The sequence below is a fragment of the Python bivittatus genome, unplaced genomic scaffold (assembly GCF_059951505.1).
Source record: "Python bivittatus isolate LINGU-HERP-01145 unplaced genomic scaffold, Pbiv_v1 ctg000020_np1212, whole genome shotgun sequence".
Taxonomy (NCBI): domain Eukaryota; kingdom Metazoa; phylum Chordata; class Lepidosauria; order Squamata; family Pythonidae; genus Python; species Python bivittatus.
This window is the reverse complement of record NW_028277030.1, coordinates 81,302,706-81,373,202: the sequence shown is the minus strand read 5'-3', so window position 1 is coordinate 81,373,202 and position 70,497 is coordinate 81,302,706. Positions and strand designations below refer to the sequence as shown.

The 70,497-nt window shown below is 38.8% G+C and overlaps 2 long non-coding RNA genes across 4 annotated transcripts; one reads left to right on the top strand and one right to left on the bottom strand.

The window, feature by feature from the left end:
• Nucleotides 1–42,420: 42,420 nt before the first annotated feature.
• On the bottom strand, nt 42,421–70,252 carry LOC148217110 (uncharacterized). The gene is made up of 3 exons (XR_015797983.1): nt 70,002–70,252; nt 66,004–66,143; nt 42,421–45,809 (listed from the first exon to the last, which is right to left on the bottom strand). It is a non-coding gene; the product is annotated as an uncharacterized LOC148217110 (long non-coding RNA).
• Nucleotides 46,332–61,318, top strand: LOC148217111 (uncharacterized). Of its 3 annotated transcripts, XR_015796503.1 has the most exons (5): nt 46,332–49,072; nt 50,710–54,778; nt 58,064–58,196; nt 59,025–59,251; nt 59,762–61,318. It is a non-coding gene; the product is annotated as an uncharacterized LOC148217111 (long non-coding RNA). The 3 variants fall into 3 exon arrangements; XR_015796501.1 differs by having other exon boundaries at nt 46,332–54,778; XR_015796502.1 differs by lacking the exon at nt 59,025–59,251 and having other exon boundaries at nt 46,353–54,778.
• Nucleotides 70,253–70,497: the final 245 nt, after the last annotated feature.

Here is a 70,497-nt window from a genome sequence, read left to right as displayed (position 1 = left end):
TAATACTCCCCAATGTTTTAGTAATTGCATGGATTTCAATTACATTGAAGATATACTAAAACTATGAGTACAGACTCTGTTCCAAATCCAGGAACCAAGTTGTCTTAGGAAATTATAAAGATATAAATTTATAAACTGGGTTTGAAAATATTTTGGTCTCCAATTCTATAGCATAAATAGTTCCAAGCAGTGTTTCTCAACTTTGGCAACTTTAAGATGTGTGGACTTCAACTCCACACAGTTGAAGTCCACATATCTTAAAGTTGCCAAGGTTGAGAAACACTGGTCCAGAGTACGCATCTCTTTCTGAAGCAAACACTTTGAGGTAAGACCTAACTCTAATCAAGGTCCTGGCACAGGATGCAAAATATTTATTGAATTGTTATCGAAAGCCACAAGCATACCCAACTTCATGGTAACCCAGCCTGTATTTTTCAATTTAAATCTGGTCAGTCCACATGTCAGTATTATGCTGCTTAGTCCACATCTGAGATCCATGATATATTGTGCCTGGCGTATTGTTTCATAGTATATAGACCATTTCACTTGCATTCTCACACAAAAGTAGCTGATGTATATTTTCTTTTTCCCTCCATCCATACATTTTGGGCTCTGCCAAGATAGGAGCAACTTGGGTGAGTTTCATATGCCCTAATTCACTGACTTTGTAGGAGCTCCTAAGAAACTGCCAGTTATGTAGTATGCTGTGTGAATGGAGGAATGGCTTGAATAAAAGGCCCTTTCAATAGGGCTAGAACCAGATTTGAAAGAGCTGGGATCAGTGGTCCCCATCAATGCATACCTACGTGACAATAAATCAGAATATCATTGCCTAAATCATGTGAAATATATAATATGTGTTACATGGCTGATAATGTGTGTGATTTGCACAATGACAGTATGATATCCACGATGCTACCTGTCCCCCAATGGATACCCATGCCTCGATAGGCACCCAATGGTTGTGACAGCATTCTAAGCACTGCTGGGTGCCTGCTCCCTTGACATCCTGTCCGATAGGCCGAATACATTTTACTTTCCTCCAAAATAATGGCTGTTGACTGTTTCTTCTTATGATTGCCATGGGACAGAGGGAGGCTACATACAGAGATATTGCTAAACTTAGAATTTTAAATCCATGGATTAGCTGAACACATCATAGAATATGGTCCCACTTTATGCCAAACCATAGTAGGTGAGTTTGTATATCACACTCGCCAAAAACAAAGCACATGGATTAGTGTAATGTACAAGCCCGAGTTAAGTATAACCTGATTGTCTTGTTTCTATTTTTATAAACTTCTTCTACTTGCAAAATAGGAGGGGATGTTTTCCCCCTAAGTGGGTTCCAGAGACAATATGCCGCATGGCTAGGTTTACACAATACTCTGAACCAGAAACTAGCCAATCATGTTTTAGTTTTGTGTGGTTTAGTAGAGTTGAATCTTGCCTGTCACGTCGCTCTTGTCAATGTGATTCAGTGTGTTGTGTGAAGCCAGGTGGCACTTTTTAAAAGAAGGTTCCCATCCTGGCACCTTCTAACTGGTCTGAGATTATAATGCCACTAATGCCCAAACCCAGGACAGCTATTAACCAATGAGCAGAGGAATTTTGCCAGTTGTAGCTCTAAAATAACAGGAGGGCACCAGGTTGGAGAAGACTGCCTTAACAGCTTATTGTGCACTTCAGTACATCAGGTGCTAAAGACAAACAATACCTTGTTTGTGAGTTTTTCAGAGGCATCAGAAAAAAATTTTCTGTAAGCAAAATGCTACACAGAACTGGTCCAGTAGAGCTAATCTCACAGTTTGTCTCATATGATTATATAGTTCTCTAGAATTTCAATCTATCTCAGTTGTCCAGACTTTTAGCTGAGAATTAAAAGGCTAAGTGATTGGTGGGATAGATAACTTTTGTTTTCTTCTGACTTTGTGATAAGAAGATCATGCAAAGTCTTTTCCAGATAGACCCTCATCTTTATAAATGTATTATTTATGTGTAAAATACAGTTCAACCAATTAGCAACAACTCTCATGATCTATGTTCATATTTACCTAATTTTGGTAAGTAGTAAAAGGAACAGATTTCAAAGTATGAAAAATATAGAAATCATAGAAATGAACTTAAAGCACTGGAGAAGAGATTAATAAGCTATTCAAAAGACAAATACAAAAGATTAGATTTTGGGGATCTCCCACCAAGTTATCCTGACAGCAGTTTACAGGAACTGTGTTAGCAAAGTTAGCAACAGCAGTACTTGAAAAAGAAACAATAGGATTCAGAACAAAAAAGAATCTCTCTCTCTCTCTTTCTTTCTCATCTCTCCTTTTCCTCCCCACCCTGCCTGCAAGCTATAACGGAGACATGATCTCAGCTACAGCTAGCTGAAAAAGCAACTAGACGTGGCCAAAAGGAATCTCATGTCTTGTTCCAAAAAGCATTGAACTGGACAACATAGGAAAAGCAGTTGCAAGATGGGTTTTCAGCATGCTTGGGCTGATGAATGCAGCATGTCAGTGGGATGAAAACTGCTTCCCTGGGGCTTTTGTTCATACTGCAGTATGAAGAACTGAGTCAGCTTTGGATCTGGGACCTTTCTGGATGGGCCAATTCTCTACTATCTTGCCATCCAGCCATGAAACAGAGTTTGGATTAACCTATTTTTTGTTATTTTTATTCTCTGCTGAAGATCCCTTTCTATAACTGCCCCCACAAATAAGACTAACATCCTCATTATTAGTATTCAGAAACTGGATGAAAATCTGGTTGTTTAGGGAGGAACTGTATTTAGGAATTGAGGAATTGATAATGTATGTACCTGGAATGTGTGTGGGCATTGTTGATGGTTGATCACTGTTATTATTATTGTTATTTGTATTAAATGTAATTGTTTATATACTGTATAGTACAGTTATTTATTTATATTCTTTTGTAAGCTGCTTAGATTTGTTATGAATGAAGCAGCATAAAAGGAAGTTATAAATAAATAAGAACCTAGCAACAATGTGAAGGCAAAATCTGGAAGGAGACCACAGTGAGGATGAAAACATTTCAAACTGTTTACTCTTCTGTCATGATTCACTCTGGGTTATGTGTGTATGATTTTTGTTGAGACAGGGTGTGAAGATAAAGTGTTAATAAAAATAAAATTCTTAGCTAGTGCAATAAATCCAGGCTCTTAATTGCAATTTCAAATTAACCAGAATTTTAAAAAGGTGTGCCAAACAATGGATGTAGTGTAATATTTACAGTGTAGCTTGATGGCTGCACAGGCAAGAAATAAATATATTTACTATGAGGTAGACACTTTAGAAAACAGCATCCAATTTCTAATCCAATCCCAGATGCCATTATTAATGAATGCCAATAGAGAGCAAAGCAGACTAGTTTGCAAAGTTTAGATCAGGCATTAAAACTCTGAGACCCACATATCTAAGCCTCTCCTTCTCATACCATAAATATGCTGTATCTCTCTCTATCTCTATCAATCCATGTATTCTCTCTCTCTCTCTCATCTATCATCTATCTAATCATAAAAGGATAAAACCAAGACTATTAAGCAATAGAATTGCGGTGGAATCCTTATTGGTGCTTTTCAAATAAGGGGGCAGAGTTGGGTTAGTGGGGTGGCATTCACTTTAATGAGTCAAGTCCTTAAAGCACCATTTTCAAACTCTTGCAGAAGCCTAGAAAAAAATGGTCTATTTTAATGAATAGCTGAGAGGTGCTGTTCTTGCACAAGATCTGAACTAGTTGTTCAAACCATTTTTGAAATGTGCACAGCTCTAGTAAATCTGTCTAGCTGCAAGGCATGAAGGGTGCAGGTGTATATTGAATAAGCTTCAGACTATATAGGATATTTATGGAGAGAAAGAGGGAACTATTTATGAGAGAAAGAGCAACAGGGAAGGTATGACTAAGGTTTTTCTATAATTCCGGGTCATAGACTTTGACATTTGATTAGGACTCTCCATAGTTGGTTCCTTTTCCTTTAGCTTTCATGTTGTTCTAGATGAAGGTCTAAAACTTTAGAATAAAACATTTAATGTAGCAATTTGTGTAAGAATATGAAGAAACTGGCTCATTGGTTAGAACATGTGATTTTACAATAATTTTTTATCATTGCCATGACGATATATGTACTAAAAGCTCTAACATAAGCCAGGCACGTTCATATCCCTGCCAAAAACTCTTGTTTTTGTGAGCTGTTCATCAACTATATGATTTCTGTTCAGCTGCCAAAAATAAATCTGCCTTTTGTTCAGTTTCTTCTGAGTATTTGTTTGGGACTCTGAAAAAGAGCTTTATGTTTTCTTCAGCTACTATTTTTTGTTTGGCAAATACCTGAAGGCCAACATACACTACCTTTATACGTCCAGAAACTCACTATTTCTGTTTCACTCTTCCTATTGATGTGAATAATTTTACACATACTGAAAGAGCTTTCAGGGACAGAACCAATGTGTGATGACAATGTCAAGAGGGCAGGCTACTGCTTCCTCATTTTTGTCTCTCTATGCAAAACCTGGTCTCCTTAATCCCTCCACAATTAGGATTAGATTTAATGACAGAATGTAACAACAAATGTAACACTTTTTAAAGAAGTCTTAGCAAGTGCCTCTTATTTCAGTGAGACTTGCTATGCATGGGAATATAACTGATTCCAGAATGTCCAAATACAAAGCAAGGAAAACAAGTCTAGAGCACCAATGGATGAACTTAGTTACAGGATGAGTCAGTACATGGGCAGGACACAAAATTGCCACAACAAGTAGATGACTCATTGTAGGCCATTTGCATCCACTCCATCTTGATTTTGATTTTGATTTACCCAAGTTCCTAAGAATGCTTAACCAGCCAATGTGGTGTAGTGGTGAAGGCATCAGGCTAGAAACTGGGGGACTGTGAGTTCTAGTTCCACTTCAGGCACAAAGCTAGATGAGTAACCTTGGGCCAGTCTCTCTCTCTCAGCCTTAGGAAAGAGGCAAGGACTAACCACTTCCAAAAAACCTTGCCAAGAAAACTGCAGTGACTTGTCCAGGCAATCGCCAGGAATCAAAAACTGACTCAAAGGCATTAAAAAAAAAAAAGAAGAATGCTTATGGACCATTCATTCAGCTGTTTTAGTTGAGAATGTTTGGGATCATAATATCACTGAGGCATTTTAAACATCATCCTTTTAAAGAATCTTGGATCTTTAATTAGCCATCCAAAGCAGGGACAATTCTAGTCTTTAAATTTTGATTGTAATGCATAAATCAAGCAATAATATTCAAACAGGGAAGACTGAAATCATTCAGCTGGGATCCTAACATTCCTATGGATTAATAACTGAAGGATTGCCAAAGTACTCATGAAGATGACTAAATCTGAATGTGGAAGAAGGACCGATACTCTTCATACTCCCAGTGAATTCTACATCTTAATATTTGATCTACACTAGATTATCTAGTAGAAAAATATTCTTAATGTCAAAGAGGACTTAATATGTTATTTTTATTGATTTAAAGACAGCTTTTGACTTGATTCACAGAGATAGGTTCTGGGCAAAGCTTGCCATATCCCTTAACCATTGAAGGTTTCTATCTGATACTTTACAAAGCACTCAAATGTTTATTTACTTGATTGTGTATTTAATTGTGCAGTTGATCATTTTTGTTGCTTCCTGGATCCCTTACTACTGTGGTATTTATGAATTTTGATGGAGTTTATGTGCATATGCTGGTCTATGACCATAATAAAAATTACAAAACGAAAAAAAGAGAAGCAAACTTATCGTAAGGCAGAGTGAACAGAGGTGGACACTATGGGCTTTGCCCTTCACCCTCAGTCCAAAACTGATGTTCTTAGCGAGCAGAGAAGGATGCTAACCTTTGCCTCAGATGACAAAATGTCTTGAACAATCCTTGGTCATAGCTTACAATTATGTCTGCCTCAAGTAGATAGATTGTTTAGAGGTACATATACTCTAAATCCTTGACTGTAGGATCTTGAGTGAATTCTGGGATTACAGCACTCCATGATAGTAGTAGCAGTAGTACCAGTAATAACTATAGTAGAAATAAGAAATAGTATATTTAATTATTACACTTCTGTGGACCTAATTTCTGTACACACAAAGTGTATCTCCTATATACTTCTCTTAGGAAGAAAATATGAGATTTGTAAAATGTAAGAGGAGTGAAAGGGATGGAATAGTCAGCTGGTTAGAAAAGATGACAACTAGGAGCAAATAACATATCTTAAGAGAAAGAGAGCTAAGATTTTGGTATTAAAGGAGTTCACCTCTTGGAAGACTAGCAGAAGCTTCGAGAAAGATTACTTTAGAGAAAGCTCCCAGTAGCTATAATCCTGAAGATGTGTTTGGTCCTTGGAGGAGAAGGCATGAAGGCATAATTTTAACCCTCAGTATTACTGCCAGGGTTGAGGCCCCCTAGGCAAAATGCCCTTCCTAGAGAGGCACTTCTTGGGAGATTCAAGATATTGAGAACAACTACAGCTATTTTCTCTGTATGTAGTGTGCCCAAACCTTTCTCTTAATTTTTTTTTAAGAAATAAGATTTTGATCCATTTTTATTACTGACTACAGTAAGACAAGAAGAATGAATGCTGGAAGGGGAACAAATACGATCATATGACCCTCCAAGACTTTGGGACTCTGGGCCTCCATCAGTAGCCAGCCTTACCAGAACCAGAACAAATGCCAAATATTCATTTGTCCTTTTCTTTCTTAATCCAGAAAGATCATTCTGGTATTCCTGTAGTATTTTCTGGCTAGATTGGAATCCTTGTTACAATTAACATCAGATTTTTCTGGAGCTACTATAGCCAACTTTTTCTTGCAGGCAAACATCCACTAGGATGTTGTTTGACTGGTGACATTTAACTGATGACAATTTCACTGAGGTTTTTTCTGAAAAGACTGAAATGTCCGTTACGTTCCCAGAGTTTATTAAGTAACATAATATGCTTAAGTGTTGTACCCCAAACAAAATCTTAATGTAGCATCTGTTTCACAAGAGTCAAGAACAAGTGAAAATGCTACAAATTTTGAGCAATTAAAAAAAAATATAGGGCAACTGATCAACATGCTACATATATGGTTAAATTGTTCCATCCAATGTGAAGTTTGGTTTCGTTTTCTATTGTGTGATATTTTTCCAGCTGAAAAGTTGAGAACAAGCCAATGAAGGAAAAGTTTGTGATGACACTACTTTGGAACATTACAATATGAATCATATATTAGAAACATCTTATTATGCTGTTATTCAGTCATCTGACACTTTAGAATGCCATCAACATGAACATTTATTAATGCACTTACTTATGCAACAACTATGTTCATAGGAATCAGTGTGACTCTAACTTGAGAGGTGAAGATTCCATTTCTTATGGGGACTTCCAAACAGTACAGGCTGTTTGATCACAGCTCACAATAGGCCTTTCTTATCACAATAACTTGTACTTGGTGAAAACAAAATAGGTGAAACAATTGGGTAGAAGGATGAGGAACAATGGAAGGGCTGCAATGGTAACTCATACTATGGCTGTGTTAAAAATACTTCCAGGAGGGTAAATCCCATTGAATTCAGAGATAATTTCTTCTGAGGAAAGATGCCCAGAGCTTGCTCTCAGTCAAAGATGTACTACCCAGCCCTCCACCTGGACCCTGAAAGCCTTCACTGGGCCTTTTGAACCCTCCAAAAGTTGCTACCAGATTACAATTTTTGATCACACAAAAGGAGGAGATTATAAATGACTGAGGAGAAGCAGATTAACTATATTTAATTTTAATTAATGGAAATGGAAATCAAATGTAATATTTGTCAGGCCCCCCCCCTCCCTTTTTGGGCTTTGTCCCGTGCTCTGTTGCTTTAAAGCCACTTGGCTCCCTTCTTTTTATCTAATCTGAAGATATATATTTAGAAGGGAACTTTCCTTCCAGTTGTATGTAAAATAAACAAATATTTTCTGCATTTATGGATGAAGTCACCATGGATTTCTACAGGCACCAGAAGCTGTTCATCCTCATTTAAAATCAACTTCATCAAATTGTTTGATATTTGGGCTTCCTGGTTCTGCAAAAGCAATCTGAATATTTTGAGATACAGTATATGTTTAGTTTTGGTGCTTTATGTTTAGTTTGAGATTTTTCTTAAAGAAGCTATTCTGCCCTTCCAAAGTCTGAGATGGCTTACAAAATAGTGTGAAGCTTGAAAACATAGAACAGTAAATACCATAATAAATCATAAACATGGAATGCCAGCATGCCCGGAAGGAAATATTATGGAGAGATGTACATAGAGCAGATGAATTTATCCAATGGAAATGAGATCCAATGCAGACAGGGCCTGTTTGTAACATCCAGTGTCAGATGAAGTACAGATTCCTCCAAAGGGACCTCTTTTGCTAATTATGTTGTATGCTATGTTAGTAAAGCAATCAGACCCAATTCTCTCAGGCTTTCTTTTCATGTCACATGTTATGATCCTGTCCATGGCAGCAGTCCTAGGAACATGGAATGGGAGACCCAGGATTCTCCTCGGTCAGCCATGTGCTTTCACTGGAAGAGCTCCAGGAAGTACCTAGACAACTGCACAGAGATTCCCTCTTGGGGGTGGGAGCGGTTATTGTCCTTTCCTAACCAAGTTTGTTTTTGTTTTAAATTGATGACTGTTCATAATGTTTGAGAGGAATTACCTCCTTCAGATGTATTTGTTTAACCGCAATAAGGGCACACCTCTACTGAAGACATTAAAGGTATGTAGGCAAGACCTAGAATTTGGGGAACACATGAATAAATCTCCATTGTTTCTTCATATATATCTCCCCAACTTTTATATCAGTTCCAAAAAGCATTTTATTGTTTGATACATAGTTACTTAGGGGTGGAAATGCTGTTTAGATTTAGAGATTATAAACTGGAAAGGATAAAATGTAGATTAATACAATTCAAGATTAATTAACAAGAAACACGTCTTATTCTTTTTTAATGTGAAGATTAGATAACCTTTTTAAGAAAATAGAATGCCATTCCCCAAATTTATGAGAGAGTGAATAATACCAAATGATTTTTAGAAATTAAGATTGTGGGCCAAGTTTATGTGACAGTTCATTAGCATTAACACTGAAGCGATGTTTTAGGAAAGCTATAGATATGCTCTGATTTTTAAATGATATCACTTCTTTTTGGAAGCTCACACAATCTGTCTGCTGGGAAAGAGAAACTGGGACTTAGGAAGGATAATTTTTTGTCCAGAGACACTATCTCTTTTTAAGCATAGGCAATCTTGAAGTTTTAAACTTCTATAATTGGTAAGAAAATATTATATTAACCTTTAACTGAAAGTTTGTGTTATTTTTAAAAAATGGGTAAGGGAGCCATTGTGAACCCACCATACTAGTGGGTATTGTACAGTATTGTGAACCCACCATACTATTCTATGTATTCACTACATGGTGAGCTTTTGTCTGTCAACAGGAAGCCAATAGCTTCTGTGAACCTGAACTATATGAAGAACAAATAACCACAGATAATACCCAGTGTGTTATCTATGTGATATGTTTATCTTCCCAATGATTGAAATATTTCCCATAAAAATATTCTTAGCAAAGGGTCAACTGTCTGAGTTCCCAAATTATTGACGAGACCATCCCCGGGGGTTGTCTGCTAAGGACCCCACTTCACCTAAAAATATTCCTGGCAGTGGGTCAGCTGTCTGATGTTATAACTAAGTAACTGATAAGATGTGCTACCAAGCCATCTCCAGGCGTTATTGCTTATATTCCTTGTCCCTTGAGTATAAAAAGGTGGCCACAGCCCCAGACAATCAGAACCTCAGCATAGAACAAAAGTCCCAGAAAATAAGATGCGGTACGCTTCCAAAATGCTGCCAAGAAAATGCCAAGGCCATGTCGTGAAGCCACTGGAAACTGAGCCCAACTCAAAGGAGACTTTATGCTTATTAAAAATCAAGATATCAGCTGCTAGGATACCTGAGCAGGGGCTGGATTTTCCATAGATTTGATACAGGGGATGAAGAACTGCCAATTTGATAGATTTCTGGATGATTCCACACGCTCTTCTTATGAACTGGTGAGATTTCCTGGAGCTGTTCCGTTTGGATTTATATGGACCAGAGCCTTCTTGTGCCTCTGAGAGGCTTTGAAACTGGAGGGGGAGATTTCCCTCCATTGGACCCACAAGAATAGGAGAGGGATTCTGCCCCCATCTCCTTTCCACCATATTGTGCATACAGAATTCAGTTATACCTTTGGTAGTCTTGGTAAAACCTCCTTCTCATGATCTTTGGCAATTCAAGGCACCAGATTAAATGTAAACACAGCAGTGTGTGTGTGTATGTGTGTGTGTGTATTAAATGGGCAATTTGTTGTTGTTTTCACTCTTGGCCAAGATGACTGTCCAGGGTCCTAAAGCTGGATAGCTATAAAATGAGGGGCTAAAAAAAGCATAAGCCTTTCTATAGTGAGTATAATATGGAAGCCATCATAGCTATTTGATGTCAAAGACTGCTAAAGAGACAGGCATAAATATGTGAAAGAAAAAGATAGGGAATATCTTCCTCTCCCCTAGTACTAGAGTTTGGAGTCATTCAACAAAGGTGACTGGCAATAAATCCTACACATGCAAAATAATGTGGCTCCTTACATTTTACTTAAGAACGGAATTTACTGTGAAAATGCAGTGATGGCCACTGACAAATAGTTTTAAAAGAGTATTTGATGCATTCATAAAAGATCAATGACAATTAGCCGTAACAGCTATGTCAAAGCCCATAAAAACCTATTGCTTTCAGATCATCAGATTGGCCACTGCTGAGGTAAATGGATGCTTGTGTTGTTACAGCAGAGCTTTTACAGTCTTTTGTTCACCATAAATGAGGAGAGTGCATGGTGCTGGAGAAATTTCAGACTGATTTGCTACTGCAGGAGAACTATGATAGGTACTATGCCAAACTGCATTTCCATCACTCAGCTGGCAGCAGTATGCTAGTGTCAACATCGCTGTGGCTCCTATCAATTACTACTTTCCCTGCTTAAGCCAACTCATGAATCTGGAACATGGTTTGTAAAACTGAATTGCAGTTGGGCTGGGTGGAGCTGGAAATGAATCTCTTTTGCAATGCAATGAAAATGAGAATATTCCTTGGCAGTAGATGGACTGTTCTATCGACTATAAGCAGTTCAGTTTCTTTACAGTTCTTGCTGAGTTCTTAAAGACAGGAAGAGAAAAACATAGATAGTTCATGGAGTCTTTTTTGGCACTAACCAGTTGGGTGAAGACAATCCTAAGAAAATAATTGGGTTTGTGGACAGTAGTTTTTGTGGATTTCAACATACAAAAACAACATGGACACGTGTTTTGTTTTGTGGTAAGCAAAGCCAATGAAATGTCCTGTGAAAACAGTCCCAACCAGTTCTGTAGGCACATTTCTCAAGAAAGCATGTTAGTTCTTTGGCTCAAATATGATCTATGAAGTGTGCCTGTGATCCTAAGAGATCAATTTTGAGAAATTAACTGATGAAGGGCAAAAATGGCAGAAATCAGAAAAGGGATAGCTTGCTTGGAATCCGTTCATCCCTTCTTACCCATTTGAAGAAAGAAAATGCATCCCTTCCAGGATTTTAAAAACCCAAGTGGCTTTACTTGTACCTTTAACAGCAATTTCCTATTTACTGTGGTACATTTTAAAATCCTTTCACACCTAAAGATGCTTTTGAAGCCCTACTGAATGCAATAACTCTCATTTCTGAATAAACATCTGCACTGTACTGCACTTCAAAACATCTAACGTTTGGTCATCCAATTGGGCTGCATATTCCAGCTGTTAAGCGTTTCAGTATGTTTGTGCTTAGGCTTGTGCAGATGTTCTGACATACCTCCAAAGGCTTTGAATTACTAAAAGTGAAGAAATCCTTTTAAAATGATGGTGATTATGCTGGAGCAAGTGACTGCAGATTTCTGAAATCTTATGACTGTAAAGTTCTGGTGGTTGTTTTAGTCAGCTTTGATTTACTTCTTAACTTGTTATTTTTCTAAACATCTTTCCTTCATGTTTTTCTCCCTACTCCTCTCCCTGTCTTTTTCTCTTTTCACCCTTCCTTAAAGGAATCAGAGTAATACAATGAAATAAAATTCTTCCTTTTAATTTAATTTATCCCCATTTGATTTGTGGCACTTCAGCAGTTTGCCTTGAGTGAAATATTTAATGAAAAGAGCTCCACTGAGCATAAGAAAATCTCTGCTTCTCATCTGTGATGCAGTAAGCTTTAGCTCCTTCAATCTGAGACACAAATAATGCATTTACTAAATGTATTTTTCAGGGGGTGTTTCCTTACAAATCTCCAAATAACTTTCAAATAAAATAATCTGTTTGTGAAAATAATAATGGTACAAATACCAGTTGTATAAATGACTTAAGCTATAACTCTGAGTAAACTTATTGGGAAATAAACAGATTGAAATCAATATATGAAACAAGGATTAAACTATTTACATATGGACACAAAATATTATTGAAAGCAAAACAAATAAAAGAAGATTTAATATGAGATTAGCCCAAGACTAAAAAAAAAAAAACCACACACAGAAACAAATGAAATTAATCTAGTAAATTCAAGTAGAATTTCTTTGTAACTTATTGCAATAACATTTACTAAATCCTAACAGATCTGCAAATAGGTCATTTGGAAAGTTAAAAAAAAGTTAATTCAAAACGATGAGAAATAATATTCCAGGAAAAAGAAAGACCTTGTTCAAAATGCCATTGCCATCTTGAAATATTTTAAAGAAATGAATGCTCCACCTGTGGAGAACACAAGGAGGGTTGAGGACAGTACCAGCACTTCTCTCCTGTTGCCTTCCACAATGTGCACTAGGCAATATATGTGGATGGGCAACCTGTAGCTCTTTGGAAGTTGCTAAACTACAACTCTCAGCAGCATTAGAAAAAACAGCTAATGATGAAGGATGATGAGACCCCTTAGCTCAGCATCTTCCAAAGGTTCACAAGATGGTTGCTACAGACTGATGGCATCAAGGCTCTTCATCCAAGGAGGCTTTCTTTGCAGCTAAAATGCTCTGGAAGAACAGGGTTGGAAGTTGCCTGGTGAGCCTTTCTGAATCAAAGATGCTCTATGCTACAGATAGCCATAGCACAGGGCAATGGAAAAGGTAATTATTATGGCTTCTTTTTTCAGGTAGGGCTTGCACTCTTTTAAAATGCCTGTATATCATGAGGAACCTAGAAAGGTCTCCCATCAAATCACATGCACAATCAGGCCCCATCATATTTATTTATTTATTCAATCTGGGGCCAAGCTTCCAAAAGAGCTCAGATATTGGAAAAGAAAAAAAAAAGATAAATTCAATAAGCAACAAGTCAAACAACTTGCTATAAAAGAAAACCATAAAACACTTAGGAGAATGACAATGTAAAATAATGTACTGTATGTGTGTTTTGGGGTGAGGTGGGATGGGAGATATACTTATTCAGGAAGAGAGTTCTATAACTGTGAGGGTCTGCCACTGAGAAGGTCCTACTCCTACTAGCCATGCTGGGAGACATCTCCATTGATGACACCTCAAGCAAGTTTTCCTTAGCACTGATTTTAGTGCATGAGTTCAGTGCTATTGGAAGATACAGTATTGTTGTTGTTGTTGTTGTTATAATGGCTGGAGGTGCTGGAGGTATGATAGGGTATCCAAGGCTAAATTGTGCAATTAAAGTGGTCATTTTTCAGAAGGTTGGAGAAAACAGCCTGAAACCATTCTATTACCCTCAGTGAGCAGTGGGCAATCTGTGGTTGTAGAGTTGCATGCAGCCCCTGGTCTAATTATTCACAGCCCTGCCTTGGCCTTCAGAAGCCCTCAGCAGTTAGTTCAGTTTTCTGGCAAGAGCAAGCTATCCTTGCCTGTTGTGTGGGGAGGGAGAGAGGAGATATTATACAGAGGAAAAAGATGGCAGAAGCAGAGAGAGAGAAATCTTTATTTATTTAACTTGGTTATTGCTGAATACCAAAGTCTTTCAACAGTTTACAATTAAAATAAAGTTATTTAAAACATTTAAAATAGCAATTAAAATGAACCACTAAAATAGAATCAATGATTAAAATGAAGTTAAATCAATAGTTAAAAGCCTTTCAAAAATAATGTGTTTCAAGATGCTATAGAGAGCCAGTTTGGTGTAGTGGTTAAGGCACTGCGCTAGAAACCAGGAGACCATGAGTTCTAGTCCCACTTTAGGCATGAAGCCAACTGCGTGACCTTGGGCCAGTCACTCTCTCTCAGCCCTAGGAAGGAGGCAAGGGCAAATCACTTCTGAAAACCCTTGCCAAGAAAACTGCAGGGACTCTTCCATGTATTTGCCAGGAGTCAAAACTGACTCAAAGGCACACACAAACACACACAAAGTTCACTTTAACTACATTCTGAGTCATCTCAAGACAAATTCACAGCAAAACTCCTTAGATGATCCCGATCTGTGGAGATCTATATAGAAAACGATGATAACACCTTTTAAAACTAACAAATTGTATTACATGTAGTCCTTGTTTAGCTACCACAATTGGGATTGGCAACTCCGTTATTAAGTGAAGCAGTCACTGAGTGGGAAATCAAGTGACCCTAACTTTGCTTTCCTTTTCCCCACTCCCCTGCCCTTTGGAATGCTCATCCCGGTGGGGCTGGGACAGCCAGCTCGAAACTGACAGGACTAATCAGTTTCACACCTTTGGCTTTTGTTTGCCTCCTCACCACTCCCCTGCCCTTTGGCATGCTCTTGCTGACACTGGGATAATTAACAAGAAGGGAACTAATGTTTGTATTTACATTCATTGGAGAGGAAGGGATTACAAGAAAGTAAGCAGGCACACAATGGGGAACACACATCAAAAGTAATGCTCTGGCGCCGGCAGCCATGAGCGCGCTACGCAAAAAGGAGATTCCCCATTGTGTGCCTGTGTACTCTCTTGGGATCCCTTCCTCTCCAATCTCTCTGCTCTGCAATGGCGGGGGGGGGGGGGGGGGGAGGGACAAGTGATTTCTGTAGTCAATCTCTCCTGTACCTGATTCATTTCCCCCTTCCCTCCTTCATGGAAAGTTATGCCTTATAGTTTGTTAGTCTTAAAAGATGCTACCAAACTCTTTCTTTTTGGTTATCCCAGACAAATATGACAGTCCTTTCATAATGCATAGAAAGAGATGTTCTCTCAAAAAGCCTAGACCTAAAGATAATGATCTATATCTTGTAACTGATTAGTCTTATGACCATATCAAAGAAAATAAAATATAGGTAAAATACAGGATCTAATTCCAGGGTAAAATAAATAAAAGAAAATACAATAATAAAACACACATGTGGCAAATACAAAAAATCAGCATTCAGATAAATACATCACCTTTACATGAAACCTTGATCTGTTCGATATAACAGGTTCTTAGTTGAACTGCCTTGTCTATAAACTTGGCAGTTTTGCTCATAATGTACATCTTAGAGCCCAGGAGGAAATAGGACAATCTGTGATTCAGGTCCCAGTGGTCTGTTCTTTCAAGTAGGGAAATTAAATATCTAAGCCTAAAAGGGGCATACAGTTGACAGCCAAACAAAGCATGAGCAATTTCTTCGATGGCTGGGGCACTGCATGTACACCTCCTCTCATGATGCAGCAGGTTATGGAAGCGCCCATATTGGCCATGGAATCCAACAACTCAAATCTTGCTCTAGAATAGACCCTTCTTAAGAATAGTGTTAAACTCATTGACAGGTATTTTTCGAATTGGAAAATGACTTTGTTCTTAGCCAGCCAATTTAAAGATCTATTTTTTGCAAATAACCCCATGTCTGTTTAGGCACTGATATCTGGGTCAAACTTCCTTTGCCTGGAGGCAACTGAGAGCAAATATTGGGTAGAAAACCCATGCTGTGAAATAACTTTGGTAAGTTGGCTTACCTGGGAGGTGGGCTGAGCCATACTTATCTGTTCAGCTAAACATATTTTGGGTAGTCTATCAGGGTCCATTGAATGGATCCTCTGTCAATAGGTAAAGACTTTAATCATTGAGTGGCTATGTATGGTGTGGATAACTGTTTCTGCTCTGACTGCAGGGGCTGACGTGTTCTTATCAGTTCCCAGTATGCTTCTTAAAAAATGGGTATGGACTTGTTCAAGTGAGGTAGCTTTTGTAAGGCCCCACAATTCTGCACCATAGGTCAGCAGTGGGACTACTTTTGCCCTAAATACTTTCAAAATGGGGGTCAAAGTACCTGGGTAATTATAAATAAATAGTTTATGTAATCTTTTGGTACTTGCCTCAGCCCTCGCCAAGCTTCTTTTAAAATGATTTACCCATGACTCTGTGTTGGTAAAGAATTCACTTGTTCAATAGGCTCCCCATTCAGCTGCCAGTAATATTTCATGTTTTTTTGCTAAATACCATCACTTTAGATTTGGTTTTGTGGATGTTTAAAGAATTGAGAACGCAGTTGGTATTTAGCTTTCTCAACAGTCTTTTTAGGCCTATTTGAGAATGTGGCTTTAGAATCATATTGTCAGCATATAAAAGAATATTAATATATTTATCATGATCTAGACCTTGTATTTTGCTCAGAAACAATCTGGCAGCAAGTGCAGTTCTTTAAGCTTAGGTGAAAAAGTGCTCATCCTCCTCCCTGGACCAATCTGGCTATCTAACTGAAATTTCTGGACAAGACAGCCCCACACTGATTGCAATATATAGTCAAGCTTGGAGCTTAACTAGTGCATCTGTTGGAGTGTTAAGGTCATCACCTTCCAGAAAGGGATTCCGTTGTCTTATCAAGTGAAGTTGATAAAAGCTGCTCCTGGCTATTACCTCAGTCTAGGAGTCCAGGGAGAGATACAGCTCCCAAAGCAACCCCCACCTCCCTGGAAATATGGTCTTTCATAGAAAGCCTCCCCCGTCTTGCTTAGATTTAGTTTCAATTGATTATTCTAATCCAGCCTATTTCTGACTGTGAGCAGGCATTAAAGAGAGTTGCATCATTGCTTGAAAATGTTACCGAGAAATAAATTAGGGTGTCGTCAGCATGTTGATGGCATCCAGCTCCAAATCTCCTGATGAGCTCCCCCTGTGATTTCATGTAGATATTCAACAAGAAGCAGCTGCCTTGTGACAGCCTCTGAACGTACCTGAAAGTTAAGAACAGAATCACTGCAAAACAGTGTCTCTTATTCTCAAATCTCTCAGACAATCCAGAAAAATACCACAGTCAATGATTCTGAAAACAGCCAACTCCTCTCTGGCATTTTTTTTCTTGAACGTTCAGAATTGTTGATTCATTGAATGACCATTGGCTTGTTTATGAATTATCTTTGAAAGAAGAGTGACTTGCTCTCAGTAAGAAAACATATAAACTCATGTCAGAGCCTGGCTTTGAGGTCCTGAGATCCATTTCTAGTGGCCAGAAAGCTGCAACTAAAACTGTGAGGATATTTCCTGTAGGAAATTTAACATTCTGATTTGGGAAAAGTTCTTGAGTTCCTGGAAAATATATTAATGAGTTGGTGGGATGGCAAAAATATGGAAGGAGTTTAGGAGCCAACGTTGCAAAAGGATGTTTAAGAGCAGCTGTTTGTAAGAAAGGGACATTTTTATCAAACACAATAAGGGATTTTGTCCAATGTAAATCTTCAGCATTGCTTAGCTTATTTAATAAGCAGTTTCTTGCATAGGGATTTACAAAATTTATAGAGACATATGCAAACATCCCTGCTAACTAAGCAGCTTGGCTGTACTTTTCCTTGTGAAGTGAAATGGCAGCCACTGAGCAGGATAATTGTTTAGAACAGAACACAATGTATTTGGCATGATATGGCTTCATAAAAGTGCTTTATCTCAAAGAGACAGAACCGAGGGAGTGAAAGCAGATGATTTGATCAAAAACATGCTAAACTATGGCAGATGCAAAGTTCTGAATTTTTGTTCACCCCAAATAATAACAACAACATTGATTACTTGCAGACTGAAACACAAAAGTAAATCCATCAATTCTGGTGAATTCCTTTTCTGTGTAAAAAGTGCGGTAAGGCTGGATTGTTAACAAACATAAGCACATCTAATACATTCATTAGCAAGATGCAAAAAAAAAAGAACAAATATACCATTCCTCTTAAAATGAACACTTTCCCTCCATAAATGTTCTGCAGTGGATACGTTCATTTTCTCTTAACATCTCCTTCAGAAGGAACAGAGTGGTGAAGGGAATAATAATTATGTTTTCTCTGTTGTATTTCTTTCTGTCCAAACAGATACCATGGTAGATGTTACTGAAAGGCACTGGGAAATCAAGGAGTGCCACAATGGATGCACCAGCCCCATTCCAAGCCCACTATAGGTCAATAGCAAATGTGACCAAGCTGTCTCAGTACTATGTTCTGGTCAGAGCTCAGATTGAAAGGGGTCCAGGTGACCTGTTTCCTCCAAGGCTCTTTGGAGCTGCAAACCTATCACCTTCTCCACAACCTTTCCCAAAAAGGTTGATGAAAAGTGTCCAACTGTGTTACGTTCAGCAATGATGCCTTAAGGAGAATGCAGACTATCACCTCCTTAAGCGCTGGTAGAAACCCTCCCTGCCAAAGAATGCATTTACCACTGCATGTATCCAATCCCATGAAATCTCCCTAGAGTCCTTGATCAGCCCAGTAAGACATGGATCTAAAACACAGGGGGCTGCACCACAGCCACAAGGATCCTGTCTAGTTCCTCATGACCAACAGGCTCAAACTCATCTCAGATACAACCATCCCTGTTTCCTTTCTACTTCATATGAGCTGAAACATGATCCGAGATGAACACATTTTACCTTCTAGAAACTTCTGCTTATTTACCACATCTTTCTTGAAGTTGGAAACATAATATGGTAGGTTTTCTGTGACTGACTCAAACTTGGCAAAAGCTACCCAGGCTTTCCACACAGCATGGCTGGTTAAGAATCTTCATTGCACACCATACTGATGCCACTTTAATCAGGTGATTGCCCTCTGCCGAAATGAGGGTACACTCCCTTCTTATATCCTTTAAACCCAGGGCCTCTTTTCCCACTTTTCTCTTGATTTAACAGATACGTTACTTTGCATTTCTCATGCTTAGTCCAAGGTGGCAATTCGTTTTGGACATATTCAGTGTTCTTGCTGATGGAATGCTAGCTCCCAACATATCTCATACATCTTGCTATGGTCTAGTCAACCACCTGTAACTGTTGGTTTCTTTGGGCATACATTGTTAAATCATTAGTCACATACGCATTACATGCATCAAAAAGCTGTGTTACACACACATGCACAGACCAATGCATTGAGGACAATACACTGGTTTCTACACCTCAGAAATATTTTCCCTAAGACTATACTGTAATGCTAACTTCCTGTTTTAACAATAGTCTGTTAGGTTTGTCCAGCAAAGCCTGGAGTTAAAACCTTGAGTCAATTAAGAGCCAAACTGAACATAGTATTAAGTGCACCAGTGCAATTAATATATTTGATGATGATGATGATGATGATGATGATATGTGTGGGGGTAAGGTCAAGATGGGAGAGATCTTTTAAGCCTACCCCTGTTATTTCCTCATCATCATCCAAAGGTGCTATTGGGCAACCACTGCTTTATCAGGTGCTCACACAGGAGATGTAAGGGGAAACTGGCAGGTGGCCCACATTGTATCACTCATTAATTTCCCCTACTTCTTCATACTGGATAGAGAAAACCTAGCTGGGATAGCTGTACTTCTCTTTCCAGCCCCTCCCTGTTCCTCCCTCTTCCCTCTTGAAGGACAATTTGTGGCTGCGCCAATACATGTTTTTCCGCCTTGAACCACCAGCAACCTTCGGCATGTGATTTTCCCCAGAATAATGGAAAAATCAATCCCATTTTGCTGGCTCTCTCTCAATTGAAAGTCCCACAACTGCTATTTATATCTGGAAAGCAAGATCATCTATTAATTGCAGCTGCTCAATTAACACCAGATCTTGCTTGGCTCTCAAGCAGTCAAATATTAGCATTTTAACATTCGTTTCCCATTATGTAAAGGGTATCATGTTAAAATTAAATGGATTATTTGAAAGTGATTGGTTCAATTAATTGCCAAACTGGAAGATTTGTCTTGGATCTCTTTAGTTCTAGATACCTTTTTTATTATTATATTTCAGTGTACTGAAACTTTGGAAAATAATAATTAAAATATTTAATTTTTACATAGAATTTGTCACAAGTAAAAGACAACTCATGATGAAGCACATTTGAGTCAATGCACTTGGCCCTTTTCCTAAGGCCATAACTTGGTGACAATTTGCTACGTCTTGAAAAGTGTCCCTTTGTAAGTTAATTATACTTTTAGACAGCATGTGGAGCTACATTAATTTGTCAAAAACTTTAGAAGCCAGGCTTCAAAGACTTTTCTCCATCCCAGCAACAAAAGTCAATTTCCCTGGCTTGCAGATGGTGTACAGTCCTCTCTCAACTAAAGGCATGATGTCATTTTTTTCAAAGGCAGCTGTAGGCCACACGGAGCCAAAAGTTCATGAATCCGCCAATCCCATCACCAGCTGGAAGCTACACTGAAGGTTGTCACTGTACATTCCACTGTCCCAATTAAAACGCAAAGCAATAAGCTCAAGAAAGCTGTGTGTCTTTGGGATGGGAAATATCACATGCTGTCTGGAGAGAATGTGTTGCTGCCAAAAGATAGCATTTGCATAGCATTGCCTAGTACACATTATCTCCCATCACTTCTTCCCATATTCAGGGATATAAACAAATTAGCACTGCAGGGGGAGGGGAGCAGAAACCTCTCTGCTGGCCTTCCCTTCACTATGCATGATGGTTGGCTATCTTCATGCTCAGTGCAGAAGAGCTGTGTTGCTCAGTTTTGGTTCAATAACCAATGGAAATATGTGTAGTATGATGCACATTGGGTGTAGTATGATCCACATTGGAGCCTATGTATATATTAATGGGTATTGAACTGATGGTTATTGACCAGGAAAGGAATCTTAAAACCATGATGGATATTTCAGTGACAATTTGTCATGTTTGGCAGTTGTGAAAAACACAGAACTCATGTGGGGGGTTCATCAGAAAGTGGACTTGACAATACAGGTAGTCCTCATTTAATGACCACAATTGACTGGCAACTTGGTCACTAAGCAACATGTTTGCTAAGTGGGAAATCACGTCACTGTGCTTTCCTTTCCCTCACTCACCCGCTCTTTGGAATGCTCACCCCAGCCCTGGGAAAATTAGCAAGAAGGGAATTAATGTTTGTATTTACAGTCATTGGAGAGGAAGGTATTGCAAGAGAATAATCAGGCATACAATGGAAAGGATTATAAGAGAGTAAGCAGGCATACAATGGGGAGTACATATTGAAAGGAATGTACTGGCGCTAGCTATTTACCTAGCATGCTCGTGGCTCCCAGCTCTGAGCGCCCTAGGCAAATGGCCGGCACTAGGATTTGTTTTTATTTCCTTATGGTTTGGGAAGGAGTTTTGAGATATGACTTGTTTCTTAATTATGTTAAACCTACGTCTGGGTTTAGAGAGCCAGTTTGGTGTAGTGGTTAAGGCATCATGCTAGAAAGCAGGAGACCATGAATTCTAGTTCTGCCTTAGGCACAAAGCCAGTTGGATGATCTTGGACCAGTCACTCTCTCTCAGCCCTAAGAAGGAGGTAATGGCAAAATATTGCCAAGAAAACTGCAGGGACTTGTCCAGGCAATTGCCAGGTGTCAACACTGACTCGAAGGTACTAACAACAACTACAGAAAAGTCTGGGTTTATAGTACCATTTCATCTGTTTCTTGCCTTAAAATGGTAGAAAACTACACCACTAATTATGGTCAGAGCAGAAATTATGATTTCAGAAGCTGCAAAAATGGCATCTCTACCTAGAATCAGGGTTAGAGAAAGATTTCTAACAAAATGAAATGATGTCTGTTTAGGACAATAAAAGGACAAATGCAAAATGGAACAAATTGGCCTCATCAAGATAATGCAATTGCTGCTGCTGCTTTGCCCAAGGAAAAGCTTGAGGTGTGGCAAGTGAAGTGTCATCCTAGGCTTGAGGCAGGGCTATTAGAAAGAAGTCCCCTTAACCACTCATATTTTGTGCCGCAGCATTTTACTGATGTCAAAGAACCAGGTATTTCTAATTCAATGGCATTTGGAAGTCTTATAACCTTATTAATCAAATTAAAATGAAATACCATTTAAAAATGTATGGACTCCAGTATATTTATGTAGTAACCCTTCATCCAACATACTGAATGAACAGGATCCTTGACCAGTTTATTTAGAACAGAAAAAATGCACATATATAGTGAGGCATTCCTCCTAGATTTAGATTATTCAAGCTTTACCTCCCATTCATTTCTTTTATTTAAATTTGGTTCATCAAGGAAAAAAAAATAGATGAATTTGCAGGAATTGGGCAGGTTGAAATATCTCTATTTCAAAATGCTTATAACACGTCTCAGCAATCTTTTATTTAAACAGAAACCAGAGGAGCACTTAATTATGAGAAACACTAAATTCCAGTCATTCACTGGGGAAAAGCAAACCAGAATCATTCTATTTCACCCTTTTGTGAGACTCCTCCTTTCAAATATGAGTCACCAGAAGAGAAACACTGTAAGTTAACACTTAACATTTTCTGTTGAAGCCTTTACACTTCACCTCTACCTTTTTTAAAAAAGAAAAAAAAAAACTCCTGGAGCTTCCGATGCATTCAGGCTGTATCCTTCCTCTTGTTTCATTTTTAAAGAGCTTCACAACCAGATGCAATTAGAAAATAAGTAGGAAAGGAATTATGTTGTTTTCCAAAGTCTTCTAAATCAGGGTTCCTCAACCTCAGCAACTTTAAGATGGGTGGACTTCAACTTCCAGAATTCCCCAGCCAGCATGGATGGCTGGGGAATTCTGGGAGTTGAAGTCCACCCATCTTAAAGTTGTTGAGGTTGAGGAACCCTGTTCTAAATGGACAGGCCGCTTTGAAAACAACAGCAGTAAAATACTGAAGGAGAAGTAGGCGAGGTTCTTGCAGATTATGCTTGCTTCATCTTTTCCATGCAGTGATTTGAGAAGCTACATTTATGGAACTTTAAAAAGGCACAGCTATTCAGAGTACTTTCATGACAAAGATACTTTCACATAGATAAAAGGTGAGGCTACAAATCTATCCATACTTACCTGGGACTAAGCTTCACAGAACACAGTTGGACTCATTTCCAAGTGCAAATGCATTGATTTGCACTGTATTATTGTACTGGTTTATGTACATTTTCCAACGTAACGTTGCTGGTATGTTCTCTCAACTGTATGCAGTATGACATCCGTATAGCAAAGTGCCAGAGAGTACAAATAATTAAATCTAACCCCCTCCTTGCAAAAGTAGTTGAATATGTTAGAAACTGATATAGTGGAGTCCTTTAATTCCTTCTCCTTCCTTTATTATCCTTGTTGGCAGCTGGATCTTGGTGTGTTTTCCAAAACAGTGGTTTAAATTAAACCCAATGTTAAAGAACATTCACAGGTGTGGTTAAAAGCTTGTGGGGTGTGGGGGGGGGGAGAATAAATTGAGCACCTAAGCCCATTTTCTTGTTTAAACTTGCATACACATTATTTAGAATAAGGTATATATATTAATCTTTTAAATAAAACATCTATTATAACTTTGCTAGTTGTGTTAGCCCATTTGACTATAAAAAGTGACACTTTTTTCAAATTAATATAATCAATAACATTCTGCAGGAGTATCATTCATTCATTCTCTTTCTCTTCTTTTAAACAAACCAACACCCACACATTAGGGCTTTGTTTATATGACACACACACACACAACATGGTTTACTTAATTCAATTTTTTGGATTTTCATAACATGCTGAACCATAAACTAACCACATAGGCTAAGTTGGCAGAGCATGCTAAGCTAAAATGTGGCTGGCTGGTTTGTGGTGCAGTGTGTCATGTGAACACAGCTACAAATAAGCACACAGGGTCAGTGGAGATGATATTGATATTGCCTTCCCAATGATCAAGCCACTATGGATAGCAATAGAATAACAACAGACTTTATGGGGAAGGGAAAAGGCTTTTAGTTTACACAAATTAAGAAGCTCTTAATTAGGCTATGAGAGAGAGAGAAAAATACATTCATGTATTTTCTCCATTGTGGATGTATAGTTTTTCTTATAGCCTAGCAATAGCTACTTTTACCTGTTTGTCAACAGTATCTCCAGATATACAAGCCTCTGTGTGTGTGTCTGTGTGTATATATATATATATATATATATTTGTCTTCAAGTCAGACATAGAAATAGTCTCCTAGTTTCTAGCATGGTACCTTTAAGCGCTAGATCAAACTGGCTCTCACAACCCTCTCTACATCACAAATTATTAAAGTGAAATTCTGGGGCATGCAACAGATTCTTTGTATTTTGATCCAACTATAATATTTTTTAAGTCTGTCAGCAGAATGTAACCCAAAATTTCTTTCTCCCTCGGCATTATCCTAAACAATTAAAATAGTTTCTTTCCTTTGACCAATGTTACTGGCACTGTTATGACATAAGGAACCTTTGTCCTGCTGCTTCAGCCCATAGAAATGGTCTGAACAGCATTGGGGAGCCATGATCCTGCCTCAACTCACCACATTCAACTTTGATTGCTGTTCAAATCAGGACATTGCAACTTGCAATCAAACATCTCGGCCTGCCTGTAGCGTGCAGGGCATTGTCTGGGAGACATTGTATTAGTGATTGTGTGTATGTCATTTAGCATTAAAAGTTCACCTAGAAGTCAACCTCACATTGGGAAGAGAAAATGGCTGATTCTGGAATAATTGGAAGCTAACTATTTACATCTCTTGCAGAATGATTAGCAATCATAAAATCTGCATGTGTCAGACGAGTCATTCTGTCTGTGTGATAAGCACGGTGATAAGTACAAGAGTGTCTGTAGGGTCTGGTCACAACAGTGCAATCAAAGCTCTGCCTGTTTTTTAAGTCCATCCCCTGGTTAAGCAAGAAATGCGATTTGGGGCTTTGTACACGTCCTATGATCAACCTATACAATCTTCTGTCAGTGTTTGGGACTTTGGAACTTACCTGGGGGCTCCACATGGATGTACCTCGGCAAGGTAAGTTTGATAATAGTAAAAACACACCCACTCAGAAGGATTTCTGAATGCAGGTTTCTAATGGCACCACCGTAATAGCATTGTGATTGCAGTGACTCCAGAGGGCTTCTGCATGCAGGTGTAATGCTAGAGCATCATGCTCATGGAGCTACTGCTGGAAGACCTCCTTCTCCTTCTCCTTCTCCTTCTCCTTCTCCTTCTCCTTCTCCTTCTCCTTCTCCTTCTCCTTCTCCTGCCCCTGCCCCTGCCCCTGCTGAAAATCACTGCACAAATCTAAACAAATCCTTGCAGCTAAATAAATGACAAATTATTTTGCAGAGGTGGAATGAAGGGATTTTATTCACAACTCCAGGGCACTGTTGGGTGGGACTTGGGAATGAGCTCAGTTATTGTTTGGAGGGAATTAGAATGAACCCTGAATGGCCATTGTTGTTTGCAAGCTCTAGACTTTAAAAATATAAATGGGCCCATAATTACAGTGCTATGAATACTGATATAGATATGAAATAATTTGAAAACATCCTACCTTTATTTAAAAGTGTGTTGTAAATTCTTGGGCTGTGACATAAACTATCCAATATGGGTGGCAAAACACTGGTAGCCATTAGATGGCAGCAAAGAATGAATGTTTTCTTATTTCTTGGCTGCCACTTAACTGTTGTCAAAACGGCCATAATAAGGAAGAGCTAGTATAGTCTATAAAACTTCTGTGACAACCCTTACATAAGGTCTTCACAGTCACGTATATACATTTATTTTAAAAAGGCTGTAATGCGTCTCAAGGGTGCCAAACACATTGTGTGCTGCTGAAAGTCTGAATAAACAAAAACAACCAAGAGAGTACTAGAATATGGAGTAGCGTACAAAAATGTAAGATTGGAATTTTGGAGCCTCCAGTTATTGGCGACGTTCTCTAATATATCATATTGCTCTGATTCCTGCCTACTTAAGGGCTGTTTTTGCTAGGATACAGGCAGAAATCATTTTACCATACTTACAAAAATGAAAGGGACATCTGTTGTATTTTAGATTAGGTCATCTCTGTGTCTAGATGAGGTCCCATCCCTTTTCCAAACACTGCAAGCAACAAGGTGCATCTCCTTAAGGGACAAATCTACTTTCCACATTCCAGTTGTGACTTTGATTATGGTTGTGGACATTTGCACAGTTACAGCAAAGAACAGAAACCTCACGTTTTTCTCATATATGGATTATGTCAGATGAAAATCTTTGCTGACTGTCCCAAAGAGGGAAAGGGATGGCCTTTTAGAAGAAAAAAAATGAGCTGGACAATGAGGAATTTAAAGGAACAGATCTATCAAGAGCTGTTTGGAACAGAGAAATTGCTAAAGGCTCTCAGCTTTAATGTTGGCTAAGAAAGAATTTTGAAGACATGCTTCTAACTGCAAGAAGAATTTCTGCGTGCTCAGGTATCTTCAGACAAGCACTGACATTTGTGCTGTATTTTGGCACCTTCAGTGCTTATGTCTTAAATTTAAAAAAGAAGTATGAAAACTTCAGCTTTCATAGTTTTGGAAGGAAAAGAGGTTGAAATTTGCAACAGCTGAAAAATGTCAGCTGGACTATTTTGTTATATTAGAAGCAAGTTAGTGTTTAATGTGAAATAGCAATTATCATAAAATCCTCCTCAGCCCAAACTGGGTTGAGATCCTGGTACATGAAAGTGGAAATTCTGGGAACATTCCCTTCCTCTGTCGTGCCAACCTTTCTCCAGATCAGCATGCTGCAGGACTCAGGAGGAGACTCTCATGGGTGGGAAGCAGGTGGACAGGAGGAATTTTCTGGAATTTCATTTCAGGGACGAGAAGAGTCCATTTTCCTTCTCCCTCTTCGCCTAAGTCCCGGCTTGGACTGCTTTGTCATGGCAGCAATTCCTCTATAAAACTAAACTTACTCCAAATGCTAAAGCCTATTTAAGAAATAAGTGATATTATCCTTTAAGGTAGGGCTTAAATAAATTTTCTATACAAAGGGTCAGAGTGTTACTGGGCTGCAAGTAGGGTTGCCAGATACCTAAACAGGCAAAGGAGGACACAGACAATTGGAATGGAGGACAAATGGAGAGAAAAGGTTAAAACAGTTTAACCTTCTTGGCATCCATGACAAAAATTACAGTGAAAAATCACACACACACAAAAAAACATACTTAGGCCTACATGTATGTGAATGTCTTTTTTCCAGTGTCAGAAAGACTGATTTTTCAATTGCAATATTTATTTTCAAGAACATATGCTAGCGATAATCGACAATGCCGTGCCTTTCATATTTCACCATAGAAATGTATGGTGAGTCATGTGATCTACAAACTACAGTGATCATAGATTTGAAGGGGCTGGATTGAAGCTGATTGCTGGAATCAGGAAATAAATTAAACAACATAAATCTAGGCTATCGAGTCTATCGATGGACAAGGAGAAGAAGGAAGCAGACAATTTATAAGGTTTCAATGATTATGGTTGTGAAAACAGTCCAAAACAACAGTCCAAAACAACAACAACAACAATAATAAACAAGACACTCAAAAGCTGGACAATATTTGATTTTAAGGCTATGTCTGCCAGACAGAGGACATGAGGACAAAAAGCAGGATGTGTATACCTTTTGTTGGACATCTGGTACCTACAAAGCTTGCAAGTTTTGCCTAATGGAATAGCTGCAACCCTTTGATCCTTACAGGATAATTATTTTGAGGGTGGTTCAAATATATTTCCACCTCAACTCATTATTTATAGAGGTGTAAATCATAGCATAAGTAGACACTGCCAGCATGCAGACCATTTATGGTTTCTCAGCATTTATACATGAACTTTAAACATATACGGAAGGTGATGACACGTGGCAGTCCAACACATCTTTTTCCCATTTCTCTTTCCCCAGCGAAAGGCTCTTCCTGAAGAATCCACTGTTATTCTCCGTTACACATTCATCAAGGCTTCCAAGACAAACAAACTCCTTTATGAACAAGGGGGCTGTTTTCCTGTTGAGGAAAAGGGGGCTGTTTTCCTGTTGAGGAAAAGGGGGCTCTTTTCCTGTCGAGTCATATGATAAGGATAGGGATGTTAGAAAATAACCAATTTGGTCTCCTTAATTGCTTGGATGTGTTTCTGCATCTGCTTCGTTTGTTTTGTTGCAGCTTTGTTGTAGTTTGTGAAGCCTCTTGGAGAAGACATGAAGATAATCATTTTCTACATGCCAGGATTTTCCACTACTCTGCATGGGCTTTTTCTAAACTGCAAAAAAATGTGGTTGAAAATAGTAAAACAGATACCACAAAAACACTTGAGTGTCTTATACCAAACACCTACTTCTGTGCAGTTTTGCTGCTCTTGCCCCAGAGAAATTCTTGCAGATGCTCATGTATCTATATAACATAGATGGGAATATTAATATATTAGATGGAAGACCACTAACTATTAAATGTAACACATTTGTACTGAAATACGATGGTTTTCATAGGATTTGCCCAGGTAGAGAAGAAAGAAGAAACCTGGTGGTGGATTAACAGAGGCCTTACATTCCATCAGTGTGATGGCTGTCATATATGTGGCATGTATAAATGCATGCTTTACCTGTTCTCCTGCTGCCATTTTCCTACAAAAACCAATGTTTTATGCTTTCGGGAAATTTCCAATAGCAGAGGATATGTATAGCTCATGCTTGGCATGTTGTGTTCTTAGAGTTCTCTGAGCTAGGTTTGGGTGTTTCATTCCTACACTAGGCAGCATCATCAGTGGAGGTAAAGTGGGGAAGTGAGGTTGGTTGGCTGGCTGGCTGGCTGGCTGGCTGGCTGGCTGGCTGACTGACTGACTGACTGACTGGCTGGCAAGGGGTGGATATATATTTCTATTATGCCATTGCAGGCGTGGTTGGAGGTATTCTGTGGGTGTGACAGTTAATTTGCATGTGAATGAAGTTTTGGATATGTGCTTTGATAGGTCCATAGATGGTATTTAAATTTATATATCAAGTTCATATATCCGTTGATCATGGCTTGGTTGGAGTGCAACGCTTTTGCGCATTGCTGCGTATGATGTGTTTCCAAGTTGAGGGACTAATAATTTTGATCAGAAAGCTAGCTTGGTTCATCTAATTCCAGATAAAGCTAATTGCACTGTTATGTTTGAAATGTGTATTATCCCATACTTCATACAACTGTCCTGGTATCAAAATATATTTTATGCCATTAACCTTTGTTCTTGTCAGAATGATTAAATACCATGATTACTGTAAATAAATGTTGGTGGCCCGCAGTTTGAATTAACAATATAAAGTTCCTCCTTTTGCTCCCTTTTCAGAACTATAGCCTGAACTGTCAAGGTTGGAAATGAAATTTCAGGGTTTTTTGTGGGACTTCTATTACGTGATCTTCATTCATGTTAGAAATGATTTATTTTGGCAATCAACATTGTTTCTTATGAGCAGAACATATCAAGCCGAGAAGTTTTCTATCAACATTATAAAACTGACTGTGATTATGAATTTCACTGAATTAGATTAACTGATAAAAGTGGGATGCAAAATTGAATGGCCAAATGGAGTGAGTGAGAGGTTGTTCTCCATTCTTTTTCTCTGAAAGAATGACAATAGCAAGGGATTAATTTTTTATTTTTTTAAAAAAATCAATATTAAATATGTCGGAATAGCGAAAAGAAGGCTCAAACCTCTGTTTAGATATAGGTGTGAAATAAATAAAATTACTACTGCTACTATTACCCCAGCAAACATGGAAGAAATTGGAGTTTACCACTGCAGTACTGTATCCATGAGCTCCCCCAAAGTGTTCCATAAAAATGATATATTTTTAATGTCTTCAACAGTGAGAAAAACTGTGCCATGTTCAAAAGGCAGGGAATATTGTGCTGTACTTTTTTGTCACACAACTCTTGCAATTGCATTTTGGCAAGCAATCCCCATCATAATATCTCACCCATGAACAAAACTCCCGGACAAATCCTGCCATCATTTTATCTGGTCTTGCAGATATCTGAATTTTTGGCAATAAAAGTTGAAGTTCACCTAGACTTCAAAAAGTAAACGTTCCTATTTTTCAAATTAGCTCTTGGACTAGTACATGATGGGGAGGAGGAGGGAACAGACAGGATTCTTTGATATCTTTTGCTGTGTCTGGATTTCCTTGGGGGAGAAGGGGTCAGATAGCTTACTTCTAAGAAATTGGGAAGATTGAACCACAGAGGTAGTGAACTTTTCACTAGTATTGTTAGGCCAGAATAATAATTTATATTATTAAATGATTTGAGGAACATAGTTGTTTTCTGCTATTAGACATTTTATTGAGCATCTCTAACTGAACCCCTCTCTAGATTTTCTTCTGCAATAAGCATTGTTATGAATCCTTTATACAGCACTGTAATGGCATTGAGGTGAATATAATCACAAGTACATCAGCTGCTGTTGGAAAAGCAGTTATAGTAGGTCAGTTGAATAGTTAGCAGCTCTGGTACTACTTTGCAGGAAAACATGGGAATTGACACAGCCCACCCATGAGTGTTTTAGCCTTCTCCAGATATTCTTCCCTTCATTTAATTAAAAAAAATATATGAGGGAGAATGAGTCTTCTCCTCAATTTTCATTACTCCATGAATTCATGGTAAATCTTCAGAAGTTGGGAGCTTCTTAGCACAATTTAAAACTTTGTTTATGTGGGGTTCTACATTGTGTGATGAGTCTCCATGAACCAAGAAAGCTTTGGTCTTTAGATTTTACATGTTTGCCCTCCAACTGGTTGAAGAATACCAGTGAGTGCTGTGATGGAATGGAATTATGAAGGCCAGGCTCAGGGAGATAAACATTTTCTTAGCTCGCTGGAGGAGTGTGGGAGATATAAGAGGATGAGACTGGCACCTCCCTGAGGAATTCACAATGTTGTGGCTGGCTGACTTGGGAAATGGGGTTTCAGTCTGGGAAGATTCTTGCTAGAGGTTGTAGCTAATAAACATAGCTGAACTGAATTTGCATTGTCTCTTGGAGTTCCTTGGGCTAGGCCTGACAAGTACAGAATATTTATGTATTTATTTTGTTTATTCAATTTCGAGGTTGCCCAGCTCCTTGATGACCCTGAGTGGCTTACAGATAAAAAGAAAAACAATACATATAAAAAAAAGTTCCTGTCCAAGTGGGAGAATTATACACCCAACCATAAACCAAATATAACTAAATAGTGCTCCCAACCACTCTATCCCAAGGCCTAGGAGATCTCCTGGATGAACTGATTTCTCATAGTGATTCAACTCTTCTTCACACAATGAGCAAGAGAACACCTGAGAAAGCCTTTTGGTGCACCAATGCATCAGATCAGCTGAGTGTTCTCTCTGAAGCATGGCCCTCAGTGTTCTGTAGAGGGATTACATAGTGGATACTGGCAAGCAAACTCTTGTAGGGAGTGACACCTGAAAGTAAAATAAAACAAAGCAAAAAAACCCAAAGACAATTATTATTATGAACTATTGTGTGTCAACAAACAGTACTGTCATATATTAAATACCTTCGCATATAAATGATTAAAGACAGTCAAATATCAATTGTTCAGATTCCCATTCTCAAAATATAGCATCAAAGGAAGTTAGGCACACAAGCAAATCAGTTCAAGGAACACGTAACCATATTGCACTTATTCAACAAAACCATTTGCATGTTCAACAGAAAAGAAATTTAAAGAAAATGAGGCCCTGTAAAGAATCCTGCTGGGTTGTTATTATTATTTTTATGCAGTTTATTAGTCCAATCTATTATTCAGGTCTTCTGGATCAGACCAAGGGATTCCTGAGTTCCTGGAAAGTGTACAGCTACTGATGAGAACAATAATCCTCCCTGGCTGTTGTTTCCTAGTAACTGCCTCTATGCAAGGAAGCATATAGCTATCCTGACAAGAAGCCATTAATAACTTTATCCTGCATAAATCTCTCCAAATCCCTGTCGAAAGCCATTTTGTGGGGAGGAATCAAATCTAAGCATCTACCTCATGTTTAAATATAAATGTAGGGATTTCTGAAGCTAGAGAGAGACACGCTTCCAGCTAATCTTAGCTCTTTAACCCTCAAAGATCTTCAAAGACAAACTCATTCTGGACACAATCTCTACCCAAATACACATTTTTATTAACCACAAATAGATACCAATAAGTTTTCAGATGAAATTCTGTTTCTTAAATGTTTATGTGTAAGGATTTTCTCCTTAGTGCAATGTCTTGTTGAAGCAGCCTTCCTCAAACTGGTATTCTCCAGATGTGTTAGGACTGTCTGGAATTCTGATAATTACAGTTCCAGGTCACTGGAAGGGCTGAGGTGAGAAACTTGTATTTTAGTATCACATCCTTCATAATTTACATACCATTAACCTCTCCAAAGCAAGAGGCTGTTTAATTTTCCAAAGTAAACATTGCTTCTCCAGATACAGAAAACTAGCCTTGATAATGAGCAGAAAGTAGAAGAAACTACTTCTGCTTATTGTTATATGCAATGGATCCAGACATAACCTTCTGCAAATGGCATGGGTGGTGACGGTGGGGGTGGACAGAGATCCTGTCAAAGTGTCTGCTCTAGGAAGAATGCAGATGAGTTGGCACTAAGTTACAGTTCTCCTACTGTTCTAAAGGTCCTCTGAACCATGGGACACATAACCTTTTTATGACATTGAGAAGTCCAAGGGCAGAATGTTCATTTGAATGTTCTTCAAAACATTTAGAACCTGTTTCTTCTCTGTTTCTCCTGTACCAATGTCATATTTTATTCCGTTCTGCACTGAAATAAATGGCATGATAAACAGTGAAATAACTATTAAGATTATATTTTAAGTGATCGGTACTATGGCCTTGAATGAAACAAACTGTTTCATCTGATCATTTCAAACACTGAACCATACTTGGATAGGTTCTTCACCCTGTATGATTACCTCATTGCCTCCAATAAAAGAAGAGTCTCATCTTTGTGGTAGGAAGCACAGGGGAAAGGGAATTGGCAAAAAACACTTTCTTCTTTCCTCTTATAGAAAACTCATGTGAGTCCAGTTTTGCCCATTGATAGTGTAGATCCAACTCAGTGATACAAAGCCCAATACATTTGCTTGGATGTAGAATCCCAGAAATTGATAAGGCATGTTTTTGAGTAGGATTTGATGCAAGAAGTCAGTTAATGTTTAAGGGTGCATGCTCATTTGGGAATAAATCTCAGTGACACTTCTTCAAAACATATTGGCTACAAAAGATGCATTTAACTGAATATTATTATCACTAAACAGTGTTTATTAAACATATGCTAACAGAATAGAACAGAAAATCAGTGTGCCTTAGTTAAGGAAACTGTGATCTGCCTAGAAAGGAAATCAACACATTGGTTTTGAATCAGACTTGCACTCATCTGTGGGTGATATTTTTTTTTACTTAATTTTATGTACCAGCTGAGGCCCATTCAATGAGGTTCTCCCTCCTCACACATTCTAGTGGTTTTCCTTCCTTTTTGTTTCAAGCATTGGTCTTTTTCACATCTGGAGATGGGCTGTTGGAGTGGATTTAGGCCAAGAGTTTAGAAAGAAAAACTCTTTGTGATTATTACTCATTAAATGAGATTTTGTCATCCTCATGTAACAGATTATCATCCTCCTGCTTCATCCCAAACCCTTCCTCTGCAACTGCAACCTGTTAGCCAGGTAATTTTTGGACAGAAGTTTAGCACTCTTTAGAAAGACTGCTAGAAAATGCTGACTGACAGATTACAGGTGCAGAAGGCCTTCATGGCCAAGACCTGTTAGTCAGGCCACTTCACCAGTGGCTAAACCTGCCATTCAAGGTCACTTCTACCATCACCCTATCCTACCTTACCACTCGTTAAGGAAAATGATTGGTGGTTGTTTTTGTCATTGTCAAGAGTTGCTCAGTGGGAGTGAAAACGAAGCCAGGGAAATCCACCACTTCCTTTCCTTAATCTGTTCCAGATTAAAACTGTAAGGACAGCCACACGTGCTGGCATTGTTATGGTGGCAGAAAAGGGTTTGGACATCAGGGCAGCAGATTTTATGCTGGTGTATTTCCCTGCTGCCTCAAGGACTGGTGAATTTCAGTTTAATGGTCTGGTTGGCTGTGCCCGAAATTGAAAAAAACTCTCCTCTAAAGGATGTGATCCAACCACTTTGGACTTCCCCCGATTGCAGTCCTTCTCTGCTATTTGTTAAAGCTGCCCAACTTTTTTCAGGGTTCGGAAAGAGCCTGAAGAAGGATGCCACTTCTGTAAGAAAGCTACTTATTAAAATTAAAGCAACTTTTACAGCAGCAGCATAGCAGCGAGATCTAAACTCATGGAAGGTCCAAATAACATTTTTAAACTGTGCACAGCCCTATTTTTTTTTTTTAAAAAAATTCTATTATTATGATATGTCATATTAAGTTTCACTTATTTTGCTGTGCCTTCTGTTGCATTTTTTTAACTGGGCTTTTTTTTAACACACCCTTTTGTCTGTGTATTGAATTAAAGGTGTTCCAAAATAAACATGCTGCGTGATATTTTGATGAATGAAATTTGATTATTCTAAGAATCTGATTTGATTGGGAAAGGATTTCCTTTATGTGAAATTCGCTATACAATCACGTGCAGTACTTTTTTTGTGCAGCATATACTGTAGCTTAGTTTTCCTACGTCAGGTAGTTTTCGGCAAAAAGTATCTTTCATTGTAACTGCTTTCATGGAAATGCCTCGAACGAGTCATGGAAGCAAATCCAAACAAAATACTGAACAAACAGAATAGTTAAAAGGGGAATCAACATCAATGTGGGACATCAAACTCACAACTTGTGTGTGCACAAACTGTTCATATAGAACAGCTCAGAATTGCCATAACTTTTAACAGGAAGCTAGGCATAGTTCAGGAGAGCCAGTTTGGTGTAGGGGTTAAGACATTAGGCTAGAAACCGGGAAACTGGGAATTCTAGTCCTGCCTGAGGCACAAAGCCAGCTGGGTGATCTTGGGCCAGTCCCTCTCTCTCAGCCCTAGGAAGGAGGCAAGGGCAAGCTACTTCTGAAATCTTGCCAAGAAAAATGCAGGGACTTGTCTAGGCAGTCTGCAGGAGTCAGCACTGATTTGAAGGCACAAACAAACAGGCATGGCACCAATGTTCATTTCTTCAAAATGATAGTCTATACAGCAATTACAATGAAACAATTATATCATAGAGCAGATTATCGACTTATTTTTACATAACCACTCATGCAGGAACTGTTCTGGGATTCAGAATGCATATAATATAAACCACATGGCATTTAGCAGTTCCAAATGAAAGGTGGACTACGCTCTTTCCAAAGGCAGCAGTGAAACTAATCTTGGCACATCATATGAGTTTGGTAATATCTTTGCCTACCTGCCCACATGTGTGCATATGCACCTCCAGCATGAAGCCCTTTCCACATATCAAGAACGTTTAGTATATGATTAGTAGAAATTTCTGTTAGCACATGTATGCAGCCATCAACTGAGAGAAAAAGAGAAGCCAAATACGTTTCTTACTTAAATATGTTGATATAACTAACGTGAAGTGTAACATGGCCCCCAAAGATGAATGATGCATAGGGGTTTTTCAGTTTCTTCTGCTGTATAAAGGAGATGTATTGAGGGACCCATCTCCTGCACACAAAAATGTGCTTGGTTCTGCTACAGTTTCATTACACTGAGAGCCAGGAACGAGAATAAATTGTGTATTAATTTTGGAACAAATTGCTGCTCAGGGAAGATCATAATAATCAATGAGGTTGAGCACAATTTAGTTTTCATAGGTATGCTGCAGCAGAATTTTTGTCCAAAACAGTTTTTATTAAAATATATTGAGTTTAGAATCTCTTGTCTCACTTTATTTCTCCTGCTCTCTCCCACACGTACATACTGATAGTGGTCATTCCCTTTCATCCTATCCTGAAACATAGGAATATGTTACGTTAATTATGCTGGATAGCACAATCATTGGTACTACCATGTCCCACCCCAGCAATAGACACAATGTCAGAGGCTGTGTGGGAAAATCAAATGGGAATAGACAAGACCTACACCCAAATCAGGGCTCCTATGGCTGTCCCTAAAGGGAAGTAAGTCCCTGATGGAATGAATGGAAGTACTGAGAAACAGGCCCTTTGTTCCTCAAGCCATTCATATTAGAGCAAAGGATAACTAAACCAGTGAATCCCACTCCTCAACTGTATGGACTACCAAAATTCAGCCTTTCTCTACCAGGTTCCCTCCATCTGTGTTGGACTTCAGCTCCCACAATCCTCAGCCAAGATGGCCAATGGAAAAGGCTGCTGAAATTGCCATGTTTAGCTCCATAGTGATTACCCCGCCCGGACATAACGTTTTTTAAGAGGATCAATTAATGGATTACTTTGACTAGAAGTTTACCTGTGCTGAATGTTTATTGAAGTGGTCTAGTAGCTTGCTTAGCTGCCAAGGCCCTGCTGGAACCCTTGGATTGACTGGGTATTCCAACTGGATGTACATCCTTCATCTGGAATGTGTATGTGTGTGCACACGCTTGTTTTTACACATGGATCGACTCTTCTGTGCATCTGGCAATGAGTTCCTCCCAAGAACGTGAAGTAATTCCTGGCTTCCAAAACAAAGACAAGCCCTCTCTTGCCTTTTAACTCCTTGCTCATTTTGGCTGTGCAGTGAAACGACAAGGACTTACATTAATAACTGGAAAAGTTTTGTGAAGCACATGGTTGGTCTGATGCTTATTCTGAAAGGTCAGTCTGGGACATTTATCATTTGGAAGTGTAACTGTTAGTTCTGGAAACAGATCTCCATCATAAAGAGTGTTACATCTTGGTAAATTTCTTTCATCAGTATCATCTGAGTTAAAAGGGGCAAGACAGAGTTTTAGTAATATCATAACTATATCTTCCTAGTGATACAATAGGAAGAAATGATTCAAAGCAATTATTTTTCCAGATTTTTTGTTGTTCTTGTTGTTAAGCAGACCATTTAGTTCCAGAGTTTTGTTTAACCCACTCTGCCAATTTTAATAGGAACATCAGTATTTGTCTCTCATTTGAATCTCTAGGCATTCTCTCTTGTTCTTCCTACATTCAGTCATTTTATACTCAGATATGCTCATTTCAACTCCTCTGTGTTCTACAGCAAGGCAAGGCAAATCTAAACCAAAACTTTCATAGGCCATTGCCAACATCTCTGTGTTGTTTTATGGAAGCCAGAATACTACAAATTGGATGGAAGAAGGACTTTGGATATCAGTCTTAGTTCCCCAGAATATTTCCATGGAAATAAAATGAAGGGGGTTTTTTTCACTGCTGCCCTGACACTACATATGTTTATTTCGCAATAACCACCATTTTGTTACCGAAAGAGGTAGTAAATCTTTAAAATAATATGTATTAATGGAAGCTGGATTCAACCTCCCATCCTTCTTTAGCACAATTTTAGCTCCTTTTAAAGTGCTACGTATATATAAGAAATGGTTTGTCATCACCTCCTTTGCCCTGGAATTCTCTGGATGTTCCTTACAAAAGTGCTAAGCTGGCCAAAATCTGCATAGCTTCCAAGCCCAGACAACTTGGCCAGGTACTGCACCTTCTGAGATTCAAAGCAAAATTCAGATTGTAGATGGGAGTAAGTTTTATAGGAAATAAGTTTTATATAAACCTGGATTTAAATGGCAACTTTCATGTCCCTTGCTTGCAGATTTGAAGAAAAAAGGAAGAATTATAATTGCGTGTGGCAACTTCAGTCATGGGTGAAATATGTAAAAGCACAGTATTAGTTAGAAATAGTTTCTTTCATCAGTTCCTGATTGCAGAAGAAGACAGTGCAATTTGTCTTAATAAGAATATCCTCCATCAGTGTTTTGGTGCCTAAAGCTGAGACTGCCTTTAATTTGATTTTTTTTTCTTTAGTGTTATAGAATAGAACCAAAAAAATAAAAAATAAAAAAATCCAAGTTTGACACTTGCACTTAAATTATGCTGCTGGCCAGCTTCTTTACATACCATCTCAAGAATCTGGAACAGAAATCTGCCAATCTGCTTAATATGTTAAAAGATGAGGGAGACTGTGTATGCACATTTGGGCATGGAGGGGTTACCCCTATTTCACAGTCATTGGGCCTTGCTAACTTTCTTGCTAATGGACGTTTATGGTTTTATCACAGTAAAAATGTCTGCAAGGACCACTAGTATAATATCTCTTCTCCAAACTAGATCCAGGGAGCAAACTCCAGCCAGGGAGTACATAAAGTGATATGGGCAGAAATGCCAGCTTAGCTTTTTGTGACAGGCTGAAGAACAAATGTCTAGCTCAGTGTTTCTCAGTCTTGACAACTTTAAGATAGGTGGACTTCAACTCCCAGAATTCCCCAGCCAGCATGCTGGCTGGGGAATTCTGGGAGTTGAAGTCCACTGTCTTAAAGTTGCCAAAGTTGAGAAACACTGTTCTAGCTTAAAGCAAGAAGCCCCGTAGCTTTAGACTCATTCATCCTTGGGCCTGGCAGATTGTGGGACCCTCAGGAGAGGCTTCTTCTCTGTCTCAGTCTCTGCAACTCTTTGCTAAAAGAGACCAAACTTGCTCTATTCCTGTTGCCAACAGATAAAGACATTTCTCATTACCTGGGCTTTTAAACTGACTTTGCTGAAATTCATTTCAACTAGTAGGGGCCTATTTATTTCCTTTTTCCTGGTGCACTTTGTGTCTTCTTTTTAGCCAATCTGCTCCTATTATTTAAGGATAATTCTGTATTTTAATGCTATTATTGTTGGCCACCTTGAGCATTATTTATCTGGGGAAAATAGGATATCCACTGAATATATAAACAAAATAAGTTTATTTTGGAGAGTAAAGCAATGAAATCACAGGCCTTCTGAATTTAATATAATATGAAGATGAGATGAGATATATATTCAGATGCACATTCCTAAAGTACTAGGATACCTAAAAATTATTAGTGGGAATTGTAAATTCTCTAAAAGGCACCAGTGAGTTTTAGAATGTTAGAAAATAGGAGTAATGAAAAATCGGGAACTTCAGCAGACACAGTTTTTCTTATTCTGGTATGAAAAACTGCACCTGCCAAAATTCTCTTTTTTATATATACTATGAAGTTAGTATATATAAAAAACATTATCTTCTTTCGCATGTGGCTATCTATAATGCACTGAAAACACATTACCCAAGGTTTCAAAAATCACAGAACTTCCAGTTTGTAACGTAATGTCAGGAAACAACCATTAGGACATGGTTCATAGGCACTGATATGGGTTATTGAGATTTGCAGAATTGATGACAATACCTTGTAAATCCCAGTGTCATGCTTTATTTTAAAACCAATCCACAGGTGTCTTCCTATTTGGGCAAGAAGAAATGGGGAATTGGAGATGGGCACTGCAATCATGTTGTTATTTTCCATCAGGGGAGGAATGATAGCTGACTCCTGGCAACTCTAGGGATAGAAGTTCTTCAAGCCGTCATGTCTGCTGTTGTATTATGCAATTCTTGTAGTTGCCTTTCTGTAGCTTCCAGTACTCCATCTATCCACTTTACATGCTGTTGGCCTCCCCCTCCCCCTCCCCCTCCCCCTCCCCCTCCCCCTCCCCTTCTTCTTCTTCTTCTTCTTCTTCTTCTTCTTCTTCTTCTTCTTCTTCTTCTTCTTCTTCTTCTTCTTCTTCTTCTTCTTCTTCTTCTTCTTCTTCTTCTTTCCACAGATGCATTGGTATCTCAGATTTGTATTATGGTTCTTGCTTCCAATGAGCATTCAGGCTTGATTTCCTTTTGCACTGAACTTGGACCTCTGGGCTGTCCAAGAAACACAAAGTAGCTTACTCCAACACCTTAGTTCAAAGAATCAATCTTTTCCTTCTCGCTCTTGCACAGAGTCTATCCCATGTATCTGTATACCCCAACAGGGAAGACCACAGACATGTCTAATAAAAAATAAACCCATCTAAATAAATAATTAATAAATCACATTTGCTCTGAGGCTCTGAAATAAATCCTTGGGTGTTTTCTGAAGTTTTAAGGGTGTGATACTACTAGAATTTCCAGAGGCTCTTAAAAATGGGTGATATTTGTTTTAAAATGAGCCATGGGGGCTAATTTATTAGTGGATGTTCTACATGGTAATAAAAGCATTTCCTTTCTGTATCTGGCTAATTCCAAGGGAGTCATCATTATCTTAGCAACAAAGATTATTCTCTTATTGACCCAGACCAGTTTAGAGTCTTTTCTCAGCACAGCTGAGCATTCCATTTCTTTCCATTGGTGGCTTCAAGAATATAGAGACCATACAGTATATCTAGGCAAGGATAAGGAGCATTTTTTTTCAGCCCACGCACCAGAAGATCTTTGTATTGGCCAGACCATATTAGTTCAGCTGACAACTGAATTATACATGGGGAATGAAGTTTAAAAAAAAAATCAGCAGGGTTTTCTTTTAGTTTCAAAACATGTTCCAATCTGCAAAAGAATTAGAAGCAAGATGAGCAAACAAAGGCCATTAATATACAGTGGCATAGCTTCCCTCTTCTAAAGAACTCCTTCTCAAGTGGTGGTGTTGCTTGAAATTTCTCAGGGAGACACAGAAATGGCATACTTTTCCAAATCCTCAGACTGCATACTTTTCTGTATGCAGAAACAAAGCTCTTGGCTCAGAACTTTTCTACCCCCAAATGCCCATCTGAGGGAAGACTGCTAAAAAAAGGTGCATATAAAGAACAAATAGACAAAAATATATTTTTAAAAGGAAGATCACAGATGGAGAAATGGATGGGGCTGAATTACGATTGAATACTTGTGAAACAGACTTAGACTTGATAGAGACTGAGCCAACCATTCCTGGTTAGAACTCAACATTGTCCCAAGAGTCTAATCTGGAGGTTGGTAAGCTGCCATAAATGAAAAAAAAATGCAGAAAACATTTAAGAATAATTTATTGATGGTATCAAGGCTTTCAAAAGAGTTTTGGACTCATCTGCTATTTCTGGAGACTTGTAAAAAAAAAAAAAAAGGGAGAAAAGAGGAGATGGTTTCTCCCTTAGCTTTTCAGACAGAGTATGTCATTAGTTACAGCCCAGTTGCTATTTTGAAAACCTTCAGGGCAAAAGGGGAGAGTTATGGGCTGATCAGTTTTACATTATTAACATCTGTGCAAATTTTTGAACTCCATATGACAAGTCTTCTACATGCAGTCCAGAAGGACTCTGTCCAGGGAAAGTGACTGTCTGGAAAAATAAATGATGGCTAGGCGCTGTGGTATTTTGCAAATAAAAGTTTGCACAATTTAGAGGTCCTCCTGGACTCACGGCTGCTGCTTGAACAGCAGGTGCCATCTGTGCTTTGGATGGCCTTTGAGTAAATCCATCTTGTGCACAAATTGTAGCCATTTCTGGACTGAGAGGTCCTAATCACAGGCATTTATACCTTGGTCACCTGTTATCTAGATTACTGTAATGTGCTGGATATGGATCTGCCCTGGAAGACCACTTGGAAGCTACAACTGGTCCGGAGTGGAGTGGTGCAAAGAGTTATAGGCACATCTCAATGTATACATATAATAATAATAATAATAATAATAATAATAATAATAATAATTATTATTATTATTATTATTATTATTATTATTTACTAAACTTGTATGCTGTCTGACTCACAACAACTGTGGGCAGCTCACAACAAAGATAGAAATTACGATAAAAAATAAAGAAAAAAAATGGCAAGTGCAGTGAAGCAAGGGGTCTCCCTCTCCCTCACCGAAGGCCAGGTCTTCACGGCTCTTCTAAACAACAGCAGAGTGGGGGCCGTCTGGATCTTGGGGGGAACCTTGTTCCAGAGGGTAGCGCTGCCAGAAAGAAGGCATGCTTCCGAGGTCCTGAGAGACGACATTGTTTAATCAAAGGAACCCAGAGTGCCCCAACCCTGCCAGGCAGATGTTACAGGAGACAGGTGGTCCCTCAAGTAACCAGGTGGTCCCTCCAGTAGCCTCAACAATGGTATGTTGTGAGCTGCACTGGCCACCAGTGTGCTTCTGGGTGCAATTCAAGATGCTGGCTATTGCCTATAAAGCTTTTTATGGCACAAGGCCTGGTTATTTGCGGGACTGCCTGACTGCAATAGGATCTGACAGCATGGGCATGCTTTATCAAGCAGCATCATCTGGTGGGGCCCTTCTCTGTCACCATACCTGCCTTATGGAACAACATTCCCCTTGAGATTTGGGTGGCCCTGACCCTACCTAGTTTTTGGAAGGCTCTCAAGACCTTTTTCCCTCAGGCACTGGATTGGTAGATTTATGCCCATCTTGCTTATTTTTGGATTGGTTTTGACTGAATGAAGTTGACTTGGGCATGATGTGTTTTACTGTTTGTAATGTTTTCTGGATATTATTTGTTGCTCTTATTTGTGTACACTGTCCTGAGTGGCATGTCAATTGGCAGCTATATAAATCGATTTAATCAATCAATCAATCAATCAATCACCTGGATGTCATTTTTACTGCTCAGATGTGAGCAAGCAAGAGGCTACTGAGAAACCTGGAAGAGGATCCCCAACTGCTAGCAGCTTTTTATATCAGAATCATTCAATCTTCTCAGCATCCCATAATCTGTACCTATTAGGGCAGTAAAAGCATTTGAAAGAGGAGCATTACAAAGCATGTTAGTGCCAGCAAAACATCTCTCCTCCAAATGATCAACCATCTGCTTCTTTGCAAGGCTCCAGTGGCTACTTTAAAAGCTATTGCCAGTAGCTGATGCTGGCATCTGCATGCACAGAGAATGCTTCTGTTGGGATCATCAGTAGAGTGAAGTGACTTGGTACCCCCCCGTACACATATGTGCAAACATCTGGGGACAGCTTTGAAGCAGCTGTGTGAACCTTTCAGAGGACATGGACACTTTAATAATGCTTTGAGGGAAAGGACTTTCTTCACACCAGCACATTTAGTGAAGGACCTCTTTCAAATATTTTGCATAGCTCTAAGAAGCAGGACCTCACTTTTACGCTTCTTTCTGAGGCTTCAGTCAAGGTCAGGCTCTGGAACCCAAGGGGGCTGCCTGTGAGTCAGAACTGGCCAGCAGCAGCTTCAGGGTGTGCAGAACTTGCTTCTGTCAAAATGATGAAAGCAGCACCATGGCCTCATGTATGTGCAACATAGTGATGTGTGAAGAAAAGGGGTGGGGTTTGCACTATAAACACCACAGGCATGCTATTTATTTTTCAAATCAGTTATAAGGCCACCCAACTTGCAACCTGAGTGGCTAATCTTGGGTTAGAGCAGATAAAACAGATAAACACCCTGGCTGAACACTGGGGGAAAGCGCCAGGTTTTCAATGCTTTGCAGGAGGCCAACAGGCTTTGGCCTGTCTCACCCCACCTTGCCAGCAGCCCTTGTCTGATCCAAAGGAGGGCTCAAGTTGCAGAGCAGCAAATAGGGATCCAGTGGGGCTGGAAACAGTGCACTGTCAACAGCAGGCAGGAAGGGATCCAGATGCAAAATAACAAACTGGGCCCAGAGAGGCCAAAAACCCTTAGGTAGGCCAGGGTCAAGAACCAAAGCAACCATCCAGGAATAGCAGCAGGCAAGTTGACAGTGTTCATTTAGAGAAGCAAGCTTCAAGGCAGAGCCAGCCAATTTTTTTCAGATCTATACCTCACCTTTGACTGATAAGCAAGGACCAGGAAAACTATGATATTTGACTTAACTAAATTAAACTGGATTCATAGCAATAGTTAAAATGATGACTGTTTGAGAATTTCACTTCTCTCACATTAAGAAAAGCAGTTTGATGACAACTTTGATAAGTGTGATGGTAGCCTCATAAAAGAGTTTCAAGAGTCACGTGCACCTGGTTACTCAATTTGGGCAGCTCTGCTCTAAGGCTAAGTTATAGATTCATTGACTTGAAAGGACCTTAGAGGTCCACTAGAGCATCTCTAGCAGACGACCATCCAGCTATTATTTGAAGACCTCCGGCAATGGACAATTCACCACTGTGTGATAGCTTGTTCTACTGGCTGATACTCATACACTCAGAAAGGAGCTTGGTGGATACATAATAGCTCTTATGATGATGAATACTAGGTGGCAGTGAAGCCTAGGAGGACCCTTTGAAGCCCTCCTTCTGTCAGTTGGGTTTGCAGGGGAGGCAGATCTCTTTTGGAACAAGAATACGACAGGGATAATAAACACTGGCTGGTCCTGCAACATGGCTGAAGGAATCTCTGCCAAGATCAGTTCCATTGCAAGGACTTTGTATGCCAGTGCTAGAAGAGCTGAATCAATGGACAAGACAGTAGGGTTTGCTCTGTTTATGACATAAGGAGAAACATTATTTTCCAGAAAGCTGCAGTGTTTTGTTAAAGTGTCTCGGCCACAAAGTTCAAACAAAGTACATGGCTCGGATTATTTAATATATTTAAATTTTTGTGAGAACAAAGTTATGAGGTGTTTGTGTGTGTTATATTTAGCTTGATGTTAAGACATTTAGTCACATCAGTTACATTAAAACAATGCTTCCAAAGAGATAGATCACCAGGATTTCAGTGGGAGTCATGCACAAGCAGTTACACCCTTCAACCTCCACCACCATTGGCCTTGTTGCCAAGAACATTTCAAATGTTACAAATGAGTCAATTAAGAAAAACAACCTGTAATTGATATACGTGGCAGTGATCTTCCTTGCTGAACAGCTATAAAGAACCCTGTGGATTTTTACTGGAGCTGGCAAGGTGGCCAAAGTTTTCCCCAGTCTGCAATGCAATTGATTGAACGTGACAATTAGAACACATTTGACTTTGTATTAAATTTATGCAGTACCCATTGCTCCATTCTTCTGCAGCAGTTCCATGGCCTGAAACATAAGCTACCACAGGAAACGATACATTAGAAACCCAGGCATTCCATCAAGAATTATGCTTAGGGAGCAAAAATATATGTGTTTAAGAAAACCATAATGAAACACACTACAAAACCCCTGAGAAAACAAACAGCAACTATCCAGAAACCAAAGATCTGCCCAATAAAAACATTTATTTTATCCTGTCAAGAAATCCATGGTAAAACATTTATTTCATTCTGTCAGGATATCGATGGTGCACAAAACCATTTTCTCCCTGTGCACCTACACAAGTGTGCAGCTGGGTAATAAATACACCATTTTAATTTTTTAAATCTTGCATTCCTGAGCAAGAAGGTAATGGATTTTTAAAGCAACTCCTTCATGAAAATGCAGCAAAGCACCTGCTTTTCCTGTGGGTGATGGAAGAGCAGAGATCACAAAGCGAATTATGTGGAAATCTAAGGGGCAGGCTGGCAAGGTTCATTAAGAAGTCTCCCTCTGTAGTCGGGATGTGGAATTGAACAAAATCTTCTCCAGTCCATCTTCATCTGCTCAAAATTCCCACAAGCCACTTGTTTGGGAAACAAAATGTTTATGACAATGGCATAGAAAAGCAATAACTTTCCCTCAGAAACAGAAGCCATTTACTTCCCCCACCTGCACGTAGTCTCCATAACCACCCATGATCCTTCTCACAGCCATGATGCAGTCTCGGCTTCTTCCTCTCAGTGCTCCCATCTTCACATGTTCTTTCTCCAAAGCTGTCAGAACAAGGAAACAACAGATGCTGAAAATACTACGGTTCGTTTAAAAAGGAAAAAAAAAAAAAAGCCCAAAGACTCATAGATGTTTTGGGCTGTGCCCAGAAGAGGGCACTAATACTCAGTGCAAAACACCTGAGCAATGAACACAATTTAATTGTGAAAAAATATTTTTGCACGGATTGTCAGCTGCAGAACCTCATGTTGATTGCCAGATGTTGTTTGCAGGGGGATGAGGTGTCAGGTTATGGCTGTTGTTTCTACTTTAATTAAGTCAGATAGCATGGTAATAAAAAAATTGCCCAATTTTGCCATTCTTATTATTATTACTATTACTATTACTATTACTATTACTATTACTATTACTATTATTATTATTATTATTATTATTATTATTATTATTATTATTATTATTATCAGCCCAAATCAATCCAGTGCAGGATGAAGGCCTCTTCACTGAAGGTTATGGATTGCAATCTTCCATGTTCGTCCAGTGCAGGTTGGTAGTAGGCAGTTGTTTTTCCATTTCCCAGTCTAGGGCTGAGAGTGACTGGTCCAAAGTCACGCATGCACACAAATGCACACACACATATCTATCCAATCACGTCTAACTGTGAGCAACATATAAGCTAAGGTGGAATGCAGGGGAGAGATATTTATGGTGGGTGGTCTTGGGACCTGTCATTATTAGCAAAAGGGCACAAGGTAGGGTATTGCTACATCATATTCAGAAAAAGAGCCTTCTTCAGCATTTACAGATGCCTTCTAGTATGTGATGGACTACAACTTCTATCACTTCCAATGGTCACATTGGACAGACCCTAGGTTGGGGAAGGCTGATAAAGAGCAAGTACTGTAGTGAAGGAATTATATCATTCAGGAGGCAGGTAGATAATTTTAGCCAAACGTTACCAGAAGAGGACAGTAATATGCATTGAATAGACTTTACAGGTAGACATCCAATCTGGCATACAATGATGCAATACAAGTAAGAAAAGAGTTCAAATAGAAGAAAAAAATTATGTGATATGAACAGTCCAGAAGATGAGTGAGCAACTGTACTATAGGCAAACATCTAATCTATTGAATGCAGTGAGAAAAAAGAGAACATCCTTCTATAACAGTGTGATTTGTGAGTTTGGAGAGAAAACTGATCTTTGGGTCAATACTCCAGCTATGCCTGTTTTGGGTGCATAAAAAGTCCTTCCATCACCACCACCACCATTGGAAGAATTTCTCAACCCAGTGAAGGATTGTGCATTCTGCAGCACCCTGACTTCTGCCTAATTATATTCCTCTAACCACGCCTAGAATCTGGCTGACATGGCGCTAGAATGTTTATGAAATGACCTGAAAAGTAAAGCCTCCTTCAAGGAGACTCCTGATGATTACATGACCTTGATCATGGGCAAGCTGGGATTTTTTGCAACAGTATGGAAGTGGTCTGCCACTGCCTTCTTCTGGAATATTTTTTTTCTAACTTCCCAGCCTAACCTATAGTAGTATCCCATCCAAGTATTAATCAGATCCATACTTTTCTTAGCCTTTTCTAGATCAGCCAAAGTTGGTTAAATATAGTTTGTCTTCCTACAAATAAGTATTCTCTCCACACCCATCTGCTGCAGTGTCCAAAGATCAAAATAAACCTTGCTTAAATCGATTCAGCTTGTGGTATGCCTTCATAATCATCTATATTCCTCCTTCTCTCTCTCTCTCTCTCTCTCTCTCTGAGCTGTGCTGCTTGCAACAGTTAATCCAACCAGTTTTAGAGATGGTTCAGTAGAAAGCCAGCCAGGATGTACTCATTTTTGTTTACTAGCTCTCTGATGAGGTCAATCAGAGCTTTTTGAAGCTTTTCTCCTGTGGAGTCTTCAAATATGGCTTTGCTTATTGCTGCTTGGTTAGATTGTATAAGCAAGTTTGAAAGCAGGCTGCCCCAGACTGCCAGCGATCTGTCCCACATTAGACAGCGAGATCACATTACTCCACTTGAGCAGGAGAACAGTGTCTGATTATGAAGAGGAGGTGGTTTATGTATTTATTTTTGCCTCTGACATTGTGTGGTCCTTTCCCAAGTATCACTTCATTCTGTCCTCCAATCAGCTCTTTTCATAGCATTTCAAGTGAGTGGTTGGTATACATACAAATCCACAAAGTCAGAAGAACATAGGAGGAATTGCACTGCTATGAGTCAGTGCAGTTTGCAGTGTTATTGACATGAGTGTTACCTCATTGGACTAGCTATGTGGTGTAGTGGTCAAAGTGTTGGATATCACGGGAGAAGCCACATTCAAAACCTTCCTTAGCTATGAAGCTCAAAGGGAGATTTTGGGTTGGAGATAATTCTCCTCAGTGTAACTCAACTCCTTGGATTGAAGGCGGTTTGTTGTTGTTGTTTAGTCATTAAGTCGTGTCCGACTCTTCGTGACCCCATGAACCATATTGCGCCAGGCCTTCCTGTCCTTCACTGCCTCCCTGAGTTTGCTCAGTTTCATGCTCATTGCTTCAGTGATGCTATCTAACCATCTCATCCTCTGCCGTCCTCTTCTCCTTTTGCCTTCAATCTTTCCCAGCATCAGGGTCTTCTCCAAAGAGATCTCTCTTCGCATTAGGTGACCAAAGTATCTGAGCTTGAGCTTCATTATCGATCCTTCCAATGAGCAATCAGGGTTGATTTCCTTTAAGATTGACTGGTTTGACCTCCTAGCAGTCCAGGGGACTCTCAAGAGTCTTCTCCAGCACCACAGTTCAAAGGCATCAATTCTTCGGCGCTCGGCGGTTAGGGAACTGCATACACCATCTTGAGCCCCTCCAGGAAAGATGGGACATTAATGTAATACAATAGGATTTGAAAAACAAGTAGTTTCAATCTTACTTCCCAGAATGATACAAATATTCTCATTTAGGAGCCCCCTGATTTGTTTCAGCCAACTTGCTTTCTGCAAGTAAATGCTCAAGGGGTGCTGGCGGGAAAGGATAGCAGTTTCCCCCTTGGGATTCTGGGATTGGTAGATCCAGACACAGGTGAGAGATTATGGTCCCCTAAGCATGGAGAAAATGTTTTATTACTGTCCTTTCCTTCCCGCACCTCAAGGTCAGTTTCTGACCATATTAGCTAATAAAAGTGGAAGTGCTGGGTCATAGTATCTTACCTGCCTCAATTTTTTTTTTAACTTGCAGCCATGTTTGCCTCAAACCTTGAATTAGTGCCTCTGTTCAATGGCTCAACAATCAAGCTTTGATTGCTTGTTATGTTTTAACAGGTAGGTAAAAAAAAGTCAAGATGTCCACCATGACCACATAAGTTTCATCTCTTTTTTGCATGCATCATATAGGTGACATTTTGATTCCCCCCACCAATGGATCTGCTCAGCATATCCTGTACCTACCCATAGCTGTGCAGAAGAGAGGAAGCTGAGAGGTTCTCAGCATCCCAGAGGGCTGTGCTTGCTGATAATTCTGGGAGTCGTAATCCCGAACTATCAGAGGGCATCTGATTGGTTAGGATGTTGTGCAACTTACAGATCTTTTGGACTGCATAAAACAATTTGAGTAAAATTGCTTCTAAACTTCATGTCAGAATGAAGATTTGTTTCTTCTTGAGATCTTAGTCGAGTATAAAAAAAAAAGCAATCTGCTTTTCTCAAGTTATTTTGACTTCTGTTATTTTGATATTCTTGGTTGGTTTCTATCTATAGGGATTTCTATCTATAGACTATAGAGTCAACTCATTGAAATCAGAGACCCAACTCAATTGTGACTAATTTGTTTTCAATGAGCCTAGTCTAAATATGATTAAGTTGTATCCAGTATTATAACTAGCTATTCGTTTTTTAAAAGTTGAGTTCGGTCTACATGCCTTTTAGGATTTAAGCTGTTGTTCTCCATGGCTTGTATTTTTGATATCGGGAACCCACAAAGTTCTTGGTGGTGGTAGTTTTAGAGAAACTTTAACAGGCTTGGACTAAGTATTTTATTTTCATACAAATGCAGCAAGCAGTTGAAACACAATAGGATATAGGAAAATAATATGTTTCCCTATATACATACATAAATGCACATCCCTGACAACTCACTCACATTAAGGATTGTATATGCAATGTAAAAGTTGCATGTACTCAAATAATAAGTATGAAAAATGCATGATATCAGCTTACACTTCTATCAATCATCCTTCTCCAAAACAGCTGCTATGTTTCTAGAATTAGAATCCAACATTTGAGTTTTGGCACTTATTTTGGTTGTTCATCCCAAGGCTTCCAAACACAGCAGGATTTCTCAAAGGCAAATGCTTAATCAGAACCGATAATTTGGAAATGAATAACCAAGAATGCTGTCCTGAAAATTATGTTTTCTTCCACATCAGGGCTTCACGAAATTATTCTGATCACCAGAACCCTGGGCTGAGGCTAGAGTTGTACTTCCAATGAAAAAAATGGCAAAGCTAGTGAACTTCCAGAAGTTTGTGGGCACGAGACACTGAATCTGGGAAACTGCTATGGCATGAGAGATGATACTTTTATTTCGCACTGCTTTTCTCTTCCTATAGTTTAAAGTTGTTACAACAATATTTTAGGAAGGCGCATTCAGAGACTAATGACAGTGCTGGGTTGTGGCACAAATATGTTTGTCCATTGTTAATTTCAACAGTAGTGGCCTCCTGGAAGGACCAGGACAGCACTTGGGTTAAGTGGAGGTGAGTGGAGCTATAGCAGGACTTAGTAGGTCTGATGCACAAAACATCAGGCAGATCAGGAATTGACTCTGGGATATGTTACTTGCTTACTTGCTGAGTCTTGAGCACTGTATTCAGGCTCCATTTTATTTCTCTTCAATCATTATCAATGATACTGTGAAATGGAAAAAGAGGAATAAACATGCTATCAAACTCTATGTACAGATGGTGGTTCTCTGCAGAAAGGAGTCTCCTGCATCTGTGCAGTGGTTTTCCCAACGATTTCACAGGTTCTACTTCCTGTATCAATGGAGACAGTATCCAGTATCATCTTCTACACACTGAGGTCTATATGAACGATAATGATGGGAGGTGAGGTCTTCATGCACTCTCCCCATCATGAACTACTTGGGCACCTTGGTAAGATCCTGGAGTTCCCTTCTCATTGGATATCATGTTTTAGTAGCAAATTGCACCAAGGGCATCAGGAAAGACTCCTGGTTATCTGAAAAAAGGTTATGGTTAGGAAACAGACTGACTAATGAAAAATGTCCAGAGTGAGTTGCATTTAAGAAGCTGATTCAGGGGTATCTGAACCCTGAAGGCAAGATGGCGGCCATGATGGTATATGTCTCAATTTCCCCATCATAATTTCCTTCTTGACTTTTTTGACCCCATCCTGCAGACCGCCTGGAGCTAAATGCCACTTCACTTCTTTTTAAAATGTCCCACTATGACAAAATTTTTGGGTCTGTTTTTTTTTTTAATATAAATATTGTTAGTTTGGAACAATTTATTTTAAATTTGAAAGGAAAAAAATGTAAAATTTTGTATGAGGTGTTGCTCCCTTGTCTGCAAAATGTGCACATGCGTTTTTGAGACCTCTTAGAAACATTTTGGTTAGTGCAAAATGTTTTTTCATACATTTAATTCAATAAATATTAATGTACAATATATGTCTCTTTTCTTACCTCACTCTCCCACTTTTCCCTTTGACCCACAGTTTTAGTGTGCTCCTCAACAGGAATGCAGCCCTTGGCCTCCAAATGATGCCTAAGAGCCAGTCTGGTCTAGTGGTGAAGGCACCAGGCTAGAAAGCAGGAGATGGTGAGTTCTAGTCCCGCCTTAGGCATGAAAGCCAGCTGGGTGACTTTGGGCCAGTCCCTCACTCTCAGCCAACTCGCCTCACAGGGTTGTTGTGGGGAAATAGGAGGAGGGAGCATTATATGTGCTACTTTGAGTTGTACAGAATAAAGGCAGCATGTAAATGTAATAATGAAAAAAAAAAGTGCCAAGGGAGGAACTTGGAACTCATCAGCTGTGCTTTCACTGTGACTCCCAGGGCAACCTTTGAGGTCTCTGAAGTACCCTAATCTCACCATTTGGAGATTTAGTGTCAGGCTGATTCATTTCAGCTGTGTAATTTTTCACTCTGAAAGAAACAAAGGCTAAAATAGGCATATTGAACATCTGGTAGGCTTAACATACTTATTTTGACTTTTAAAAATTCTTTGGGATTGAAGAATGTATCACATGATGACAATTATAAGCAAACTTAGGGTCATAATGGAATCCAGTCACCCTTTAAAAAAAAAAAAAAGGATCCAAGGAAGATTCTGAGAGTTATTAAGTTTTCTTCCTCTGAAACAGGCTACTTGAAAGACCTCAATTTTACTGTTCAGACCAATAAAATCCAGGATAGTTGGCAAACATGTTCACCATCCCTGGTAAGAAAAATATCTGTAGCTTCAGTAGTCTGACAGTTCTGTAAAGAAAACAACGGATGTGTTTTTTTAAGGCTGATATTCTCATTTCTCTAAACATGGTCCAGAAAAAAACTTGTCTGGATTGAAGGAACATTTTAAAAAAATCATTTGGAATAATGTATGGCATGGACTGAAATGTCCTGCAAACTGTTTATGAGGGAGAACTTACTAGGTGTGACTCAAACATCAAGTCTGCATTTAGTTGCTGTGTTGCTTTTTATTTTTTTTTTAAGAAAACAAAGCCACTGTAGATGGACACTTCCTCAAGAAATAACAGAAGCAGGTGGGAGAAGAAAGGAGAAAGAGAGAACAGGGTGGAGTGGGGTGGAGTGGGGAGGAGAATGAATAAACTGATGGAAAAGAGGAAGATTTTATACACTTTGCTTTTCCATAATACACTGAGATAAGCATGAAATGGGACACATCTGTATGAGAAACAATATATATATATTTCTGCCAGTGTTGGAGGCATACAATGAAGTTTTAAAGTTATGACTAGTCTTAAAAACTATCCTTTTTTTAAAAAAAAGTCAAAAAAACTTCTTAGGCATCCTCACACTTTTAATCAGTGATAGAAAGAAACAACAGTATATGTAGCAGAGTTTGCATTGGTGTTCCTCTTTTTTTTGCTGCATTTCCCAACTTCCCTTAGTATCACATTGACTGTGATATTCATATGACACACTTAACACTATTTAACTGGACTGTATTTTACTCAGTTAGCCCAGCTTGCTGAATTTGCTACAATACACTGAGCCATGAAGTAATCAGAGAGTCTGGGTCTGCCTGACAAGGTAGGCTATAATTGGTTGGCTAGTTGATGGGCCGGGTTTCATGCAACTCCAGCCAGCAAGTTCCCAGCAGCTAAAGAACTGGCTCAACATCATCCATGAACATTCAATTCGAATTCAACCAGTGGTGTTCTTCAGATACTTGTTGTCAGAGAAATAAAGAAACTTCAGGGTCAGTTGTGTATATTGTCTGTCTGTCTGTCTGTCTGTCTGTCTATCATCTATCATCTATCATCTCCTTCAAGTCAGTGGTTGGACTAGTCCCTGCAGTTTTCTTGGCAAGATTTCAGAAGTGGTTTGCTATTGCTTACTTCTTAGGGCCGAGAGAGAAGGACTGGCCCAAGATCACCCAACTGGAATTGGAATGAACTAGAACTCATGGTCTCCCGGTTTCTAGCCTGGTGCTGTAAGGGTATGTGAGAAAGACTTTGAAAGATGGGACAAAGAGATGCTGCCTAGGGAACAATCAGATAAGAGAGGGCATAGCCCACAGTTGCATAATGGGTAGAGAAAGAGGCTCAAAAGGGACTCTTCCTAGCTTCCCAGGCTATAAAGGAGACAGCAGGATATTTGTACTTTCAGACTTGAAAGATCCTGTTAATGTAGTCTTACAATAAAGTAGAATTTGCTCATCTGTTCATGTTTCCTGTCTGGTCTGGTCTGTTCCCATCCTCCTCCTCTCTTCTCCTTCTCTTTTTCCTTCTCCTTCTAACTTGGCCTACTCAGCTACATTTAGTTTTTAATTTTTTGTTTTTACTATCTGATGCTTGAAGCAAATGAGCATGAATGGATGGATAGATGTTATAATAAATCTTGAATGAATCTTGAATAAATGAATGAATGGATGTTTATAATAAATCTTGAGCTGATTATCATTGGGTCACTTTGGGCAAGAAAGAAATTAAAGCTGCTCTTAAGATCCAGAAAACGGGTACAAGATCAAAACACTCAGATGGGTCACTATGAGTTTTTTCTGAATGTTTTATGACATTCTCTTTGAAATGTTGTAATTCAAGTGGTGAATATAGTTATTTGAATTGTTACATATTTTGCTTTGTAGAATAAAGCAAATGTAAAAACCATTTTAAAATTACTCTAAGTGTAATAATTAAAAATTAACACATAAGAGAAAATTAACGTTAAATATCCCCAAAAGCCAGGAAATGCATCAATATGAGTCAGCAATGCAAAGAGAAGAAGCTGGTAATAATCTCTAAAAGCCCCAAATCTTTTGATAATATCAATTAAAATGAATGCTCAAATGCTATAACCAATATGTGAAAATTTGAAGATGAGGATTTTTTAAAAAAAGATTGTTTATGAATAGGTTAAGTTCATTTTAAATCTTCTCTTTCATTGTTCCTTTGATTTATTCTACAACCTTGGCCAGATAAATCATTGGAACAATTTCACTACATTTTGTGCCATTATATTCATAGTAAATTTGGTTCACTTCTCCAACAGAAAGGCAAGATATATAACTGGTGTCTTGAAACTTGACTAATTCAGGTGAAGTGAGGCCTCCTTATGCCTCCAGGCTATCAAAACAAAGCTTGATGGAATGATTGGCGGATGATTGAAGATGACACCACCAGCCTGTTATGACTGGAAACCCACCCCCAAGCAAATGTAGCAGCTGCTGTTGCTGAATGGGTATACTTCAGAATGTTCCAACAGAAACCTGCATTTTGTTTGATATTTACAGAGACATCTGACTATTGAGGAGAACCATATGAGGTAAGTGTGAATATGAGCTCCTTTTCATCCCAGCAGTACATTGCAATGGATTCCTGAATGCCTCCAAGAGGAAAAATACTATGTACTGACAATATGGCAGATCTGGCTACCAGATCTAGGTTGCAAAAAAACCAGATTGCTATTACGGTAGGTGTATGGCAGCAAAGAAAGAGAGAAAACTCTCTTTGCTGCTATCTAGTGGTCATATAGAGTTTTACAACCCAATCTGTTACCTGCTGCCTTTTGTGAGGGAGCTGCACCCAAATGTCACTCTACTCTCTATTACCTGATTGGCCTCCAATTTACAGCACACTAGGCTGTTTTTGTTGTTTGTTTGTTTGTTTGTTTTTGCAAACTGAATATGATTCAGCAATGGCAAAAAAGGCAAACAGAATATTTGACTGCAACAACGGTTACTAAATCGTAGGAAGTAATAATTTTGCTTTGTTGGTCAGATCCCACCGTAAATGTGGTATCCAGTGTTGGCCACCACACTTCAAAAAGAATTCAGATTACCCATGCTGGCTGGGGAATTTTGGGAGTTGAAGTCCATACATCTTAAAGTTGCCAAGTTTGAAAAACATTGGGACAGATCACAGATGGTCAACCAAGATGATTTGGGAATTGGAAGCTACGACCTATGAAGAGAAAGTGAAGGAACCAGGAGAGTTTGGCCTTTAGAAGAGTCAGTGGGTTATGACAGTCCTCTTCAAGAGTCTGGATTACATTATACCATATAGTGAAGGTCAAGTCCTGTCCTCTGTCATTCCTGAACATATGGAATAAAGGATCTAAATTATAGAAAAGCAGGTGGCAGAGGAGTGTTAGGAAAAATGCTCTAGCAATAAAAACAGTATGGCAGAGTCATCAGAGGGGGATAGGTTTCCCCTTTATTAGATATGTTCAAGCAGAGACTGGAGAACCATCTGACTAGGCTGCTTTAAATTGGATTCTTACATGGTGCAGGAGCCTGGACTCAGTGGCCTAAATAGCCCCTTCCAACTCTATGAGTCTATGAAAAAGAAGTGTGAAAAAGTTGGTCTTTTGGTCTGTTTCTAAAAAGCAGTGAGTAAGAAAGCAACTCTGTTTGCCGAAAGAATTCAGATCAGTTGATAAAAGCAGATGACATTCAGGAGGGAGGAAAAATTTCCTCCAGCCAGATTTTATGAAAAGCTGCCGTGACCCTTCCTGCCCTTTCTGTTATATTGAATGCCTTGGGTGTGACAGGAATGAAGATCTGGATTCATGCCATGTCGGTATCATTGGATCGGAGACATTATACATCACCCAGAAGCTGTATTAGCTCTGAGAATGTCATGCTATGCATTTCTGGAATCCTAATCTTCAACCAAGATGAAGTCTTGCCTGTAGCCACTTTTCTCCATAAATAAAGAGAGATTTTCTTGTCCGAATTATATAGATTCTAAGAAATTTGTTTTCATTTCATTTGCAGTAATTGGATTCAGCAACCTGGTAGTTGTCAGTATTTGACAGTATTTTGTTGTACTTAATTAACCTCCGCTCATCTTCTCTTTCCTTGCACTTTTCCAATGCTGTGGAATAATTCTGGTGTTCCAATTTGTATTTTTTATCTGCTGGTTTCTTTATTAAACATACATTTGTCTGTCTATTAGAACAACTCTGGGCAGCAAACAGAGATATAACATAAATCATCTTCTCAGCTGCATATTGTTCATTGTTTAATACCTTTTAGTGAAAGATAAGGCTGAAAGCAGCATGGTCTTTAGGGGAAAAAAAATCTAGAGCAATAGTAGTTCATATGAGGTAGCTGGAGTGGCAGTGTAGTTTAATGTGCAAGGGCAGTTTTTATTTTCTAGCATCTGATTCATTTATTTTATTTATTTATACAGAAAATTTATATGGCCACCCATCTTACATATGAACTCTAGGCAGCTAGCAGCAATCCACAAGAAACAACATAATAAACCCTCTACAAACTGAACAGGAAACAAAAGTAAAATAACCACAATACAATAACTGAGGGACCACATAACAGGCTCACAACACAACACAAACCACACCTATACTGGGCTCTTCCAACATCCCAGCTCAGCATCTGGAAGATAACCTGCGATATTAGTATTTGGGAGTTGAATATTTAGAGCTTTCAGGTCACTCATTACTTATAAATATAATTGGTAACAGGGGCACCTACAGGAACTGGTCAAAAAAGCCAAGATGGCAGCTGCAATCAGGCAATCAAAGCTCCACCTCTTTTTTACATGCATTACATAGGCAAAACATGTACAAAAGATGCAGGGCTTCAATCACGCAGTCGCAGGCACCATCTTGTTTCTTTGACACCCTCCTCCCCTGCAGACACTCCTGTTTGTGAAGTTCTCTTGGGATCCTTGTTAATGGAGGATTAACATTTAGCTTGCTGGCTGGGGAATTCTGGGAGGTGAAGTCCACACATCTTAAAGTTGCTGAAGTTGAGAAACACTGGTTTAGACACATGCATTGGCTGAGCAAAAGAACCAGGAAAGGTATTTCTCACTGACCCATGAAAATGGATGTCAGAAAAGAGCCACAGCTGCTGGGATCTGGGGTGCTTCCTCATTTTCATCATGTGACAAGAATCTAGGATCTGCCTCATAGAGTCCAGGCTTAGCACCTTATTCAATTTTGTTTTGTGGTCATTATTCTGTCTTTGTAGATAAAAATATTTAGAACTGGGTGCTAATCTGCTTTTATAAACTATTGGCTTGTCCCTACTGTAAGGGAGAATGCTCTTCTTGCCAATAATTGCTGGTTTCATAGCTTTGGCTGCTGGCATTAAACAGCTTCAAAACAATGAACATTTAGTAACTTAATACATTCTTCTGTTCACATTGGCAGTGTCCCATTATTCCCAACACTTTGTGTTATTTCTGCCTAGCTACAGGATGCCAGACGTTTATTTCCTAATCACATGGAGAGCTTGTGCTAGTAGTGATAACATTAAGTTTGAAAGATGAACTCCTGGGAATTTAACCTTATATTCTTGGTCTAGAAGATAAGGAACTTGATTAGTTTTTAATCTTTCTTTCTTGAACTTCAGCGATAAACTTATTTAAATATATCCATTTCCTAGCATCGTTTCACATATTTCTGGGAGTTAATTAATGCCATCGTTGATCTTTTTAGAATTGGCATACATCAGCTGAATAGATGTTTGCTTTGGAAGAGCATGTACATTAATTCTTTTATGCAGGTGCATATCTTATTGATCTAGTTAAGCATTCAATTGCACAGCACCAATCTTCATATTTTTTCATTACTCAGGAAGGCTCAAAAACAGGACATTTTAAGCTGACTGTTCCTAGATCTGTGGAAAAAAAGTATGTTTTCAAACCAAAGTGGCTGGATTGATGCCTTCAGACACTGAAAATATGCAAGAATGTAATGCATTTTTTAGGTATGTCGATACAATCATATTTCAGAGACTTTATATATGTGAGAACATTTAACACTATGCTTTTTTGGTATATAATGATCCCAAGAAATCTTTGTTGGGAGGAACATCTTGTAGCATTCAGTGCCTGAATTAATGTGTACTTTACTCATGATTAGGCATCCTTATGTAAATAACTAACCAAGCACCTGTCAAAAAGATTAGATTAGGTTTTAAGAATATTGCTGTAAATTGTGCACATGATTATCTTATTTAATATGCTTAATAAATACTGTAAGCTCATATGGATGTACAGAATGAAGTTGATTTACTGTATCTATTGGTTTGTTCTATACTCTCATTTTACTGGCCTTCACTCTACAACAATAGTTATTCATAAGATGTAAGTGGGTGAGAAGTGGGAATGAGTGCTATAATTCATTTCCTACAGCTCCTCCCTGGTTAAAAAAAAGATTGCAGTTTGACAGCTACACCATTCAGACATTTTGTCCATTCTCTATGAAAGATCTGTAAACAAGATTTTGTAGCGATGTGGCCAGGAAAAGTATAGTTTTGAGAGAGATAAACTTACTTGGAATTCAATTTACAGTACTTAATAGTTTCTCAGCACTTTCCCCCCTAAATGAGGAAAGAATCCCACATTGTTGCAACCTGTAGGCTATGCATTAGAGCAAGTGAGCAATATGACACCTGCAGTCACCAATATAGCCATCATAACCCAATATAATGCCTGTGAAATCCCCTGATTAAATTAATCCTGAAAATTAAAAATCTCATCAGATCTTCAAACCTTGTAAGATGTTGTTGTTGTTGTTGTTGTTGTTGTTATAGTTGGTCACACAGTCAGCCAAAAGTTTAGACTGGATTTGGCATTTTTATCCTCCTATCGAGTCCTTCCCAAGGACCTGGGATAGGCAGATGTTGTTGTCTGATGGTGTTAAACGTATCATCGCAGGATGGAAGCTGTTCCAATAAAGCTGCCTTTGCAATTGACTGATGGTGATTTTGTCAATGCTCCAGATGTTTTAGGATTGCACCCAAGGCTCCTGTTACTATTGGTACTAATCTTCAAACTTTGTAAGATGTTGTAAAAATTATTTTTGTTGTTGTTTTGCACCATGCCACTGGGCAAAATCAAGCAATGGCACCCACTACCTGAAAATATTGCTGATGCCTGTATTAAAGTTTTTCATTTTAGAATATATTTTTTAAAAAATGACAAGCTTTCAGAAGTTGCACATGAATGTTTTTGAGACTTAGGCATCCAAAGAAAATACAATAGATAGCCTTATCAAATTGGCCTTGGTGGCTTGCCAATTAGTTGAACAGAGGGGATTATGAAATGTTGAACATCCCTTTCAACAAGCCCATAATTTACCCTGTCCTGCCTATTTTTCCCCAGTGAGAGGAAAAAGAAAGCAGAGGGTGTAAATGGGAAGAAAATCTACAGTATATTATACCTAGTATGCTGTCTTACTTCTGGGAGTTGTGGCATCACTCTTAAAATGTTGACAGAATTTGCCTTTCCTCCTAATTTTCGTTTGAAAGTTGTTTTCTTTCTGTCGCAGGCCAGAAAATGAAGTGAACTATGTCAAAAGGACATTCCTGCCCGGGACCTCCCATTCTGCTAAAACACGGACGAGTTGCAGCTATTTGCGGACTTTCTACAAAAGACAATGGGAAACACAAACCTTTGGATTGCCACTGATCAGCTGGGCCTGGCTTGGAAGTGACCCTAAGCAGCTACCAGAATGGCTTCTCTAAGTGATGCACTTCTTGAAGCATCAGATTAGGGCACACATATACTTTGAAGTCCTTCACTGTTGGCACCAGGTTCTTTGACAGACTGCTTCCAGTATAATCTGAGTCCCCAGGGCCATGTGGGTGAGTTTGGCCCCCAGAGCCACTCCAAAAGCCACCAAATGTAATGCTTTTATGTGACAGAAGGATACAATGACAAAATACATGACTGCTGAGGAAGCATAGTCAATTAATTTAACTTTTCTGATCAGTTAAATTCATTGAAAAAGCAAAGGGAATGAAAACAAATCTAGGTCCGTCCTTCTTTCCAGAAAAAGCTATGGACTTCTGGCCCCTCTAATCAATCTCAAAGTCTTTGCTCCTTTTGCCCTTATATTTTGAACTTTGTGCTTTAGAATAGATGCCATACAGTCCTGTCCTGATCGATCTGGAGGCCATTTTGTCAGCTGTTTTGTTAGTCATGTATCTTCTCTTCCTTGTCTACTTCTGCTCTCTCCTCTCTGTTAACATTTATATTGTTAACCATAAATGGAGAACCATAAACCATAAGTGGCCCTCCAGCTGTTAGTGAACTACAGTTTCCAGCAACCCAGCCAGTATGATAGACACAGAGATTAACAGCAACATCTGGAAGATGGCATTTTTCACAATCCCATTAAACATTGATCAAGATAGAGATCTGTCTTTTTTGCTTTAATTATTCTGAGAAGCAATATATAAAGTGGTGGAAATGTACAAATAAGTGTAATGCACTGCATTTCCCCATATGTTTTCTCTCTCCCCTCCACACAGACAGAGACAGACAGACAGATATTTGGATCCTTATTTAAGGTCTTCTTCTGGATTCCCCAACATCAGAGGTGTTGGAGATATATACAAGATTCTAGGTTTTTTCAATTACAGTATGGGCCAACATTAACTGTTAGCCCATTGCCAAGTTTTTCTGGCCCCATCTGTAGGTTGTTGCTGTATCTTATTAACATGTGCTTTTTAAGAAAAGCCTCTGAGGGAAGCAGAAGGCTGATGGATCTGTCTTGCAAAGAAGCTAATTCCATTTTTGACATCCACTGAATTTTTAATCCTGTTATGTACTGAATGGACTGTTGCTTGCTGAACAATGATATTTCATTATACCATTATTCTGTACCCTGAAAAAATGGCATTGAAATATAGTTGTATCCTGCGCTGTCAGTTTCATCATTTGCAGCTAACTTTATGTATATTAGGAAGGAACACTTTTCAAGCACAATATCCAATGTAACATAGAACATGGAATAATGTTCTTAAACTCCATGAGGGCAGCTTTGATGTAATGTCCTAATGGTAGGAAATGGCAGCAGTAATCAATGACGTAGAGTGGTGCTTCTCAACCTCAGCAACTTTGAGATGTGTGGACTTCAACTCCCAGCATTCCCCCAGCCAACAGTTTGGCAGCATTCTGGGAGTTGAAGTCCACACATCTTAAAGTTGATGAGATTTAGAAACACTTTTCTAGAGACTTCCCTTTGCTGGATGTGCAAGCAGAGGTTATACAGGAATTATTCTGAATTCCTGCACTGAGCACAGGATTGATGACCTAAGTAGCCATTTCCAGCTTCATGATTCCACAAAAGTAAAATAATACCCAGAGGCAGAGCTGGGTGGAGTTTATTCCAGGATCCCTGGGCAAGTTATTATTTTAAACAGTGCCACTAGTATTCATTCCTCTATTACAGTGTTGTCCAAACTTGGCCACTTTAAGATGAGTGGTCTTCAACTCCCAGAATTCCCCAGCCAGCATGGCTGGCTGGGGAATTCTGGGAGTTGAAATCCACTCATCTTAAAGTGGCCAAGTTTGGACAACACTGCTCTATTAGTACCACCTCCATTGACTAAATCAGTGCCAGGCCCACCTGAACTGAAAGATCATCTTCCTTTAAAATACCATTACATTAAATCTGATCTGTCACCAGCAGCGTATTTCCATATTTTTGGCAGAATCAACTCAGCTTTATTTCTAGTCTGAGGCACTTTAACATGGCAAAGATATCAGCCTGCTCAAATCAGAGACCTTAACAAGCTTCAGAGAAAATGCATGACGTGGCCTGGAAATCTGGACCTCTTTCTATTTATCCCTGTGGATGGTTTCCATCATCTCTCAATTCTGGAGAGATGAACTTCAGTATATATATAGAGGCAGCAGACAACGGACAATGGGCAATCATACAGATGTACATATGCATCTCTGTGTGCAGAGCGTGGTTAACAGTAAACTTAAATATTAATTTTATTTAAATATTTGTCTCCTGAAATGAATTTTTAAATACTTTCTATTTGATCACAGAGCACTTAAGACTTGCTTCATAATATTTATTTGAGGCAACCACTGGCCAACTTGCCGTATTTTTGTAGCAGTTTTCTAAATCTGTATCTCAGCTGATAACTTGCTAAACATTTTTTCTACCCTATAAAGTTTAAGTGGCTGAGTTACAAAAACAGCCAGAAATATGAGCTCATAATAAACATGCTGGGAGGCCTTTCACTAGAGGAATACGCAGAATGTTTTTGGGGCCCATCAGATCAAGTTTGACTTTCCAACTTTTCTATATCCTAACCTATCTGATGCTTCATACAGGTCCTCCAGTCCATTTTTGCATTTGAAGGCTGGCACACAAATAAAACATTTCCTTTGCTCTTTGTGAGATGATTTTGATGAAGTTACATAATTGTATAGTTGCTTCCAATTTCATCGAGCATTCATTCATTCATTCATTCATTCATTCATTCATTCATTCATTCATTCATTCCGTTTCAGTGCCTCTTGACTCCAGACTGGATGGCTCACAATAGGACAAAACCATTTCTCTATTGATAAAGAAACCACAGCAGGCTTAATAGTTATGCTTTGGTGTTTTTTGGTTGGATGTTATTTGGAAGATCTAGATTTTCATTCAGGTGCATTAGATTTTGGATCAATGGCATTGATGGGCATGGAAAATGAGTAGTTATTTTGCTAACAACCTTACGCATTGGTTGTCCCATGACAGGCCACTCAGATAATTTTATCTCCAAGGCTACTAAAATATTATTTTTAAATAGTTTTTTGCCCTCTACCAAGTCAAACCGCTGCTTCATCTAGCCGTGGGCATCTGCAGATTCTTGCTGCTTTCAGCAAAATGACAAGAGCAGGATGGCCCTGTCATGTCACATGCCATGATACAGCACTGAGTTTAACATCAGCACAGTTTACCAGCATCAGTGAACATGCACAACTTTTGAAAAGATGAATCCGTGTTCCACCGATGCTCCATGAAGGCACATAGAGCACACTGCCATAGAGTCAAAATGGAATTGTTTTCATGTTTAATCTGGCAGCTTAATCTGCTTTGACACTCTCAGTAAATATAAATGCAATACCTAAACAGTTTTTCCTTCTTGCATTATAAAGACAGGGCAAGCTAACAACTTACTGAAGTCAACAACTTGTTCTGGTTTCCTGGATTTTGGCAACTCAGCGTGTATTCCTTATGCCTTCAAGAATGGAAATACTGTTTCTTTAAAAAGAATCCTAATGGAAACAAGCTACAAAGTTTATGTTCCCTCAGCAAGAGCTTCTAATGAACACTCTTTTTAAAAATCTCTAAATCATGGGTTAGTTATTTTAATAACTTGCTTCTGCTGTAATTGGAAGACAGCTTATAGAACTGGGGGAAACTCTGAAGATTTTAGCATTGTGCCTTTATATGTTTTAATTGTGATTTTTTTCCCCCTCTGAAATAAGTGGTGATGCTTCTCTGCTGTGGTCCCCGTTTGGGGAAAGGTTTTCCACAAGATGTTCAGCCTGCCCCAGCCCTATTAACTAGGGTCCCATGTGAGTTTCCATGAGAGGTCACTGGGAGATCTGCAAGAGAACATGACTGAAAAAATAAATAAACATAGGTTTGGGGTTTTTTTTAATCACACACTACACAATGCTCGCACTTGTAGTGGTGGGAATTTTTATATTCCATGCCTGAGCTTACTGATCTCACTAACATACTGTGAGCTGTAGATACAATAATTTTTATGCAGGAATTCCCTGAGGCCTGAAAATTATTTTAAAGGTTCCTGCAAGGTACAAAAAGTTGAGAAAGGCTGCTTTATATTACGCCAGCAAAAATTTACACAGCTGCTTTGCAAGGTATCTTTACATTTCTTAGCAAACTCTAACTTGCCTCATTTTTTTCGCCTAGAATGTTGTTTTGCCTTTCCTTAGCTGGTGCTCTCCATCTGTGTCGCACTACAATTTCCACATCTCTCCACTGAAGATGACAGAAGTTGTACACCAATATCTGTAAATGTGGTGAAGATATTGAAGAAAGCTGTTCTGCTATTTGAAATTAAGCCCTTTTGGATCTAAATACACGTACCACGGAAGAGACTCTTCCATGATTACCCCAGTTGAAATCTATCGGTGTTGATATGACATTATAAAGAGAATATTACAAAGAGCGTTTCCAAATTTGTGTTGCTACAGAGCTATTTCAGGAAAAAAGAAATCTGATTATTTAGTTTTTCCATAAGATTTGGAGCCTACTTCAACCACTGCAATTTCTGTGGGGGGGTTGATCTTGTTAAAGTTGCCCTGGGAGTAATAAATCTTGATATAAGTTAGGATTAGATTATGATTCATTGTTTACCTCCAGATCAAAAATCAAAGATTTTAGCTTGATTTTAAAGACCTGCTTCTAATTTCATCAGATTACTGTTGTTTTATATAGAATATTTACAGAACAGAAAGAATTGAAAAGAAGGACTGTTTTTTTTGGGGGGGGGAGCCAATGTCAAATTCATGCTAGCCACAGTTCCAGCATGTCTAGAGAAACACTATTATGGGACCTTTGATGTGTCCATAAGTGCCACATTTATTATTTGTAATCTACCCCCTAACAAAAGGTTTCTGGACACTACTCTTTTAGGTCTATGTTGGCTCAATAGATCAGATTTTGAACTTTCAGGTGTAAGGATGAGGCCATCCATGATTTCTCAAACAGTCATGCCCATTATCTTCCTCTCATTACTAACTCAGTAAATGAGTACATATTTTGTATGTGGTCTGCAGTTACCAGGTTCGGTCATAAGCATTTCCAGCAAGATCTTTCTACCTCCAATCCTAGAAAAAATTGAGCTGGATGAACCAAGTATAAGGCACTGATGTTCGGTTTTTCATTTCACTTAACTGAAAGGTTGATGAACACTTTCTTAGGGCTAACCTTCTCAAGGGGCAGTTTCCATATAATATTAAACCACAGTACAATCAGAATAATTTTGATCTCAATCTCTCACGCTCACTCTTGCTCTCTCTCCATTTTCTATTTTCTCCTTCAACCCACCTGTCAGTACCACTGGAACTTCCCCCCTCTCTTTCCTTTAATTTTTAAAAGAGTTTAGGTGTACTGCAGACAGGATCTCATATATTCACACTGCTGAATCTGGAGGCCTTTAGGACTGTGGGACTCTGGATCTACATCTATTAGTCCAGTCTTACAGCAATGCTTCAGAATATAGAGCAAGGATGGATAACCTGTGCTCACGTGGGCCAAATACTTTCCCCGTCCTCTTTTCATGGCCTTTGGATGCACCCTGATCGTGGTTGCTGAAAACTGCCAGCACATTGTCCTACCATTGTAAAGTATAAAACATGTAAAACTTGCAGTTTAAGTCCTAAAATAGCCATATCCTAAATAAGAATCCTCCCAAATCCTATCCATAGCCACATACAGTATATAACATGGTTTCATCCATGTTGCAGCTGTTACCTCAATCCCCAATTGTTGCATGGCTTTTAGCCATACAAGGTTGCATACACAAATTTAAAGTATTAAAGTATCTGAGAAATCACAAATGGATAGTAGGCTAAAGAGGAAAGAAACCTATTCCCAAACACAGAGACAATGGCATAGCTTCTATATACATAAACTATCAGAGAGAGAGAAGTCAGCATAAATGCCAGAGACTGGATCTGTATATTGAGAGGAAGGAAGGGAGGAAATAGAATTGGAGAGGTAGGGGAAACTGGTTTAGACATTACCTATTTTAGAGTAAGGTGGATAGAGAAGTGAGCTCTTCAGAAGTTTCTCATAATTTGGAGTTCATCTGGTAGACCATAGGACCAGGGTTGATTAAGGGCTTTGTAATATCCTGGACACTTGACAACAAGCCTTTAGACACCTAGGACAAATATGTTGATGATGGTGAGACAAGGCCAAGTTGAGCCCCTATAGATTCCTTTATGTGTCAAGTGACACAGAAAACAATGGATCCTTTCTGAACTTGTCAAAAATGTACTAAAAGGAATGTGTTGTGATGAAAATAGGAAGGGATAGTGCTTCATTGTTAATAAAGCATCAAACTTTCACAAAAAAACAAATGGCAGAGAAAAGGGTTCTCTTTTAGCTAAAAATAGTCTACTTTAATGGTTCAATTTTGGAAAAGGGGAGGAGAAGGAGAAGGAGAAGGAGAAGGAGAAGGAGAAGGAGAAGGAGAAGGAGAAGGAGAAGGAGAAGGGGAAGAAGCGGGAGGAGGAGGAGAGATGAGGGATGTTGGCAATTGCAGTTCAATGATTTCTGGAGGACCCGACTTTCCATAACTTAGTCCAATACAGTAGTGCCGTTTTGATGAGTTGGTACTTCTGGCTTGCAGACACTTATTTCTGAGAATAAATCCCATTAGCAGGATTTATTTCCATGTGAATATGCAGTCAATTACTCTGTTAGTTACAAAAATCCTTCCAAATCCTATTATCTTTTAATTGATGCTCCATTTCATGGCACTGTAGACAAAATCCTTACTTGGAAGAAGACTCTTATCCTGGAAGAAGACTCTTAGCACCATTGTGGTAATCTTGAAATCTTTTTCAATCAGTCTTTGTGGCAAAGGGAGAAAGAGGCAGCTCCCAAGTTTCATTAACTAATAATGTCAAAAATGCAGTATGTTGTGCTCATGCAATCATTGGCAGGAGCTTCATGGACATCTGTGCTCTAAATCCAGGAACAATCCAACTATCTTCATTCAATGAGAACAGCAGTAGGCTGACAAAAGATTCTACTAATGTTTTAACCATTCTCATTGCTCAGCTCCAGCTTTTTCAGTCAGTGTATCTGGAAATATGATCAATGGACTAGACACATCTCAGACTAGCTGTCATTGATGATGAAAAGGGTTATAGCTGTCTGCCTGATCAGAAAGTATTACTACTTCACTTAGGAGAAATATTGTGCTTTAAGTACATGTTAACATCACAAATATAGAATGAGAACAAGAGGGACCAAGTAATGCCAAGAACTCAGGTTAATAGTTAAAAAACAATTATGGTAGAAAATGTGGTGGAATTAGAAGGAAGAGCCACTTATAGAAGAGGGAAGCACAGTATTAGGCACAATAGTAACAGTAAAATGTTTTAATATATGATGCTGTGTAGGAAAGAAATGCAGTAAGGCTGATCTGATGTATATATACTGTGATTATATTCTATGGAATTTGGATGTGAATTTATTTCTATTTACTTTCTACAGAGTGTTATTCCTTGTGTTACATCTACTTTTCTTACAACAGCATGCATGAGACACAGATTCCAATGCAATGAAATGAGATGGTAGAGTCCTGAGATGGGAGATTAGACTATGCATGTATGTATGTGTATGTATATGTACACACACACACACACACACACACACACAGAATATATTCTACAGGTAGGGAGCTGGTAAGGCAAGAAACAGTCTATGCTTAGTATTTGATGTACTAAATTTGATATGCTAGTTTAAAGAAACAACAACATAAAAAGAATGTTCTGAATAGCATATAATTACCGGATAAGTGGAATATAAATCCTATATCAGCAGTTAATCTTTCTTTAACTTTCTTTAACTTTATTACAGTCAATTAGACCAGTACAATATTAAAAGAAAGGGAAAGACATGAAATATGTCCAATCCGAATAAGGGATTATATATCCAAAAGTATGCTAGTCAAGATACTTGTTGGTTATAATTAAAAAATAATTTACAATAATTTATGCACCATGGCTTCAATCGTCCTAAAATTACACATTATAAACCATTAAAATTAAGAGTTAATATCAATTTTTGAGTACATAAATATAGAGATACAGAATGTTTATAATTGTTCACAATAATACGTCAGCTCTTAAGAGCTGCTGCACAAAATCTTGCCACCTGCACTGTAACATTACTCCAGTCATCTTTGAGGAGAATTTGAAGATATTCGGCGTCCAGTCAGCCAGGATATCTGCTGATCGTTGGAGAAATAAATTTTGTTCGTAATTCTCTATAAAATGGACACCGTAAGAGGACATGCCCAGTGGTTTCCACTTTCCCAGAACCACATGGACACAGCCTTTTAACCAATGGGACTCCCTTATATTTACCATCCAGCACAGCTGAAGGGAGTACATGACATCGGGCAAGTGAAAAGGGTCTCCGGTAGTTCACTACCTCTAGCTGCCTGAGATATCTGGCAGCAGCTACAGTATATCTAGTGGATTCTGGGGCCATAAACGATGGAACTTTTTCTAGATTGGCTTGCCTCTCCATGTCTTCCACCCTTTGTCTCAGGTTCGAGCAGTTAATCAATTAGAAAGTATCTTTAAACCTGTACTCTGAAATGGCCCAGATCCCATTGCTTGTGTACATTGGAAGATTTTGGTCATGTTGACTTATCATTAGCTTTCACTCAGCCTTCTTACTCTTCAAGGACCATATTTTAATTCAGCTTAAATCTGTTGGTATGTGTTACCCATCTCTGATGTCTGCTGTTCTTATTTTTGTAAACAGACCTAGGCATGATTCTGGAAGAGTTTGGATTTAAATGAAATAGATAAACAGCTGTCAGTTACAGAGAATACTCCCTCAACATAAGAACAGCTTTTTATTGATTTCATTTAAATCTGACCTCCTCCAGAATAATGCCTGCGGCAGTTCACAAAAATAAGAATGACAAATACCAATGGAAGAGTTCATTAAAGAAATACCAGTGTATGGTCACATTCAAAAACAGAAGCCAGTCATATCCAGATTAAAATATGTGTCTATCCAATTAGGATTGTAAGACATACATATTACAATTTCTGCAGGAGGGAAGTTCCTCAATTTCATCTCACGTGGATTGGATCCACATGAATAGGGCATTGTGTCTGTTACAGCAGGTTCTTATTAGGACTAATAAGAATGATCTCACTTCTGCCCTTCATGCTTCATCTATAAAATCTACACTGGGCTTAGGAAAGACACAAGCGTACCTTCTAGTATTTTTTTTCTTACATGAAAAGAAAACACATTCACATTGCCATTCTATACAAACGTATCTGGGAATAAATCCAAATTAACTTAATGAGGCTTACTTTTGAATACACAGTGTTGAGGCACAATTCAGAATTAACTGTAATCCCTTGAAGAATTGAAATGTAAGTACACAACATGGGCAAGGACACATTTACACTTCAAATACGAACTGAAGCTTAAGTCCCTTGCCTGATTTCAAAGGAGACATGAAAGATGTAATGTATAATAGGGTGTCCCTTGAAGCATGAGATCTCAGAAGGAAAGATGGTACGTGACATTCTACACAAAAACAGTGAATCCTGACCTGATTCAGCACTAGCATAAAGATAATTTTAGCTGCCTTGAAGGCTGAGATTCTGGGATAAAACCTGGGGGGTTATATTCTCTCTGTTGCAAGACCAAAAAGAAGCTTGATCTCTATCCCAGTTTTAATCGTGTGGCAAAATCCTATAATCCTCTAAAATGTTTGCCTAGACAATGCCACTGCTTGCACTGCAAAACCCCATCTACTTTGCCCTGTAGTAGCAAGATAGCCTTTCTTTCCCCCCTCTGTGATTTTAACTAAATAAGAACACTTGGGGATGGGGAAACCTATCCATGGAAATCATTCATCAGCCCTACCTGCCTGTCAGGTCTATATTTTAAATTGTTCCTAATCTCATCCAGGTTTAAGTTCAGGTTCAGCATGACTCCCATGTTCAGGCATTACAGTATCTAGAACACTTACCCTGCCAGCATTGCTTAGTTGATGCTATTGCCTTCAGGACAGTATTCAGGTGAATGTGCCTTGGTTTGCATGCAAGGAAGGATCCATTACTCATACATAAAAGGCCTTTTCCTTTCTTTCCTATATACATGAACAATCTCTGTAATTGTAGAGCAAATCATCTGCAGGTGCTGATGTCACTTTGGTGAACTTGGCAGGACTGGGAAGTGTTCACTGCATTCGTTGTAATGGATTGCCTTGCTACCACCCTGTAAGGCTGTTCATTCATTTCAGAGAAGGCAAGAGTATGAGGGAAATAACCACACCTCTGAAATGATCAGATGGCCCTGGAATTCAAGGCAAGATAAGTTTAAGGCAGTCCAGGCAAAAGGATCTGAGCCTGGGTGTGCCCAGAGCACAGTCTAATTTCCTTGTTAGAGGATTCTTGAAATGAAGTGAAAACCACAGAGGAATGTCAAGTTCAGTTTAACAGCCTGAGCTAAAACATATTTCCTTA